Below are 72,089 nucleotides of genomic sequence, written 5' to 3'. Positions count from 1 at the left end.
AATAGTGAGTGCAGCTCAGGAGTATAATACAGGATGTAACTCAGGATCAGTAATGTAATGTATGTACACAGTGACTGCACCAGCAGAATAGTGAGTGCAGCTCTGGAGTATAATACAGGATGTAACTCAGGATTAGTAATGTAATGTATGTACACAGTGACTGCACCAGCAGAATAGTGAGTGCAGCTCTGGAATATAATACAGGATGTAACTCAGGATCAGTAATGTAATGTATGTACACAGTGACTCCACCAGCAGAATAGTGAGTGCAGCTCTGGAGTATAATACAGGCTGTAACTCAGGATTAGTAATGTAATGTATGTACACAGTGACTGCACCAGCAGAATAGTGAGTGCAGCTCTGGAGTATAATACAGGATATAACTCAGGATCAGTATAGGATCAGTAATGTAATGTATGTACACAGTGACTGCACCAGCAGAATAGTGAGTGCAGCTCTGGGGTATAATACAGGATGTAACTCAGGATCAGTAAAGTAATGTATGTACACAGTGACTGCACAAGCAGAATAGTGAGTGCAGCTCTGGAGTATAATACAGGAGGTAACTCAGGATCAGTAATGTAATGTATGTACACAGTGACTGCACCAGCAGAATAGTGAGTGCAGCTCTGGAGTATAATACAGGATATAACTCAGGATCAGTAATGTAATGTATGTACACAGTGGCTGCACCAGCAGAATAGTGAGTACAGCTCTGGGGTATAATACAGGATGTAACTGAGGATCAGTAATGTAATGTATGTACACAGTGACTGCACCAGCAGAATAGTGAGTGCAGCTCTGGAGTATAATACAGGATATAACTCAGGTTCAGTAATGTAATGTATGTACACAGTGGCTGCACCAGCAGAATAGTGAGTGCAGCTTTGGGGTATAATACAGGATGTAACTCAGGATCAGTAATGTAATGTATGTACACAGTGGCTGCACCAGCAGAATAGTGAGTGCAGCTCTGGAGTATAATACAGGATGTAACTCAGGATCAGTAATGTAATGTATGTAAACAGTGACTGCACCAGGAGAATAGTGAGTGCAGCTCTGGAGTATAATACAGGATGTAACTCAGGATCAGTACAGGATCAGTATTGTAATGTATGTACACAGTGACTGCACCAGCAGAACAGTGAGTGCAGCTCTGGGGTATAATACAGGATGTAACTCAGGATCAGTAATGTAATGTATGTACACAGTGACTGCACCAGCATAATAGTGAGTGCAGCTCAGGAGTATAATACAGGATGTAACTCAGGATCAGTAATGTAATTTATGTACACAGTGACTGCACCAGCATAATAGTGAGTGCAGCTCAGGAGTATAATACAGGATGTAACTCAGGATCAGTAATGTAATGTATGTACACAGTGACTGCACCAGCAGAATAGTGAGTGCAGCTCTGGAGTATAATACAGGATGTAACTCAGGATTAGTAATGTAATGTATGTACACAGTGACTGCACCAGCAGAATAGTGAGTGCAGCTCTGGAGTATAATACAGGATGTAACTCAGGATCAGTAATGTAATGTATGTACACAGTGACTCCACCAGCAGAATAGTGAGTGCAGCTCTGGAGTATAATACAGGCTGTAACTCAGGATTAGTAATGTAATGTATGTACACAGTGACTGCACCAGCAGAATAGTGAGTGCAGCTCTGGAGTATAATACAGGATATAACTCAGGATCAGTACAGGATCAGTAATGTAATGTATGTACACAGTGACTGCACCAGCAGAATAGTGAGTGCAGCTCTTGGTTATAATACAGGATGTAACTCAGGATCAGTAAAGTAATGTATGTACACAGTGACTGCACAAGCAGAATAGTGAGTGCAGCTCTGGAGTATAATACAGGAGGTAACTCAGGATCAGTAATGTAATGTATGTACACAGTGACTGCACCAGCAGAATAGTGAGTGCAGTGTGACACCCCAGGGGTCTGGTTGCCACAGTGATAGAGATATTACGTCTGAGAGCAGGTGGGAGGTCTCTTGGTCAGGGATCCTATGCATGCCACACCTCCTGCCCAGTCCTGGGAGGGGAAGAACTTCCCCTATATAAACCTAGGGCTGAGGCAGGGTTAGTGAGTAGAGAAGAAGTAGAGACAGAGAAGAGAAGCAGCATAGGAAGAAACAACAGGAGCTCTGTGGGAGCAGTGTTACAAGGAGTCAGGGGCTGGCAGCTGCAGAGCTCCCCCTGACTGAGAAGTTATCACCGGACCCAGAGTCCGAGGCTGTGGGGACTAACTCCTATCCAGCAGCAGAAACCGACCGGCAGGGGATTGCAGGTCCTCTGGCCCAGAAACCCGAAGGCACGGTCACACGCGTGGGACCAGCACCGCCGTCGTGGAGTGGACGCCACTAGAAGGCCCCGAGTCACCGGCCATACGGGTGAGCACCACACGGTACACTCAGGGACGTGGGCTACTTATACCCGCCTCTAGCAAGGTAGCCAGAAGAGTACAGTCAGTTTGGGAGGCCTACAACTCCGCCTGGCCAGGGGAGATCCCATCTGCTCAAGGACTGACCAGGCCCCAATCGCTAGCCAGTACTCCGGGAGGGTCTATCTTTGTCACCAGTAAAGACCCTGAACTACACTGTACCGTCTCCGAGTGGTTCCTGCTACCCCCATCATCCACGTCGGCTGCCCTGAGGCCATACCCCTCCCGTTGGGGGTTATACTATCACGCTGCACAATCCTACCACCGGCCTCAGCGGTCTGCCCTGCAGCAGCAGCTCCTTAGCTGTACTCAACGGGTGGCGTAGTCGTCCAACATCTACCACTGATACAGCGCCACTTAGTCTGACTCCCTGGGCACGGACCGGATCACCGCCACGAGACTACAACCCTCAACAGATCCGGCTCCGGGTAAGCTCCCGCGTGCGCAACGCTGCGCGACACAGGCCCAGGGGTGCGTCAACTTTTGGCGTAGTCGGCAGGATCTCGTGCCCGCAACCACCGGGTACTGCGTGCCTGAAAAAGACTGTTCAAACTTACCTGTGGTGAAGATTCCCGCCATCCGGCGCCATCTCCCGCTTCCTTCCCGCCATCGGTGGAGTTTTCCCGCCATCCGGCGCCATCTTCAGCCTTCTTCCCGCCATACGTGGACTTTTCCCGCCATTGGACGCCATCTTGAGGACGCCGCGCGGGAAGAAGAGGGGCGTGGACTCCGAAAGCGCGCGAGAACTGAAGCCCCGCCTCACGTCCGGACGTTGCATAAGGTCCTGGAAGGAGCCCAGCAGACGCCGACGTCACAGGAGCGCGACGGAAGGTCCTCAACCCTGACGATCCACTGCGGAGCCGCGGCCTATGGAAGAGGATCATCGCAAGGTAGGCCACGGTCCACTAGGGGGGAGAAGGATGTCGGATACGGAGGAGAGCTTCACCGCTTCAACCCCCGCCAGCGCCACCGCTGTTGCGATCATGCCTTTCACCATGCCCTATATCCCGGGGGCAGCCTGGCTACCCCAGTACTCAGGGGAGTCACATACCCTGCATGACTTTAGAGAAAAGCTGGATAGCCTCTTCCAGGTGTACCCCCTCACAGAGGAGCAAAAAGTGAGCATCCTGGTGGCCCAATTAACCGGGGCAGCCCAAAGGGAGGTAAAGTCCTGGCCACCTGGGGGGAGGACTGTCGCAGGGATACTAACCCGGCTGAGGGACACCTTTGATACCCGCACCTCAGCCGAGATCAAGCTTAGATTCTACGGGTGCAAACAGCGGGCACATGAGAGTATAAGGGACTATGCCCTGAACCTACAAGAGGCCCTGAGAGCCATTAAGCAGACCGACCCTGACGGCGTGGGAGACGAGGACAGGCTATTGACTGAACAATTTATAGAGGGTTTATATTGCAATGCCCACCGAACCCAGTTGCGGGCAATGGCCTTACAGGACCCTCATCTGGGATTTGCACAGTTCAAGGACAGAGCCATCCGGGTGCTCCGAGAACCGGCACCAGGTGGCGTTGTGACCCACAGACGCCCCACTACCACTTACCATCAGGAGGCGGCGCCCTTGTCGGCAGGGCCTGTGGGAGCTGATGCGCAGGCTTTGAACAATGACCCGGCTCCAGACCTGCACCATCAGGTCCAAGAGCTAGCTAAAAGCGTTGCTGCGCTAACCCGAACTGTGCAGTCTTTACAGGTTTCCACTCCAGGGAAGATCCAGCTGGCATCCGGACCGGAGGACATCCCGTGGCATCGACCAAGGAGGACCCCACCGGCCAGAGGAAGACCCAGCGACCGATACAACGAGGACGGACGACCCATCTGCCGCCGCTGCAATCAACCCGGACATATGGCAAGGTACTGTCCTTTAAACTGGCACAACCTGGGGTAGAGGGCCAACCCCCAGGAAAAAGATCACCAGGCCCATCGAACTGGCGCGACAAATATGTGGGAGGACGTCCAGTCTTACCCGTGGTACTGGATGGCATTCCTATGAGTGCCCTACTGGACACCGGGTCACAGGTCACCACCATCCCGTACGTGCTCTTCAAGCAGTACTGGAATGACTCGGATATCACCCGCTACCCTGACGACGACTTGAGTATCATCGCCAGCAATGGTCAGCCCGTGCCACAGATTGGATTTTATAAGGTGACCATTAAAATCGGTAGAGTCGAATTGGCAGCACAGGGACTGATCATTGTAGACATTGACAAACACGAGAGTCACCCAAAGATAACTCTAGGAACTAATGTAATTGAAAATTGTCTTGCAGAGGTGATTTTCCTTTTACAGCAGGTTGCCAAGAACGCCAGCTCCGGCCAGCAGCGAGTGCTCCAAAAAGAGATCCGGGCACTGATGCGACGGCAATAGCTAGAACTCTCCGGTGGTGAGATTGGTAGCGTGCGAATGTGTGACCCTTTCCCTATTGCCATGCCCCCGAAAAGTGAAATGATGATTTGGTGCCGGGCAGCTATTGGTCTGAGAGGTAGAGATTACCAGGCAATGGTAGAACCAGTTTACTCAGACAGTAGGCCCACCATTTTGACAGCACGGGGGGTGGTCAATGTACGCCATGGGAGGGTGCCCGTTCGCATAATAAATATCGGGAAGAGGGAAGTGTAACTGCCCCGGTATGCCACGCTAGCCAAATTGTATACCATCAATCAAGATTCCATACAGTCCGTAGAACCCTTGCCTCCATCTTCCCCGGAGGAAGGTAACGGCTCTAAGAAAACAATGGAGGACTGTTGTCAGCAACTACATTTGGGTACTGACTCCACTCCCTCACACCAGAAACAGGGAGTCTATCGGGTGGTTCAAGAGTACGAGAGAGTGTTTAGTAAACACCCGTTAGACTTCGGGCGAGTCAAGGGGGTAGAACACCACATCCCCACGGGAGACCATCCTCCCATAAAAGAGAGGTATCGACCCGTACCCCCTGCACACTACCAACACGCCAAGGGGATGCTTAGAGACATGAAGGAGGCTGGGGTGATCAGGGATAGCTGTAGCCCCTGGGCAGCTCCACTAGTCTTAGTCAAAAAGAAAGACAACACCATGAGGATGTGTGTAGATTACCGGAAAATCAACCGTATCACACACAAGGATGCGTACCCCTTACCAAGGATAGAGGAGTCTTTGGCTGCTTTAAGATCTGCTAACTTCTTCTCTACCTTGGATCTCACTAGTGGGTACTGGCAGGTTCCTGTAGCAGAGGCGGACCGGGAGAAGACCGCATTCACCACCCCGATGGGACTTAGCGAGTTTACCTGCATGCCGTTCGGACTCTGCAACGCACCAGGAACCTTCCAACGATTAATGGAGTGCTGTCTGGGCCACAGAAACTTCAAGACGGTCTTGTTGTACCTGGACGATGTCATCGTATATTCCAAGACGTATGAGGACCACCTGAAACACCTGGCGGAAGTGTTCGAAGCTCTGGCAAGCTACGGCCTAAAGGTGAAACCCTCCAAGTGTCACCTCCTGAAACCAAAGGTGCAGTACCTGGGACACGTGGTGAGCGCTGATGGAGTGGCTCCCGACCCTGATAAGATCACCGCAATTAAGGAATGGCCAAGTCCCTCCAGTGTAAAGGAAGTGCGGCAGTTCCTCGGGTTGGTAGGCTATTACCGCAGATTCATCCCCGGTTTCACCAAAAAGGCAGCTCCTATGCAGGACCTCCTGATAGGCCAGTCCCGGAAGGCCAAGAACCAGAAGCCACCCTTCAGATGGGAGAAGTTAGAAGAAGAGTCCTTCCGCCAGCTGAAGATGGCCCTCACGGGGGATGAAATCCTGGCGTACCCTGATTACAGCCAGCCCTTTATCCTCTACACCGACGCAAGTAACATCGGGCTAGGAGCCGTGCTGTCCCAGATCCAGCAGGGGAAAGAACGAGTAATCGCTTACGCCAGCCGAAAACTGCGACCCACCGAGAGAAACCCTGAGAATTACAGCTCATTTAAGCTAGAGTTCCTGGCAGTGGTGTGGGCAGTCACCGAACGCTTTAAGCACTACCTCGCTTCTTCCCGGTTCATCGTGTACACGGATAACAACCCGTTGACACACCTGGACACGGCAAGACTCGGTGCCCTAGAGCAGAGATGGATGGCCCGTCTGTCCAACTACGAGTTCACAATCAAATACCGGGCAGGACGCTCCAATACCAACGCGGACGCCCTGTCCAGGATGCCAAACCTACCGGACGTAGGAGAAGATCCAGAGGGACTGGAAGAAGTTGAACTCCCCGCGTTCCACCGTCATGGGACTATCCAGTATTCCCATGGGGTAAAGAGTAAGCAAGCCGCTACGTTTAACCCCTTGCCTCACTACAACTGGGAGGAAACGCAAGACAGTGACCCTGCCGTCCGACTGGTGAAGGAGATGCTGACTTGGCCAGAGGCTCGCCTTGACCCAGACGCTCCGGAGGAAGCCAAGCAACTATGGGCTGAGAAGAGTCGACTGTTCCTTTACAAGGGGAAGTTGTGCCGCAGAATGGTTAACTCCCGGACGCATGAACTAATCTGGCAAGTAGTGGTGCCACGAAGAGACGCAGCCATGGTGATGGAGGCATACCACGACGGGGCTGGACACTTCGGATGGAAGAAGCTGGAGTTCCTGCTGCGCGAGCGGTTCCACTGGGTAGGCATGAGGGGAACCATCGAGAGGTGGTGCAGAGACTGTGGCCCGTGCAACCTAAGAAGGAAGGACCGTGTCAGCCAGAAGACTCCCCTGCAGTCCATCGTCACCCGGCAGCCGTTGGAACTGGTAGCCTTGGATCATGTAAAACTGACCCCAAGCAGAAGTGGCTACGTCTACGCACTAACCATCGTGGATCACTACTCCCGGTTCTTGGTTGTCGTCCCCGTCAAGGACTTAACAGCTCGAACAGCAGCTAGAGCCTTCCAGCAGCATTTCTGCCGTCCACACGGGTACCCGGACCAAGTGTTGACAGACCAGGGACCTGCCTTTGAAGCGGAGGTCTTCCAAGAATTCTGCACTCTGTATGGCTGCCGGAAGATAAGGACAACACCCTATCATCCGCAAACTAATGGACTTTGTGAGAAAATGAACCAGGTGGTAATGGATCTTCTGAAAACGTTGCCCCTGGAAGAACGCAGTCTGTGGCCTGAGAAGCTGCCCGATCTGGTGGACCTATACAACCACATCCCGGTAGGTTCCACCAACTGTACCCCGGCTTACCTAATGAGGGCGAGACCTGGTAAGTTACCTGTTGACCTGGAAATGGGAGTCCTGACACCCGAGGACACTTCACCAGAAGCAGACTGGGACACAGAGAGGCAGCAGCAGTACCGGAGAGTACAGGAGAGTGTGGAGCGAAGTCTCTGTCAGGCTAGGGAAAGACAAGAGAAAACTTACAACCAGTATGCTCCCGCTGTTCCCCTGGTACCCAGAGAGCAGGTCTTGAAGAGAAAAAGACGGCTCCACAAGTTGGACGACCAGTGGGAGAAGGACCCGTACACCGTACTGCCCTCAAGCCACGACAACCCAAAGGTCTGTACCATCAGTAAAGACGGAGGGGAAACCACGACCATTGTATCCCGGGATCACCTGAAGAAGTGTCCCGAACAGCTACGGAACCCTGAAGAGGAACAAGAAGACCCTCGACCCGTAGAGGAAAGGGAAGACATGGTTAGTACTGTGCTCGGAGACTTCCCTCGGTCTTGGACTCAAGTCAATGGCGCAGTTGTGGTACCCGTACTCACCTTCCTCCAACCAGCATCCCAAGCACCTACGGAGCGACAGGTAGAGCTGGAAGAGCAGCCGGTCCAGGAGGCAGAAGACTCCACACAAGCAGAACAGGAGGATCAACCCTCTGCTTATAGTGAGCCTGCCGTACCCCTAGTGAGCCAAGGAGCCGGTAGACAGCTGCCCAGTGTACCCTTGACAGTTCCTACACCCTGTAGTTCAGGGCTAGACAGTCAGCTCCGTAGGTCCACTAGGGCCACTAGAGGCCAGTTACCCGCACATTGGAGGATTTGAAGTGTATAAATTGTTTTATTTGTGGTTACCTGTTTTTCTTGTTGCTTGTGTATAATTATGTGTTTCTAGTTGTTTATAGGAGTCTTTGGTGGATTTACCGGGAATCCTGTGTACATAGTTGGAGCGTAACCCAGGACGGACTAAAGACTGTTAAGGACTCGGGGCAGGACAGACCCCTACCTGGTTACGTCTCCCTGTTTTGGTGAAATGGACACCTTGTTTTTCTTCAAAAACTACACCCGGTTGCGGACACGCCGTGACCATCTTTATGTGTTTTTCTTATTGTATTATTATGGTTTATACCTTGTTATGTTTTTCCAAAAATATGTTTAGTCCCGGAGTACTAAATTTCACTAGGGGGGAATGTGACACCCCAGGGGTCTGGTTGCCACAGTGATAGAGATATTACGTCTGAGAGCAGGTGGGAGGACTCTTGGTCAGGGATCCTATGCATGCCACACCTCCTGCCCAGTCCTGGGAGGGGAAGAACTTCCCCTATATAAACCTAGGGCTGAGGCAGGGTTAGTGAGTAGAGAAGAAGTAGAGACAGAGAAGAGAAGCAGCATAGGAAGAAACAACAGGAGCTCTGTGGGAGCAGTGTTACAAGGAGTCAGGGGCTGGCAGCTGCAGAGCTCGCCCTGACTGAGAAGTTATCACCGGACCCGGAGTCCGAGGCTGTGGGGACTAACTCCTATCCAGCAGCAGAAACCGACCGGCAGGGGATTGCAGGTCCTCTGGCCCAGAAACCCGAAGGCACGGTCACACGCGTGGGACCAGCACCGCCGTCGTGGAGCGGACGCCACTAGAAGGCCCCGAGTCACCGGCCATACGGGTGAGCACCACACGGTACACTCAGGGACGTGGGCTACTTATACCCGCCTCTAGCAAGGTAGCCAGAAGAGTACAGTCAGTTTGGGAGGCCTACAACTCCGCCTGGCCAGGGGAGATCCCATCTGCTCAAGGACCGACCAGGCCCCAATCGCTAGCCAGTACTCCGGGAGGGTCTATCTTTGTCACCAGTAAAGACCCTGAACTACACTGTACCGTCTCCGAGTGGTTCCTGCTACCCCCATCATCCACGTCGGCTGCCCTGAGGCCATACCCCTCCCGTTGGGGGTTATACTATCACGCTGCACAATCCTACCACCGGCCTCAGCGGTCTGCCCTGCAGCAGCAGCTCCTTAGCTGTACTCAACGGGTGGCGTAGTCGTCCAACATCTACCACTGATACAGCGCCACTTAGTCTGACTCCCTGGGCACGGACCGGATCACCGCCACGAGACTACAACCCTCAACAGATCCGGCTCCGGGTAAGCTCCCGCGTGCGCAGCGCTGCGCGACACAGGCCCAGGGGTGCGTCAGCAGCTCTGGAGTCTAATACAGGATATAACTCAGGATCAGTAATGGAATGTATGTACACAGTGGCTGCACCAGCAGAATAGTGAGTACAGCTCTGGGGTATAATACAGGATGTAACTGAGGATCAGTAATGTAATGTATGTACAGAGTGACTGCACCAGCAGAATAGTGAGTGCAGCTCTGGAGTATAATACAGGATATAACTCAGGTTCAGTAATGTAATGTATGTACACAGTGGCTGCACCAGCAGAATAGTGAGTGCAGCTTTGGGGTATAATACAGGATGTAACTCAGGATCAGTAATGTAATGTATGTACACAGTGGCTGCACCAGCAGAATAGTGAGTGCAGCTCTGGAGTATAATACAGGATGTAACTCAGGATCAGTAATGTAATGTATGTAAACAGTGACTGCACCAGGAGAATAGTGAGTGCAGCTCTGGAGTATAATACAGGATGTAACTCAGGATCAGTACAGGATCAGTATTGTAATGTATGTACACAGTGACTGCACCAGCAGAACAGTGAGTGCAGCTCTGGGGTATAATACAGGATGTAACTCAGGATCAGTAATGTAATGTATGTACACAGTGACTGCACCAGCAGAATAGTGAGTGCAGCTCTGGAGTATAATACAGGATGTAACTCAGGATCAGTAATGTAATGTATGTACACAGTGACTGCACCAGCAGAATAGTGAGTGCAGCTCTGGAGTATAATACAGGATGTAACTCTGGATCAGTAATGTAATGTATCTACACAGTGACTGCACCAGCAGAATAGTGAATGCAGCTCTGTAGTATAATACAAGATGTAACTCAGGAACAGTAATGTAATGTATGTACACAGTGACTGCACCAGCAGAATAGTGAGTGCAGCTCTGGAGTATAATACAGGATATAACTCAGGATCAGTAATGTAATGTATGTACACAGTGGCTGCACCAGCAGAATAGTGAGTACAGCTCTGGGGTATAATACAGGATGTAACTGAGGATCAGTAATGTAATGTATGTACACAGTGACTGCACCAGCAGAATAGTGAGTGCAGCTCTGGTGTATAATACAGGATATAACTCAGTATCAGTAATGTAATGTATGTACACAGTGGCTGCACCAGCAGAATAGTGAGTGCAGCTTTGGGGTATAATACAGGATGTAACTCAGGATCAGTAATGTAATGTATGTACACAGTGGCTGCACCAGCAGAATAGTGAGTGCAGCTCTGGAGTATAATACAGGATATAACTCAGGATCAGTAATGTAATGTATGTAAACAGTGACTGCACTAGGAGAATAGTGAGTGCAGCTCTGGAGTATAATACAGGATGTAACTGAGGATCAGTACAGGATCAGTATTGTAATGTATGTACACAGTGACTGCACCAGCAGAACAGTGAGTGCAGCTCTGGGGTATAATACAGGATGTAACTCAGGATCAGTAATGTAATGTATGTACACAGTGACTGCACCAGCAGAATAGTGAGTGCAGCTCTGGAGTATAATACAGGATGTAACTCTGGATCAGTAATGTAATGTATCTACACAGTGACTGCACCAGCAGAATAGTGAGTGCAGCTCTGGAGTATAATACAAGATGTAACTCAGGAACAGTAATGTAATGTATGTACACAGTGACTGCACCAGCAGAATAGTGAGTGCAGCTCTGGAGTATAATACATGATGTAACTCAGGATCAGTACAGGATCAGTAATGTAATGAATGTACACAGTGACTCCACCAGCAGAATAGTGAGCGCAGCTCTGGAGTGTAGTACAGGATGTAACTCTGGATCAGTACAGGATCAGTAATGTAATGTATGTACACAGTGACTGCACCAGCAGAATAGTGAGTGCAGCTCTTGGGTATAATACAGGATGTAACTCAGGATCAGTAATGCAATGTATGTACACAGTGACTGCAGCAGCAGAATAGTGAGTGCAGCTCCGGAGTATAATACAGGATGTAACTCAGGATCAGTACAGGATCAGTAATGTAATTTATGTACGCAGTGACTGCACCAGCAGAATATTGAGTGCAGCTCTGGGGTATAATACAGGATGTAACTCAGGATCAGTAATGCAATGTATGTACACAGTGACTGCAGCAGCACAATAGTCAGTGCCGCTCTGGAGTATAATACAGGATATAACTCAGCATCAGTAATGTAATGTATGTACACAGTGACTCCACCAGCAGAATAGTGAGTGCAGCTCTGGGGTATAATACAGGATGTAACTCAGGATCAGTACAGGATCAGTAATGTAATGTATGGACACAGTGACTGCACCAGCAGAATAGTGAGTGCAGCTCCGGAGTATAATACAGGATGTAACTCAGGATCAGTACAGGATCAGTAATGTAATGTATGTACGCAGTGACTGCACCAGCAGAATATTGAGTGCAGCTCTGGGGTATAATACAGGATGTAACTCAGGATCAGTAATGTAATGTATGTACACAGTGACTGCACCAGCAGAATAGTGCGTGCAGCTCTGGAATATAATACAGGATGTAATTTAGGATCAGTAATGTAATGTATGTACACAGTGACTGCACCAGCAGAATAGTGAGTGCAGCTCTGGAGTATAATATAGGATGTAACTCAGGATCAGTAATGTAATGTATGTACACAGTGACTGCACCAGCAGAATAGTGAGTGCAGCTCTGGAGTATAATACAGGATGTAACTCAGGATCAGTAATGTAATGTATGTACACAGTGACTGCACCAGCAGAATAGTGAGTGCAGCTCTGGAGTATAATACAGGATGTAACTCAGGATCAGTAATGCAATGTATGTACACAGTGACTGCACCAGCAGAATAGTGAGTGCAGCTCTGGAGTATAATACAAGTTTTCCAAGTGTAAATGATTTTGTAGTAATTTTTTGTTATAGTACTTTATTCTATACCAGAAATTATTTCTAATTGTAATTTTTTTTTGGTTCCCACTTTAATGAAATAATATCTAATGTTGGTGAAATCTCAGGTCATATAATATCCATGAGACGATGTAATAATCTACTATATAATTGTCTTATCCCGTCTGTCTGTCTTTCTGTCTGTCTGTGTGTCTGTCTGTCTGTCCAGGAAATCCCGCGTTGCTCATTGGTCCGCCAGCGGCCAATCAGCGCCGCGGAATTTCTGAAAAAAGATGGCGGCCATTAGCGGCTCATCTGCGGGACGGAGATGCAGCCGGGAGATGAGCGGCGCGAGGCGCTCATCTCCCGGCCGGTAGCAGCGGAAGGACCGCCGGCGCCGCTGACCTCCATGCGGAAGAGAGGACCGGGGAGCGGCGCTGCGGGTCGGGATACTTCTGCTGCGAGCGCCCGCTATGTCCCGGGTTCTCGCAGCGAAAGTAGCCGCACAGGCAGCGCCGCTCCCCGGTCCTCACCAAGACGATCCGATGATTGGTCGCGGTCTTCGGAACCGACCAATTACTGATCTTACCGCAAAAGTTAAGCACCGCTGTGCTGATTGGTCGCTGACGCTGCCCGCGACCAATCACCGATTTGGGCGCCAAATTTAAATATCAGCCGCGACCAATCAGCACAGCGGTGTTTAAATGTGGAGCCAAGATCGGTGATTGGTCGCGGACGATATTTAAATTTGGCGCACAAAACCGGTGATTGGTCGCGGTCAGCGTCCGCGACCAATCAGCACAATAGTGTTTAACTTTAGCGCCAAGATCAGTGATTGGTCGCGGGCCAAGACAGCGACCAACCACCGATTTTGGCGGCACATTTAAATAGCGTCCGCGACCACTCATTATAGCGGTGTTTAAATGTGGAGCCAAGATCGGTGATTGGTCGCGGCCGATATTTAAATTTGGCGCCCAAATCGGTGATTGGTCTTCCGCGACCAATCAGCACAATAGTGTTTAACTTTAATGCCAAGATCAGTGATTGGTCACGCGTCAAGTCAGCGACCAATCACCGATTTGTGCGGCAGATTTAAATAGCGGCCGCGACCAATTGGATGTCAGCGCCGCTCCCCGGTCCTCCCTTCACACCCTAGCCGCATGGATGTCAGCTGCGCTGCCTGTGCGGATACTTCCGCTCCGAGAACCCGGGACATGAGCGGGCGCTCGCAGCAGAAGTATCCCGACCCGCAGCGCCGCTCCCCGGTCCTCCCTTCACACCCTAGCCGCTGATGTCCCCACAGTATCCGCATGGTGTTACGAAGGTCCGGACATTTGTGTTAAAAATCGCTGATTGGTCGCAGGCGCTGCCCGCGACCAATCACCGATTTGGGCGCCAAATTTAAATATCGAACGCGACCAATCACCGATCTTGGCTCCACATTTAAACACCGCTGTAATGATTGGTCGCGGACGCTATTTAAATGTGCCGCCAAAATCGGTGGTTGGTCGCGCCCAGCGTCGGCGACCAATCAGCACAGCGGTGTTTAAATGTGGAGCCAAGATCGGTAATTGCTTGCGGCTGCTATTTAAATTTGGCGCCCAAATCGGTGATTGGTCGCGCGCAGCGCCTGCGACCAATCAGCGATTTTTAACACAAATGTCCGGACCTTTGTAACACCATGCGGATACTGTGGGGACATCAGCGGCTAGGGTGTGAAGGGAGGACCGGGGAGCGGCGCTGCGGGTCGGGATACTTCTGCTCCGAGCGCCCGCTCATGTCCCGGGTTCTCGCAGCGGAAGTATCCGCACAGGCAGCGGCGCTCCCCGGTCCTCATTAATACGATTCGCTGATTGGTCGCGCTCTCCACACCTGACCAATCAGTGATCTTGGCGCTAAAGTTAAACACCGCTCTGCTGATTGGTCGCGGCCGCTGCCCGCGACCAATCACTGATTTGGGCGCCACATTTAAACACTGCTGTGCTAATTGGTCGCGGACGCCAGCCGCGACCAATCAGCGAGCTTGGCGCAAAATTTAAACAACGCTCTTCTGATTGGTCGCTGACTCCAGCTGCGGCCAATCAGCGATTTTGGCGCCAAACTTAAACACCGCTCTGCTGATTGATCGCGGTCGCTGGCCGAGATCAATCAGCAGTATTGGCGTCAAATTTAAACACCGCTTTGCTGATTGGTCGCGGTTGTCGGCCGTGACCAATCAGCAGTATTGGCGCCAAATTTAAACCTCACTCTGCTGATTGGTCGCAACCACCGGCCACGACCAATCTGCGTTTTTTGTGCCAAATGTAAACAACGCTCTGCTGATTGGTCGCGGCCTCCAGCCGCGAACAATCAGCGAGATTGGCGGCCAATTTAAACAACGCTCTGCTGATTGGTTGAGGCCGCTGGCCGCGACCAATCATCGATTTTTGGCGCCAAATTTAAACAACGCTCTGCTGATTGGTTGAGGCCGCCGGCCGCGACCAATCATCGATTTTTGGCGCCAAATTTAAACAACGCTCCGCTGATTGGTCGAGGTCGCCGGCCGAGATCAATCAGCAGTATTGGCGCAAAATTTAAACACCGCTCTGCTGATTGGTCGCAACCACCGGCCGTGACCAATCAGCCATATTGGTGCCAAATTTAAACACCGATTCGCTGATTGGTCGCGGTGGCCGGCCGCGACCAAGCAGCGAAATTGGCGCCAAATTTAAACACCGCTCTGCTGATTGGTCGCGGTTACCGGTCTTGAATAATCAGCATTATTAGTGACAAATTTAAATACCGCTCTGCTCATTGGTCACGTTCACTGGCCGCGACCAATCAGCATTATTGGCGCCAAATTTAAATCCCGCTCTGCTAATTAGTCGCGACCGCCGCCCGCGACCAATCACCGACATTGCCGCCAAATTTTAACACCGCTTTGCTGATTGGTCACGGTTGCCGGCCTCGACCAATCAGCGATTTTGGCGCAAAATTTAAACACAGCTCTGCTGATTGCGCCTGGTCGGCCGCATACCTATTCTAGAATATCCGATGCGTTAGAATCGGGCCACCATCTAGTAACCATATAATCTTCTAGCTTCCTGCAGCCAACACTAGAGGGTGCTCCTCGATGGTCACAAACTTTGCATAAATTAACAGAACAAGTGAATATAAGAAACTTTATAAGTTATTTTATCACAGGAATATGTTTCTTTATCCACTAATAAACCACTTCTGCTATGCCCCCTGTTTCCTGATCTTATCATTCACTCTAAAAAAAGAGAAAAATATGTGTATTGTGGAAGAAAATATGAACTGTCAGCTGAGGCATCAGATTACAGCTGCCTATTAAAGTCAATGGAGCGGAGAGAGGAAAGGTAGAGCAGAGTGCTAGAGAGGTGCAGGAACAGAAGACACTACTTCGACTACCTATGACTCTTGAACTTATCATTTAGTTTGAAAACCTGCGAAAATCTCTCCTGTTCAAAACTCACACAGCCATCTCACTGAGGCATCAGATTACAGCTTCCTTTTGATGTCTATGGAGAAGAGAGGTAGAAGCAAAAAGCTTCTGCTGTCTTGCAAATGTTTTATTTCATTCAGTGCTGGATTCACTGCTACCTTGCTCGGGTACTGCTGTATGTCATCCATGATGCTTAAATAAAAAATAAATGGTTCTTTCTATGAAAGTGTTTAATTTCATCACTGTGCTTATAAAATGCCTATGTTCTCTATGCTGCTTCTGCCTAGTAAGTGTTTTATCTCACCCCAGCTCTGGATTCATAGCTACAATTTTCAGTTCTGTTGTATAATGTCCTTCATATTGCTTTCTAGTAAGTGTTTTATCTCACCCCAGCACTGGATTCACAGCTACATGGCTCATTACTGCTGCACAATGTATTCCCTGCTTCTTCTTACTACTAAATAGTTTCTCTCACCCCAGTGCTGTATTCACAGTTGCACTGCTCAGTACTGCTGTATAATGTCCTTAATGCTGATTCTGACTAACAAGTGTTTTACCTCACCTCAGCACTGGATTCACAGCTACACTTCTCAATACTGTTGTATAATGTCCTCCATTCTGCTGCCTTCTATTAAGTGTTTTATCTCAGCCCAGCACTGGATTCACAGCTCCACTGTTTAATAATGCTATATAATGTTCTCCATGCTACTTCTGACTAGCAAGTGTTTTATCTCACTAAGAGCTGGATTCACAACTATCCTGCTCAGTACTGCTACATAATGACCTCTATGCTACTGATTTATAGTAAGTGTTATATCTCACCCTCAGCACTGGATTCACAGCTACGCTTCTCAGTACTTATATATAATGTCATCCGTGATGCTTCAAATCTTTTATCTCGCTAAGAGCTGGATTCTCAACTACATTTCTGAGTACTGCTGCATAATTACCTTCATGTTGCTGATTTATAGTACTTGTTTTTATCTCACCTCAGTGCTGGATTCACAGCTACCCCTCTCAGTTTTGTTGTATAATGTCCTTCATGCTGTTGCTGATCATTCTGACAGTTAACCGATAATTATTTATATTTGTATTTGCTGCGTAAGGGGGACATCTTTGCAGCTAGTGCCCACCCACTAGCTCAGAGACAACTGAGGCAGTTAGAAAGGGGAAACTGATGAAAAATATGGACACAAGTCATATAGCAGAGATAATATTATTCTCAGGTACACATAGGACAGTCACCTGAAATAACTGGTACCCGTTATTCTCCCTCTAGTGGTGGCAGAATGCCGGAGTTAAGGATAATTATAGCTAAGAATTCTGGGTATTGGACTTTGTTCCTGGCTTGATGTTGAGCAGTGAAGCAGTTAATGGACGTCACTCCACAACATCTGTCCTCCACCACTTTTCTCATAACCCATTTGCACGCTTTTGTATGAAAACTCGGCTCCGTGGACACATGTCTCTGCTTTTCATTTGATTCTCTCAGCGGAAATGTTTTATGATGGAATTACTGGCAGCGCGCTGGAGTGACGGCATTGTCAGGGAGCCAAATACAACAGGCAGCAAGCAGAAAGCGGGAGGAGGGATGCTCCCAAAAGACGACTACCTCCACCAGTACAGGAGAGGGGAAGATAATGACACACGGACCCCCAAGATACCTTTAAAAATCAGCCTTGGATGTCAAGTTCTGGTCTTCTCCCTCTACAGGTTGAATCTGGTATTGCAGCTCATTCATTTACAAACAACTAAGCTGCAGTACCAGACATGACCTATGAATAAGGGGGGGCGCTGTTTCTTGAAAAAAAAAAAGTAATAATATTACCAATTATAGGTACATTTGAGCTATCTTTAGAGAAATAAAATGGAGACCTTCTATATTATTGGTCTCTAACATGGGTAACCTCAACAACCGTCATGCTCTGAAGGTATGATGGGTATTGTAGTTTCACTATAGCTTCAGATATATATGATGCAAAACACTGCTCTACTCAGTTACCTAATCCTTCCCCCATGACCTAGAAAATGAATAATATTAAAAGCCAAGCAAATTTCCCCATGACAACACTTCCTGTCCTGGAAGTTTACAGGCATAATATGAACTCTGGGGTTTATAGTTACCAGAATCCAGTTTAAAATATGATACTTATACTGGAGAGTGTTCCTATGAGGACCTATGATAGCTCTGAGCCGCCAGGGCACATGACAAGAAGTGTTGTCATGGGGACACAAATTGGAAAAATTGATTTTTCTTCTTTCTTCGACTAGAGAGTCATTCACTAGAAGGTGGGTTCTTATATCTGGGAGGTTATATGTTGCCACAATACAGCATTGTGCTTGGACTTTCATATTGATTACTCAGTAGGGGGCGACAGCGAGCACACAATCAAAATCTGAAATCCCTATATGATGGAAGCGATGGTCAATATAAAATCTATGATGTGTCCTGAATATTTTTATGTTACTTTCAATAATAAATTCAGATACCCTTTAAATGCCTGGACGCTGCTTGTCACTATGTATCCTATATACCACCTGCTTTCTTTTCCCATATATACAACACTAGAAATAATCCTACCAAATATCATCCGTATCAGTCTCAGAAACGCGTTCTGTATACAAGAGGCCATTAGTTTGTCAGTCTGTCTGATGGTCTGGTGTTAAGGTTGGAGCAGATGGAGTCAGATAAGACAAGGAGCAGACATCACCATTAAAGGAGCCTAATTGTTAAGTTGCATCTATTGATAATTCCTGGCAGCGCTTGTCCACACTTGTCTTTCAGTATTAGTCTGGTGACGGTTGCACTGTAAACTGATCTGGTGCTATCCTGCCTGCTATTTCTGGCCATTATATGACTTGTAACCTGCTTTTTCCACTAGTTTTTCCTTCTTCAGGCTCTTTTGCTAATGGTCTCTGAACTACTGGGTGGAGACTAGCTGATAAAATGTCTCCCATACACAGGGCACACATACTTGATGGATTCTTACTCTTCTGTCTCTATGTCTGTTCAGAAGCAGCAGCATGGAGGACATTGTGCAGTACTAAGTGGTGTAATTGTGAATCCAGCACTGGAATGAGATAAACGCTTACTAGAAAGCAGCTGCATGAAAGACACTATGTAGCAGTACAGAGCAGCGTAGATGTGAATCCAGCATTAGGGTGAGATAAACACTTACCAGAAAGCAGCAGATCAAAGGACATTATATAGTAGTAATGAGCAGTGTAGCTGTGAATCCATCCCTTGTATGAGATAAACACTTACTAGAAAGCATCAGCATGGAAAACATTAAACAGCATTAGTGAGCAATGTAGCTTTGAATCCAGCCCTGGGGTAATATACTCACTTACCAGGAAACAGCAGCACAAAGGATATTATACATAAGTACCAAGCAGTGTAGCTGTGAAATCAGCACTGGGGTAAGATAAACATTTACCAGAAAGCAGTTCAAAGGACAGTATACAGTAGTAACAAGCAGTTTAGCTGGGAATCCAGCCCTTGGGTGACATAAACACTTACTAGAAAGCATCAACATGAAAGACATTATACAGCAGTAATGAGCAGTGTAGCTGTGAATCCAGCACTGGGGTAATATGATCACTGACAAGAAAGCTGCAGCAGAATGGATATTATACAGCAGTACCAGTTGTGAATCCAGCACTGGGATGAGATAAACACTTACTAGAAAGCAACAGTTTGAAAGATATTGTACAGCAGTAATGAGCAGTGTACCTGCAAATCCAGCACTTGAGTAATATAAACACTTACCAGAAAGCAGTAGATCGGACATTATACAATGGTACCGAGCAGTGCAGCTGTGAATACAGCACTGGGGTGAGATGAACACTTAGCACAAAGCAGAAGCATGGCAGACATTATACAACAGTACTGGGCAGTGTATATGTGATTCCTTCTCTGGGGAAAATAAAACACTAAAAAGATGCAAGTACTCGTATTTGTGGGTATCTTTCTCTTTCTTTTCGCAGCTCCTCTCTCCTCCTCCTACTCTCATTCTGTCCCTTCTTCCTCCTCTCACTTCCATAGACTTTAGTAGGATGCTGTAATCTGATCACTCAGTGAGATGACATTCCATGTTGTCTTGACCACGACACATTTTAGCAGTTTTTCATTGTGAATAACGAGTTCAAGAGACAAAAGGTGGGAACAGGAGGAATGAATCATGAATCGAGAAAGAAGCATATTTCTCTGCTGAGATATATTACAAAGTTTCTTACATTCACTTGCACATTTCATTTATGCAAAGTTTGTTGAAATGACGGTGATCAAATAGGAACACTCAGACCTGATACATTGTGGCAGGTTTACTAATTCTGGCCACTATTTAGACAGTGTAAATGTGGCACCCCAGGGGTCTGGTTTCCGCAGTAACAGCAATGTTATGTCTGAGAGCAGGTGGGAGGTCTCTTGGTCAGGGATCCTATGCATGCCACACCTCCTGCCCAGTCCTGGGAGGGGAAGAACTTCCCCCATATAAACCTAGGGCTGAGGCAGGGTTAGTGAGTAGAGAAGAAGTAGAGACAGAGAAGCAGATATAGGAAAAGAACATCAGGAGCTCTGTGGGAGCAGTGCTACAAGGAGTCAGGGGCTGGCAGCTGCAGAGCTCGCCCTGACTGAGAAGTTATCACCGGACCTGGAGTCCGAGGCTGTGGGGACTAACTCCTATCCAGCAGCAGAAACCGACCGGCAGGGGATTGCAGGTCCTCTGGCCCAGAAACCCGAAGGCACGGTCACACGCGTGGGACCAGCACCGCCGTCGTGGAGTGGAAGCTACTAGAAGGCCCCGAGTCACCGGCCATACGGGTGAGCACCACACGGTACACTCAGGGACGTGGGCTACTTATACCCGCCTCTAGCAAGGTAGCCGGAAGAGTATCATTAGTTTGGGAGGCCTACAACTCCGCCTGGCCAGGGGAGATCCCATCTGCTCAAGGACTGACCAGGCCCCAATCGCTAGCCAGTACTCCGGGAGGGTCTATCTTTGTCACCAGTAAAGACCCTGAACTACACCGTACCGTCTCCGAGTGGTTCCTGCTACCCCCATCATCCACGTCGGCTGCCCTGAGGCCATACCCCTCCCGTTGGGGGTTATACTATCACGCTGCACAATCCTACCACCGGCCTCAGCGGTCTGCCCTGCAGCAGCAGCTCCTTAGCTGTACTCAACGGGTGGCGTAGTCGTCCAACATCTACCGCTAATACAGCGCCACTTAGTCTGACTCCCTGGGCACGGACCGGATCACCGCCACGAGACTACAACCCTAAAGAGATCCAGCTCCGGGTAAGCTCCCGCGTGCGCAACGCAGTGCGACACAGGCCCAGGGGCGCGTCAACTTTTGGCGTAGTCGGCAGGATTTCGTGCCCGCAACCACTGGGTACTGCGTGCCTGAAAAAGACTGTTCAAACTTACCTGTGGTGAAGATTCCCGCCATCCGGCGCCATCTTCGGCCTTCTTCCCGCCATATGTGGAGTTTTCCCGCCATTGGACGCCATCTTGAGGACGCCGCGCGGGAAGAAGAGGGGCGTGGACTCCGAAAGCGCGCGAGAACTGAAGCCCCGCCTCACGTCCGGACGTTACGTAAGGTCCTGGAAGGAGCCCAGCAGACGCCGACGTCACAGGAGCGCGACGGAAGGTCCTCAACCCTGACGATCCACTGCGGAGCCGCGGCCTACGGAAGAGGATCATCGCAAGGTAGGCCACGGTCCACTAGGGGGGAGAAGGATGTCGGATACGGAGGAGAGCTTCACCGCTTCAACCCCCGCCAGTGCCACCGCTGTTGCGGTCATGCCTTTCACCATGCCCTATATCCCGGGGGCAGCCTGGCTACCCCAGTACTCAGGGGAGTCACATACCCTGCATGACTTTAGAGAAAAGCTGGATAGCCTCTTCCAGGTGTACCCCCTCACAGAGGAGCAAAAAGTGAGCATCCTAGTGGCCCAATTAAACGGGGCTGGACACTTCGGATGGAAGAAGCTGGAGTTCCTACTGCGTGGGCGGTTCCACTGGGTAGGCATGAGGGGAACCATCGAGAGGTGGTGCAGAGACTGTGGCCCGTGCAACCTAAGAAGGAAGGACCGTGCCAGCCAGAAGACTCCCCTGCAGTCCATCGTCACCCGGCAGCCGTTGGAACTGGTAGCCTTGGATCATGTAAAACTGACCCCTACCTGGTTACGTCTCCCTGTTTTGGTGAAATGGACACCTTGCTTTTCTTCAAAACTGCACCCGGTTGCGGACACGCCGTAACCATCTTTATGTGTTTTTCTTATTGTATTATTATTGTTTATACCTTGTTATGTTTTTCTAAAAATATGTTTAGTCCCGGAGTACTAAATTTCACTAGGGGGGAATGTGGCACCCCAGGGGTCTGGTTTCCACAGTAACAGCAATGTTATGTCTGAGAGCAGGTGGGAGGTCTCTTGGTCAGGGATCCTATGCATGCCACACCTCCTGCCCAGTCCTGGGAGGGGAAGAACTTCCCCCATATAAACCTAGGGCTGAGGCAGGGTTAGTGAGTAGAGAAGAAGTAGAGACAGAGAAGCAGATATAGGAAAAGAACATCAGGAGCTCTGTGGGAGCAGTGCTACAAGGAGTCAGGGGCTGGCAGCTGCAGAGCTCGCCCTGACTGAGAAGTTATCACCGGACCCGGAGTCCGAGGCTGTGGGGACTAACTCCTATCCAGCAGCAGAAACCGACCGGCAGGGGATTGCAGGTCCTCTGGCCCAGAAACCCGAAGGCACGGTCACACGCGTGGGACCAGCACCGCCGTCGTGGAGCGGAAGCTACTAGAAGGCCCCGAGTCACCGGCCATACGGGTGAGCACCACACGGTACACTCAGGGACGTGGGCTACTTATACCCGCCTCTAGCAAGGTAGCTGGAAGAGTATCGTTAGTTTGGGAGGCCTACAACTCCGCCTGGCCAGGGGAGATCCCATCTGCTCAAGGACTGACCAGGCCCCAATCGCTAGCCAGTACTCCGGGAGGGTCTATCTTTGTCACCAGTAAAGACCCTGAACTACACCGTACCGTCTCCGAGTGGTTCCTGCTACCCCCATCATCCACGTCGGCTGCCCTGAGGCCATACCCCTCCCGTTGGGGGTTATACTATCACGCTACACAATCCTACCACCGGCCTCAGCGGTCTGCCCTGCAGCAGCAGCTCCTTAGCTGTACTCAACGGGTGGCGTAGTCGTCCAACATCTACCGCTAATACAGCGCCACTTAGTCTGACTCCCTGGGCACGGACCGGATCACCGCCACGAGACTACAACCCTAAAGAGATCCAGCTCCGGGTAAGCTCCCGCGTGCGCAACGCAGCGCGACACAGGCCCAGGGGCGCGTCATAAACTTAGACTGGAGTGTCTAAGTCAGACAAGAGGGTAAAACTTTACACCACCTCTTAGTTGGCTTACTTTCCTTTTGTTGTGCCAAAATTTGGCGTAACGTACTTAAACGATAATATTCCTTGTCTAGGTCTGAAGCTAAATACAATGATTTGTGCCACAAATCTCGTGTGTGTCACAAATACCTCCCAGAACTTTCCTAGAAATCAAACTGAACCTTTTTGTCCAAAAACACATTTAGATTAGGGAAGAGGGGGTGAAAGACAAGTAAAATGCTTGTTGTTTTTGTGCAAAATAGCCCAAAACTTTTTGGTGCCGTACCCCAGGTTCTCACACAGTAGCATTTGTAAAGTTGGCAAGTGTGTAGTAAGCTATGCCCAATGACTCTGTCCTGCCTATAGTCTCCTTTAAGGGTATTTTTGGTAGCATAATGAAATACTTCTATTAGCTTGGAAGTGACGCTGTCCTCCTAGGGATGGCGGTATATTTATAGTCATGAACAGTTAGAAAAGAAGGGAGATCAAAGAAGTCCTCATACCATAATAATGTATAAAAGTGCAAAACCTTATTAAATAGACTAATAAAACATCATAATACAAGACAAAATCTGGGAACAAAAATGATACGAAATCCTTCTTCTTACAGGTATATATTTTTCACTGCTTGTGTGATCTGTCCTGAAAACTGCATTATATCTCCATGCAATGCTCTGCAGCCTATCAATTTCTGGTATATATTTTTTCACTCCTCTAGCTTTTTTATTCCATGATACTTAAAGGTCATCACACTTACTTTAAGAGTTTATGATCCATGCCGAGTTTACTAGTCTTTTTTTTTTTTTTTTTTCCCTGCACTTTATGGTCTCCTGTTGTCTTTTAAGCTAGTGATTGATTGTTAATGAGTTAAATCTGTGCAGATCTAAGCAGATACGTCCCTATATATTGAGACTTAGTTAAGGGGAGGCATTTATGCGGGGGCATTTATGCATATAGCATTTATGCATACTTTATCGAAGTGCCATAATTTAGCAAAGTGCCCTGGCAGTTAGAAAATGGCAGTTGGACAGGGCAGGAGACAGGTAAGACATGCAAGACAATTAAACAAACTTGCTTCCAGGTCATCTTTTTGGCAAACAGTATTCACCATTTGTATCTGTGCCATTTATACTCTGGTTGCTACAATCATCCACATTCACCGTTCACCCACAAATGCGGCACACTTCATCCATATTAATCCCTCACTCCTCTCTTCTCCTATGTACAGTTGTCATGCTCTCTTCACAATGTTATACCATGCAGATCCATTCATTCCCACCATACAACGCAGGAAACGCTCTCACAAATCACTCAATCATCTGCTCACTCTCTGTATCTTCCTTCTATTAGTCGCAGGTGATATTTCTCCCAACCCAGGACCCTCCAGTAATAATAACACTAACTCTTTCCCTGTTACATTCAGAAACCCTGCTAATCTCATTAATATTCCCTGCATATCTTCTGTCTCATTCAACTGTGCCCTTTGGAATGCACGCTCAGCTTGTAATAAACTCTCTTACATCCATGACTTTTTCCTCTCTAATTCCCTCAACCTTCTGGCTCTCACTGAAACCTGGATCCAGCAGTCGGACACCACCGCCGCTGCAGCTCTCTCCTATGGTGGCCTACATTTCTCTCATACCCCGCGACCTGACAACAGATCAGGTGGAGGTGTTGGTCTGCTTCTTCAACAAAATGTACTTTTCAGGTTATCCCCCCTGTACCCTCCCTTATCTTCCCGTCCTTTGAGGCCCACACAGTCAGACTCTACCGGCCCTTCTCCCTGCGAGTGGCGGTTGTCTATCGCCCCCCAGGTCCCCTCCGTCAATTCCTGGATCACTTTGCTGCCTGGCTTACAAATTTTCTATCCTGCGACATCCCCACGATAATCATGGGAGACTTTAACATCCCAATTGGCGATCCTCTTTCCCCATCTGCCACGCATCTTTTATCATTAACCTCCTCCTTCGGCCTTTCACAGCTTGCTAATTCTCCTACACATGAGGACGGGAACACATTGGACCTGATCTTCTCCCGGCTTTGCTCAGTACATGACTTTACTAACTCTCCCCTTCCACTCTCTGACCATAATCTTCTTTCATTCTCTGTCAAGAACTGTGACTCTACTCAAGACACTCCCACCGTCCACACTTATAGAAATTTACGCGCCATTAACACCCAGAAATTTATAAAAAGGTTGCAATCATCATTGGCCCCAATCTCCTCCCTCTCATGTCCCGAATCTGCATTGAAGCATTATAACAAAATAATGCTATGCGCCCTGGATGAAGCCGCACCTTCTACACAAAGAACAATTCGGCATAGACGGCGACAACCCTGGCACACGCCTCAAACACGTCTTCTCCAGAGGTACTCCAGGTGCGCTGAACGGCTGTGGAGAAAATCAAATCTGCCCGAAGATTTCCTCCACTATAAATTTATGCTGAAAACATATAACTCTGCCCTTCACCTCTCCAAACAAATCTACTTTAACAACCTCATCATCTCACTTTCCAATAATCCTAAACGACTCTTTGACACGTTTCATTCTCTCCTCAATCAAACAGCACAGGCCCCGACCACCGACCTCAGCGCTGACGATCTGGCTAACTATTTCAAAGAAAAAATTGACCATATCCGACAGGAAATTTTCTCCCAATCCCCAAATGTTATGCATGCTCCCCCCCGCCACATTGTATCTTGCTCATTTTCTGACTTCGAACCAGTCACGGAAGATGAAGTGATCAGGCTCCTTGCATCTTCTCGCCCTACCACCTGCACCAGCGACCCTATTCCCTCACATCTCCTTCAGTCCCTTGCTCCAGCTGTCACCTCTCACCTAACTAAAATTCTCAACCTTTCCCTCTCATCTGGTATTTTTCCCTCTTCTTTTAAACACGCCAGCATACAACCATTACTTAAAAAACCATCCCTCGACCAGAACTGCACGGCCAACTACAGACCTGTTTCCAATCTTCCCTTTATCTCTAAACTCCTGGAACGCCTGGTCCACTCCCGTCTAATCCGCTATCTCTCAGACAACTCTCTTCTTGACCCTTTACAATCTGGTTTCCGCTCTTTACATTCTACTGAAACTGCCCTCACTAAAGTCTCTAATGATCTACTAACAGCTAAATCTAATGGTCACTACTCCCTGCTGATTCTCCTGGATCTCTCTGCAGCATTCGACACTGTGGATCATCAGCTCCTCCTCACTATGCTCTGCACTATTGGCCTCAAGGACACTGTTCTCTCCTGGTTCTCCTCTTATCTCTCTGACCGCTCCTTCTCTGTGTCTTTTGCCGGCTCCTCCTCCTCCCTACTTCCTCTTACTGTCGGGGTTCCTCAAGGATCAGTCCTAGGCCCCCTTCTTTTCTCCTTATACACCGCTCCTATTGGACAAACAATCAGTAGATTCGGTTTTCAGTACCATCTCTATGCTGATGACACCCAATTATACACCTCTGCTCCGGACATCACCCCTGCATTACTACAAAAGACCAGTGATTGTCTTTCTGCTGTGTCTAACATTATGTCCTCCCTCTACCTAAAACTGAATCTGTCAAAAACTGAACTACTCGTCTCTCCTCCCTCCACTAACCTACCTGTGCCCGATATTGCCATCTCCGTTTGTGGCTCAACCATTACTCCCCAGCTACAAGCCCGCTGTCTTGGGGTCATTTTTGATTCAGATCTTTCTTTCACTCCTCACATCAAATCACTCGCTCGTTCATGTCATCTACACCTCAAAAACATCTCAAGAATCAGGACTTTTCTCACCTTTGACTCGGCAAAAACTCTTACTGTCGCTCTTATTCATTCTCGTCTTGACTATTGCAACGCTCTACTAATCGGTCTCCCTCTTACTAAACTCTCCCCTCTCCAATCCGTCCTGAACGCAGCAGCCAGGATCATATTCCTCGCCAACCGCTACTCAGATGCCTCTTCCCTGTGCCAGTCATTGCATTGGTTGCCCATCCAATATAGAGTTCGTTTTAAACTTATCACGCTTACCCACAAAGCGCTCCATGCTTCAGTACCCCCCTACATCTCCTCCCTTGTCTCAGTCTACCACCCTACACGTGCCCTCCGTTCTGCAAATGACTTGAAACTAAAATCCTCCATAATTCGAACTTCCCACTCCCGTCTCCAAGATTTCTCGCGTGCTGCGCCAATTCTCTGGAATGCACTACCCAGGACAGTTCGATTAATTCCCAATACCCACAGTTTCAAGCGAACCCTAAAAACACATTTCTTTAGACTGGCGTATCACCTAAACACACTCTGTCCATCCCAGCTTTCCCCCATATTAAAATCTTCTTCAACTTCGGGTTCAAACCAACCATGCACATAATAGCCTCGGTCAGGACTGCACACATACTGGCTGGCGACCAGTCCATGTATTATTATTTATCCTATTCAGTATATCAAGGCTGCATTATACAATATATGTACTTTTTACCTTTTGTGTCTCCCCCACTTCCTCATAGACTGTAAGCTCGCGAGCAGGGCCCTCACTCCGTTCGATATGAGATATGCTTATTCTGTATTGTCTGTATAAGTCCCCCCTAAAATTTGTAAAGTGCTGCGGAATATGTTGGCGCTATAAAAATAAACTATTATTATTATTATTATTATTATTATGCACATGAAACAGGATATGCGATCACCCAGGTAGCAAAGAATCAAGCTATCAATAAGGGATACATAAGGTCCAGTTATGAACTCCTGACGAAGGTTCACCGAAACGTGCGTTGGGGCGGACGTGTGCCACCCAGCAAGCTGCCCTCTCCTACAGTCCCCTTATTTAAGGTATATAGGATCCTGCCTATTATATTAATTCTATTTATAGGTCTCAGTGGTTATGAGCATGCATGAATCAGGATGTTATATTATGATGTATTATTAGTCTATTTAATAAAGTTTTGCACTTTTATACTGTACATTATTATGGTATGAGGACTTTTTTGATCGCCCTTCCTTTCTCGCTGTTCATGTGTATTGCTAGTGATTTGTTCGCTCCATATATAGTCCGATGTGTACCCCACTAGGGGACGGTGTAGTATAACAGTGTACCTACAATGCATGTTTCTTTGTGGAGCATCTCATTCAGTATATTTATAGTGTAGGAGTTGCTGAGAAATATTTTCTGTAGGCTTAAGAGTGCAGAGACTAGTCCTGCTGTGATTGACAGCTTATTCCTGCTCATTGATAAACGAGACGTTGACGATCCCTAAGTGACTCCTCCCCTGTGACTCTTTATGGTAAGTTATGATGAATCTTCTACCAATAATAATCTTTCATTATATTTAGCTCCTCTTGCTCTAGATCTGGCGTCCTGAATTTTTGCATGGACATTTTTACACTATTGCAAAAAAAAAAGGAAAAATTTACAAAAATTTTTCAGCGTTCTGCACTTCTTCATGGTCGCAGCTCGGCTGCAGGGCTCTCCACCACTTCTCTCCTCTTTCGTCCCATTTTCATAGCTATTTATATCGTAGCAAACAATTACTGAAGGAGCAGGCGGATGTCTCAAAGTGACCCCGTGTGAAGATACCGCCCCCGGCCAGCCTCAGCATGTAACGCTCCATCAACAACTTTTAAGGATTAAGGAACTGTGTTCCAGCTGCTCGGGAGATCAAGGCCTGAAAATCTGCTCCTGGTGCTCAGGTGAGTGTGCAATGCATGCTGGGAGTTGTACAATGCACTATGACTGGTATTTTGTTTGGGTTTGCAAAATTTTTCTAAAAACTACTGTTGTATTTTTAATGTAGTAGTCCTAATCCTGGAGGCAAACTATCCCTGTAGCATATTTTCCTTCCTTTATGGCCTCACGGTCTTCCTCTCTAGGAGCCTTGTCCAGCATTGCATAGGGCAAACCCAATCTCTTATGTCTCAAAATCTTGTATCTTTATGTGTCTCTGGTAGATCCCATGATAGCCACCCCTAGGTCTGGCCCTGCTCTATTAAGCCCGACACTTGTTTGACCTCACTGGCACCTCAAGAGTTTCCAGTGACATCCATGACAAATGTAAATAGGTCAAGGCTCAACTGAGTGGCACAATTCTTGCTGGTTGCATGTCAATTTTGAGACATTGAGCTTGGAAGTTATAAGATAAAGAGTCTCTAGTTTGGCAGATAGACTTCCATTAGAGGCACTGGGCTTGGTGGTTACGTCTCTAGATTGGTGGATACACTTCTTTCAGGGCATTAGGCTTGATGACTATACAGTAAGAGGAACCGTCTCTCTTGGAGGTTACACTTCTTTCAGAGGAATTGGGTTTTCCAGTTACACAATTGGAGGAAAAGTTTTTCTTGATAGTTACACTTCTATCAGATGCACTGGGGTTCATGGTTCCAACATAAATGGAATAGTCTCTCTTGTTAGTTAAACTTCGGATCAGATATGCTGGGCTTGGAAGTTGCACAATAAGAGGAACAGTCTCTTTTGATGGTTACACTTCTATTTGAGGCACTGGGCTTGATGGTTACCTTCCAAAAGTAAAACTCTCTAGATTGGTGGTTATAGTTATACTTATTTTAGAAGTACTAGGCTTGATAGTTACACAATAAGAGGAACAGCTTCTCTTGGAGGTTACACTTCTTTCAGAGGTACTGGGCTTGAAGGTTACAAAATTAGAGTAAAAGTCTCTCTTGATAATTACATTTCTATCAGATGCACTGGAGTTGGCTTTTACACTAAAGGAAGACGAGGCTCTTGGTGGTTACACTTCTAACAGATACACTGGACTCAGTGATTATCCAATAAGAGGAACAGTTACACTTCCATTTAGGACACTGTGCTTGGTGGTTGGACAATAAGTGGCCCAGTCTCTCTTGGTACTTACACTTCTATCAGATAAACTGGGCTTGGCAATTACACAATAAGAGGAACAGTATCTCTTGGTGGTTACACTTCTATTTGAGACACTTAGCTTGATGGTTACACAATAATTGGGCCAGTCTCTCTTTATGGTTAAACTTCAGATCAGATATGCTGGGCTTGACAGTTCCACAATAAGAGTTACAGTCTCTCTAAGGCACTAGGCTAGTGATTATACAATAAGAGGAGCAGTCACTAGCTTGCTGGTTGCAATGCACTTGGAGGCACTGGGCTTGGTGGTTATACAATAAAAAGAACAGCCTCTCTTGGAGGTTACACTTCTTTTAGATGCACTGGGCTTGGTGGTTACACAATACGTGGACTGGTCTCTCTTGGTGGTTATACTTCTATCAGATACACTAGGCTTGGCAATTACACCATAAGAGGAACAGTCTCTCTTGATGGTTATACTTCTATTTGAGGCACTGGGCTTGGTGTTTGCACAATAAGTGGATCAGTCTCTCTTGCTAGTTAAACTTCCGATCAGATATGCTGGTCTTGGCAGATACCCAATAAGAGATAAGTCTCTCTAAGGCACTAGGTTAGTAGTTCTACGATAAGAGGAACAGTCACTAACTTGCTGGTTGCATTTCACTTAGAGGCACTGGGCTTGGTGGTTGAATGGTTTATCAGGATCAGTCTTTTTAATTGCGCTAATTCCGACGCATTCAACCCTTCAGCTCTGGGTCTACAACAGTTTGAAAAGAAACTCTTTCTGTAGGTGACACACGATAACACAGCAATTCCTTCAGGAACAGTGGGTAAAGCGTGCTCACATATATGGGACATAAGCTTAGTGGACACTCACACTCTTTGACTGCAGGTCATGGTTTCTCTATTTTTCTGTCTCAGAGACACGGCTACATAAGTCAAAGCCCAGATCGCAGTCTTACTCGCAATCTCTGGCCCAAGGCACCACGTGGTGTTCCAACTTCTCCAGTCCTATCTACATCACAGACCACCGCCTCTACAATGGTCTCAGGTTCTTTCGGGATGGGCAAGTTGGCATGGTCATCTAACGGTCCTCATGTACAGTAGGCTAAAGCCGGCTGAACCTGCCAACAACGACAGGATGTGCCGACGGTCTAATGTTTATGGGGGGCCTCATAGCTCTCCCCCAACAGATGATGTCAGTGGAGAGAAGGATGTGGCCAGTGTAATTTGTGCTGATGATCTCTTTGCTTTTTCCTGGAAATAAGTCACCATCAGAAGAGTTTGGCAGCGGCTCTCCCATGGAAAACACAGGGGCATCCATCTGCCTGAATGTTCTTGGATAAGGGTGGACCGGCGAAATAGCTGTCGGCCGAACGATCGTTTGGCCCGTAGCTTTCTTTTGTGAATGGGAGGCCTAGCTCAGACACTTCACTTTAGGACCACTCCGACATCTCCAGTCAAGGACACACCACGAAAAGAGCAACTGTTCAAGAGGATGTGACCATCAAGCCTTGTACCTCATCCAGAGACTGTAACCATGTACCAATTATAGTCGGAAAAACATTTCTGCTTTCTTCCAGAAACAGCGCCACCCCCATATCGATGGCTGTGTTTGGTATTGAGGCTTGTCTGAAAAAAAATACAGTTGAGCTGCAATACCAGACACAACCTGTGAACAAGAGTGGCGCTGTTTATAGAAGGAAGCAGTGATTTTCTTCAAACCAAGTAACATCGCTATAAAACATGGAGAAATCTCACCCGATCACCCCGATTGTGTAATCCGTCCTATTTTACAGGACAGATATAGATATTACGTGAGTTGCATGCAGTGACAAGTGTATGTGGGGGTGTATGTAAGTGCGTGAGCCGTGTCCTGGCACCAGGTTCACCCTTTATTAGTGTCAGTGCTCTCTTCTTGGCCCCTGGGGGCCGGTAGGGAATGGGATGATGATCGGAGAGAGCTGCAAATTCGCCAGTGAGAGCCAAATCTAACACTTTTCACGTAACCTCTCCAGGAGGATTCTGCTTTGTGTCTGCAGGAATCTCTGGCAGCCGAATCCTGAGTTCCTGGAGAAGCCTCAGACCTGGAGCAGCAGGCAAGTGATCGAGGGAGGGGGGGACAAGGAATCGCCAAAATACCCAGCAGGCGAGCGAGGTAAGAGCAGGGACCGCAGGGTGGAGATGTCATCGTGGCCAGTTCTTGCTGTAAAACAGGCTGCACATTTTTTTTTTTCGTTTTTTTTTTCCAAACCACCACCAAGGGTGGAGTCCTAAAAATCTGACAATGTCTTTTGTTAGGAACTAAGCAAACTGCAAACACCACACGGATCAGACCATGAAAACTCCTCGGGTTTCCAAACCGTAAGTTTATTATAATTATTATCATCACTTCTGATCCCCCCACACCTCCCCAAAAAAAATCTTAGATTTCATAACTTTTGCTTTATAGGTTGTGGAATGCTTTTACTTTGTTGCCTTTGGTTGTTGTTTTTTCTTTTCCTTCTTTTTACGTTTCTTAAAGCCACAGTTCTTGGAAATGTTCCAACATTCCTTAAAAAAAAACAACTCCACAAAATTAGGATTTTAACCCTGTAATGTGATCCGCACTTTTAAGTCATGTTTTTGTATATAGGAAGCGGAAATGGAAAATGGGCTGATGATCAAGTAGGAAAATTTAAAGGGGTTAAAAAAAAAAATTTGCATTCAACTTTTATATCCCTCATGATGAAATCAATGTCACACACCAAAAATTGGCGCACGGCACTAATAATTTATACTTGGCCACATCCCTTTCGAAAGTATTTTTTTTTATAACCTGTCCAACATGTTGCGCGGTTTTCCTAAATTTGTCGTAATTTTCGAATGTCACCTAAGATAAATGTGAACCAGGGCCAACGCTCATCGTCCCCTGCCACTTCTTGGTATTTTAAGGGTTAAACCTTAGACCACCGGCGTGCTGAGGTCTGCTTTACATTAAGGTTTTCAGTACACATGAAGTCAATCTCTTTGAAGGTCGAGTACAAGAAGTTCTCTCCTGCTTCTTCTGAGAGCCGTTTTATCTTGGTGTAGAAAGAGAGCGGTGAGTGGCGGCCGCGGTTTCCACCGTTGCAGACTGTAGATTTGCAACCGTGAGGAGACGATCCCATAGACACAGCCGTTAACCCATGCACTGGTAAACTACAACCCCCAGCTAAAAAGTTTCTAAAAAGTTTCTAAAAAGTTGGGATGTTTGTTGGTTAGACTGCAAGAGTAATTTCTGTCCGGGCTAAATGCAATGTGTGCTGCCGTTTTGTTTTTTTACCAATTTTTATTAAGGCCACTCCTTCTCTACGCCCCTCATTTCCCCCCTCCGTGTCATTTTCCCATCCCCTAACTGCACACTTAGACACCAAGATGCTCCATGATGAGATGGAACCGGCACTCAAGAAACCTTCTAGTGCTAGTTTTTGGGAAAGTTTGGTGCTGATAACTCTTACGAGAGACTCCCAGACGTTCCAGGAAGTTTGGTGCAATTTTCAAATTTTTTGGGGTTTGGTTGCAAAATTAGTAGGAATACCTGACTAGTGTACTAGGAACCAGGTGCAGCGGCAATATCTGCTCTCAGTTGTGTTTGCCTGGCGTTGCCTAAACTAATGGCCATATCATTTACACATTTTTGATGACAAAAATTGCCAGGCGCCATTTTAGGCCACTGACTACAGGCCAAAATAAAATTGTCACTGTATGGATTTTATGGGCAATTTTCAGTGCAGTAGCTCATGTATATGGCAACTTCCTGTATGGCCATATACGAGGTCTGTATAATGGACTCAAAGTCTGCCATATTTTGGAGCATGCGACTATTTTTCTTTACTTGGGGAGTCTCAAAGGAGCATATAAGGATGCAGAATTCGACTATCTGACTATGGAGCCTTCACAAACCTAATTGCGTCCTACAACGGCAAATAGTTAAAGTGGAGGGTTTAGACAATTGGGCCCCAATGTGCCCTATAACTAACTTGGTCTGATAGTCGCCGCTGTTAGAGCACAAATCAGTCCAACTTAGAAGCTTCTGGGATTCAACAAGAATAAAATCATAACATGCACTATTCTCTTCCATATTTCGGATGAGACTCACCTATTCATGTCTATGGGTGCGCAGAAAAAATTGGGTCACACGTAAAGCATCCGATTTTTATGGATACGCTTGTGTGAACTTAGCCTGTGAGATTTGGCAAACTTGAAGACGTTAACCTCTTCCTTACTCTAACACCGCAAATATGTTGGATGGAGACATTATGATCGGCACTATCAACAGTATGATTGGTCATCTCCTTACGTGACCACTCTTCCCATTCACTGTCCACCACGACAGAAGCCCCAGTTCCCACCTCTGTGCCTACCGTGTCATGTACGTCTAACTTCCGTGAATAGTTGAACTATTGTTATGATGAACAAGAAATGTCAGATGCACCATCAGATCCTTCTTCTGCTCTTGGAAACATTTATTAGTTTGTCCTCCTGAGGTTTTCATGAGTCCATGGTTGCTCTTGAACTCTCATCTCATCTGGATGACTCTCGTTACATCTGTAGGTTATTGCAGCCGGGGGGATTGTTTCCAGATGTCTGCAGACAGTTACGAGAGCGGTCTAGGATTGTAAACATGTTTAGAGACATTTGTAGGCGACGACGCATCCATGCTTAAGTTGCACCACATTAAAGCGTGGTGCTACATGGAGCAGCTGCACCAAGGTCATCTGCTCTAATCCAATGCACAGTCTATACCAATGGTCTCCAAACTGTTCGTCCCCAGCTGATGTGAGCCTACATGCCCAATATCCTCTTTCTATGACCATTGAGTCAGTTTCCAACCACGTACTTGTCCCTGGACGGGTGCAGTTTATGGTAGCCAAAGGGTCATTATTGACGGAATTTCGGAAACAGAAAATGCTACATGGTAGGCAGGAAAAACATCGAGACGACCACAGCTTCAATATAGAGATTGAGTTGTAGTGGTCAGGTAGGCAGAAAAAGGAGAAAAGGCCACAATGCTCCAGATAGAGCAAAAATGTAGATGGTACTTGAGTTTCACCAGTTTACAGACCTGTATAATTCTCCAAAACCACTCAATGGAAACCTTTCATGTTGAATGTAGCGCCCCGAGGGTTCGGTCGCTACAGAGGTATTGTATCTCACCCAGAGGTGTAATATCTGACTTCCAGGTAAGGATGGAGTATGGCTCAGGACCCTAACACCCACATGCACTACACCACATTTCCGGGGGGCAGGGCGACAATGCTCCCAAGAGTCAGCACAACTGCCCCTGTCCCTGGCTGGATTGGGGGGAGGGAACACCTAGAAAGTAGATTCTGGGTGCACTGAAAAGTAGGAGTATATAAGGTGGGCACCATCTTGGAGTCGGAGAGAGAAGTGGAGAGAGCAGAGAGAGAAGGAGACTGGGAGCAGGGGCTCTGTACGGGCTCTGCTCTGCAGGCAGGCCAAGTCTCAAGGCCTGGGCCTGGAGGAGAAGAAAGGAGAGGAGAGGAACGAAGGAGGCTCCAGGAGTGGAGTGAAGGGACCCCAGGGGTGCGGACCGGCCAGTCGCCACCGTACGCCCGCCGCTACCAGAGTAGGGGGGTCAGGCCAAGAAAGGGAACCGGATCCCTCATCTAGTGGAGAAGAGCAACTACCCTCAGCTAGTAACCGGAGGCCGTGGCATTGTACGTGCACGGCCCCTCACTACACCCGTTAGAAAGGCACCATATAGGGCCCAGGGAAACGGAACATACGTTTGCCCGCCAAGGCCCGAGGCAGCTGGACAGAAGCGTGGTCAATTGTGGGGTACGTTGGGCCAGAGAAAGGACACACGAATGGGGTCCTGAAAAGCATTCCAAAGGTACCTGGGAGTTGGCCGAGCCCCTCACCTGGTGAGCACAGTACGACGTGGGCAGCCATTACCTGCAGAAGTGGCTTGGAGTGTAAATGTGTGAGTAAAGACCCTGGACTGCATCACTGTACTCTGAGTCATTACTGTTGCTCCCGCGCACCATCACCCCCACCATCTTCACTCTCTGCCCTGAGGCTATACTCCTCCCGTGGGGAGTTATACTACCCTCTGTTGCGCACACAACATCAGCCTCAGCGGTCTGCCCCGCAGCGGCGGTTCTCAGTGACCGCAATCCACGGGTGGCGTAGTCGGACATTTAAACCTTACAAAACCAAATAAACAGATCCGCCACTGGTTTGACCACCTTGAGCCACAGGACCGGGTTACCGCCATGGAGACTACAACCCCTAGCATTACACAGAGACCCGGCTCTGAGTATTCCCCCACACACGGCCCAGGGGGCGCGTCAATTTTGGCGTAGTCGGTAGGATCGAAACCAACCCGTTATCATCGGGTATTGTGTGCCTAGAGACTGTTTCACTGTGTTGAATGTGGCACCCGCCCCAGAAGAACGGGCGCCATTATGTGCGCGCCAAAAGACAACAAGAAGCCACCTCCCATCGTGGGCCAGGTCCCAGAATGGCGCCAAAGACGGAGCCCACCCCCAACGGCCATGAGTGCGGCTGTAGAGATGTCCATCAACGTGGGGGGGCTGCCCCTGAGAGTGATTGTCAGCAGATTGCCCCGGGACCACCCCCAACAGGGGCGGAAGGGAAAGAAAACGGAAGGGCAGGATGTGGTTTGGATCAGTCTTGGCAGACCACACCCGGAGATGGCGGGGAGCGCCTGCCCGAGTACCCTGACCAGTGGCCTGCTGCAGGCCGAAGCGGCTCCGTGCGGACTCGCGAAGCTGATGGCCCAGCTCCCCGGAGAGGACCCTGAATTCCTCCGGGCTGGGCTGGAGGATTTGGACCGGAGGATGGTCCAGGCGCAGCGGGATGGAAGGAGGAAATGGACCGGCAGGTCGCGACCCGGCAGCGAGTGGCGTTGCCAGCACCCGACAGCGTGCCTGCCCCTGAGAGTGATTGTCAGCAGATTGCCCCGGGACCACCCCCAACAGGGAAAGAAAATGGAAGGGCAGGGTGTGGTTTGGATCAGTCTTGGCAGACCACACCCGGAGATGGCGGGACACACGAAGGGGGTCCTGAAAAGCATTCCAAAGGTACCTGGGAGTTGGCCGACACCCTCACCTGGTGAGCACAGTACGACGTGGGCAGCCATTAACTGCAGAAGTGGCCTGGAGTGTAAAACTGTGAGTAAAGACCCTGGACTGCATCACTGGACTCTGAGTCATTACTGTTGCTCCCGCGCACCATCACCCCCACCATCTGCACTCAATGCCCTGAGGCTATACTCCTCCCATGGGGAGTTATACTACCCTCTGCTGCGCACACAACATCAGCCTCAGCGGTCTGCCCCGCAGCGGCGTAGTCGGACATTTAAACCTTACAAAACCAATTAAACAGATCCGCCACTGGTTTGACCACCCTGAGCTACGGGACCGGGTCGCCGCCACGGAGACTACAACCCCTAGCATTACACAGAGACCCGGCTCCGGGTATTCCCCCACACACGGCCCAGGGGGCGCGTCATTGAACATGGTGTCTGCAAACACCATATCTGATAAGACAGATATAACTTGTGTATTATTCATTGAAATCCCTACTCGTTCCGGGTTTAGAGGTCCAGTGGGTGGTGGGTGGTATGTGTGCATACAAACATCTAGTTTAATCAGTGAGTACCACCGCCCACTGGTTCCTAAGTCCAGAGTGAGCACGTGCTGTTCACATATAGGACTGCATGCTGAACATGACAGGTTGGATTAAGGATTGCCACTATTGCCATGTTATGAAGATGACGCGCCCCCAGAGCCGTGGGGTACTCGGCAGCCTGGCCTATGGATGCTGGTGGGGGATATCACAGTGGCTGGCCCAGTCCGTGGCCCAGGGCGGTCAACAAAAAGGGGAATTATTTATAGGGGATTTGTAAAGTTCGTGACGCCACCTGTGGAATGCGGCTAAAGGGAGCCGCCGCTGCAGAGCAGTCCTCTGAAGCTGATGTTACTGCAGCAGGAATGGTGTGGCTCTCCACAGGAAGAACTAGCTCCAGGGCAGTGTAGGGAAATGGATGGTGGTACAGGTGAGAGACGGCCAGAATGGTTCAGGGAGAAATGACAGACACTCACATGGGGGTTCGCTTCGGTACTTTTACTGTTGTTGTTGCAGGTATGGTCCAGGGTACTTGGTAGGCATGGTGCACTTCTGGACTCTCCCCAGTGAGCTGGTATAGGGCCTCCTGATCCGTTGCTTTCACTTGCTAAGCTTCTGACCTGCCTGGAGCTAGGCCTGGCTTCATTACTGTCTCTCTCTCTTGCACCTGCTGACCTGGTGGTAGGGCCTTCTCTTGGAGATCACTCTCCCTGGACACTGGGGCCTCCGTGACTCCTAGCCCTGGTACGGTAGTCAGCGTTGGTTAACCTGGGACTTGTAGTCCTCCAGGTATCCGGTGGTCCCTACTGGGTATAAAGGGACCCGGTAGGCGCGGACCTGGGGTCCGGTGTATAGTTCGGGGTGAGCCTGGTACGCTCCTTTCTCCCCTTGTTACTTCTCCTCTCCTCTCGCCTTCGGCCACACTCAGAGCCCTCACTAGGCTTCAACTCGTGCTCTAGGCCTTGGCTCGCCTAAGCACAGCAGACAGCGTGCTGCCTCTTCACTGGTCTAAGTGCCAGCACACTCTCTCTATTTTAACTCACTGAGAGACTGACTAACTGCCTGGCTCCACCCTCCATATATATATCCCTAACATGCTCCCTCTGCTGGTATGAGGTGGAAGGGTGGAGGTGTTTGTACACCGCGTGCAGAATTATTAGGCAAATGCGTATTTTTATCACTTTGATGCTTTTTATACACGTCCTACTCCAAGCTGCATAGGCTTGAGAGCCAACTACCAATTAAGTAAATATGGTGATGTGCATCTCTGTAATGAGGAGGGGTGTTGACTAATGACATCAACACCCTATATAAGGTGTGCTTAATTATTAGGCAACTTCCTTTCCTTTGGCAAAATGGGTCAGAAGAGAGATTTGACGGGCTCTGAAAAGTCCAAAATTGTGAGATGCCTTGCAGAGGGATGCAGCAGTCTTTAAATTTCCAAACTTTTGAAGCGTGATCACCGAACAATCAAGCGTTTCATGGCAAATAGCCAACAGGGTCGCAAGAAGCGTGTTGGTCAAAAAAGGCGCAAAATAACTGTCCATTAATTGAGGAAAATCAAGCGTGAAGCTGCCAAGATGCCATTCGCCACCAGTTTTGCCATATTTCAGAGCTGCAACGTTACTGGAGTATCAAAAAGCAGAAGGTGTGCGATACTCAGGGACATGGCCAAGGAAAGGAAGGCTGAAAAACGACCACCTTTGAACAAGAAACATAAGATAAAACTGCAGCAGGGATGGTGTGGCTCTCCACAGGAAGAGCTAGCTCCAGGGCAGTGTAGGGAAATGGATGGTGGTACAGGTGAGAGACGGCCAGAATGGTTCAGGGAGAAATGACAGACACTCACATGAGGGTTCGCTTCGGTACCTTTACTGGTGTTGTTGCAGGTATGGTCCAGGGTACTTGGTAGGCAGGGTGTGACGCGCCCCCTGGGCCTGTGCTGTGCTGCTGTGCAGGGGGAATACCCGGAGCCGGATCGCTGGGGGTTGTAGTCTCCGTGTGGCGGTGACCCGGTCCGTGCCCAGGGTGGTCAAACCAGTGGCAGTCTAAATGTTGTAATAAGTGTCCGACTACGCCACCCGTGGATTGCGGTCAGTGGGGACCGCCGCTGCGCTGCCGACCGCTGAGGTTGATGTTGGTTGCGCAGCTGAGTATGGGATAACTCCCCACGGGAGGAGTATTGCCTCAGGGCAGCTAATGTGGATGATGGTGGTAGTGATGGTGAGAGGGTCCCAGTGCTAATGGTGCAGGTGCGGCAAGGAATCACAGAGACTTGTAATTGCAGTTTCCAAAGCTTTACTCACGGTTGTTATTCAGGTCAATGCTGCAGGCGATGACTGCCCAAGCCGTGCTGCGTTCACCAGGCAAGGGACTCGGTCAACTCCCAGGCAATTCCAGAGTGTGGTTCAGAGCTCCCCTCTCTTCCTTTCTACTGGCCGTCCCCACCAGTGACCCACCTTTGTCCAGCTTCCTCGGGCCTTCTGTTGGCGAAACCTCTCTCCGGTTTCCCTGACCCTATGCGGTATGCCTTTCTGGTGGATGTAGTGAGGGGTCGCACCAAGATGTGGTCACAACCTCCGGTTTTGGCTGAGGATTAGTCGCCTCCACCAATTTGGGTTCCGGTACCCTATTCTGCCAACCCTTCACCCAGTATCTCCTCTGGGCATATGGGGTTCCTTCTGCCTTCGTGTCTCTGGGCCTTTCTTTGTGTTCCTTGCTTCCTTTCTCCTCTGTTCCAGTTCCTTTCTTACTTTCCTTTCTGTTCCTCCTCCTCTCTCTCTCTCTGCTGCTTCTGGCCTCCACTCCAGGCCTGCCTCTGGAGCTGGGCCCAGACTGAGCCACAGCTCCCTGTCAGCCCTCTCTGGCTGAGCTCCTCTCCTCTTCTCCTCCTGACTGAACTGGCTGAACTCGACCCTGTTCTAAGATGGTGCCCACCTTTTATACCTTCTTCTGACTAGCAACCAATGGACTCCTACCTATGCCCAGAAACCCACCCCTATCTGCTCCTACACCACTGGGTTTTCCACCCCCCTCCCCACTCCAGCCAGGAACAGAAGCTGTCGTGCCTGCACTCTGTCTAGTGGGAGCACCGTTGGTCTGTTCCTCGGAAATGGGGTGTGTGTGGTGCATGCAGCTTACTGAGCCCTGGTCCACACTCCATCCTTACCCGGGAGTGGAATATCACACCTCTGGACTGAGGTGCAATACCCCTGTAGCAGCCGAGCCCTCGGGGTGCTACAGGTGCACTTCTGGACTCTCCCCAGTGAGCGGGTATAGGGCCTCCTGATCTGTTGCTTTCACTTGCTAAGCTTCTGACCTGCCTGGAGCTAGGCCTGGCTTCATTACTGTCCCTCTCTCTTGCACCTGCTGACCTGGTGGTAGGGCCTTCTCTTGGAGATCACTCTCCCTGGACACTGGGGCCTCCGTGACTCCTAGCCCTGGTACGGTAGTCAGCGTTGGTCGACCTGGGACTTGTAATCCTCCAGGTATCCGGTGGTCCCTACTGGGTATAAAGGGACCCGGTAGGCGTGGACCTGGGGTCCGGTGTATAGTTCGGGGTGAGCCTGGTATGCTCCTTTGTCCCCTTGTTACTTCTCCTCTCCTCTCGCCTTCGGCCACACTAAGGGCCCTCACTAGGCTTCAACTCGTGCTGTAGGCCTTGGCTCGCCTAAGCACAGCAGCCAGCGTGCTGCCTCTTCACTGGTCTAAGTGCCGGCACACTCTCTCTATTTTAACTCACTGAGAGACTGACTAACTGCCTGGCTCTACCCTCCATATATATATATCCCTAACGGGCTCCCTCTGCTGGTATGAGGTGGAAGGGTGGAGGTGTTTGTACACCGCGTGCAGAATTATTAGGCAAATGCGTATTTTTATCACTTTGATGCTTTTTATACATGTCCTACCCCAAGCTGCATAGGCTTGAGAGCCAACTACCAATTAAGTAAATATGGTGATGTGCATCTCTGTAATGAGGAGGGGTGTTGACTAATGACATCAACACCCTATATAAGGTGTGCTTAATTATTAGGCAACTTCCTTTCCTTTGGCAAAATGGGTCAGAAGAGAGATTTGACGGGCTCTGAAAAGTCCAAAATTGTGAGATGTCTTGCCGAGGGATGCAGCAGTCTTTAAATTTCCAAACTTTTGAAGCGTGATCACCGAACAATCAAGCGTTTCATGGCAAATAGCCAATAGGGTCGCAAGAAGCGTGTTGGCCAAAAAAGGCGCAAAATAACTGTCCATGAATTGAGGAAAATCAAGCGTGAAGCTGCCAAGATGCCATTCGCCACCAGTTTTGCCATATTTCAGAGCTGCAACGTTACTGGAGTATCAAAAAGCAGAAGGTGTGCGATACTCAGGGACATGGCCAAGGAAAGGAAGGCTGAAAAACGACCACCTTTGAACAAGAAACATAAGATAAAACGTCAAGAATGGGTCAAGAAATATCTTAAGACTGATTTTTCAAAGGTTTTATGGACTGATGAAATGAGCGTGACTCTTGATGGGCCAGATGGATGGGCCAGAGGCTGGATCAGTAAAGGGCAGAGAGCTCCACTCCGACTCAGACGCCAGCAAGGTGGAGGTGGGGTACTGGTATGGGCTGGTATCATCAAAGATGAACTTGTGGGACCTTTTAGGGTTGAGGATGGAGTGAAGCTCAACCCCCAGACCTACTGCCAGTTTCTGGAAGACAACTTCTTCAAGCAGTGGTACAGGAAGAAGTCGATATCGTTCAAGAAAAACATGATTTTCATGCAGGACAATGCTCCATCACATGCATCCAACTACTCCACAGCGTGGCTGGCCAGTAAAGGTCTAAAAGAAGAAAAAATAATGACATGGCCCCCTTGTTCACCTGATCTGAACCCCATAGAGAACCTGTGGTCCATCATAAACTGTGAGATCTACAGGGAGGGAAAACAGTACACCTCTCGGAACAGTGTCTGGGAGGCTGTGGTGGCTGCTGCACGCAATGTTGATCGAAAACAGATCAAGCAACTGACAGAATCTATGGATGGAAGGCTGTTGAGTGTCATCATAAAGAAAGGTGGCTATATTGATCACTAATTTTTTTGTTTTTTGTTTTTGCATGTCAGAAATGTTTATTTCTAAATTTTGTGCACTGATATTGTTTTACCTGGTGAAAATAAACAAGTGAGATGGGATTATATTTGGGTTTTATTAAGTTGCCTAATAATTCTGCACAGTAATAGTTACCTGCACAAACAGATATCCTTCTAAGATAGCAAAATCTAAAAAAAAAACACTCCAACTTCCAAAAATATTAAGCTTGGATATTTATGAGTCTTTTGGGTTGATTGAGAACATAGTTGTTGATCAATAATAAAAATAAGCCTCTAAAATACAACTTGCCTAATAATTCTGCACACAGTGTATGTAATGAGGGCCTCTTGTGGAGAAGTCTATCCATGTACCCTTCTGGGTTCTGTGGCACCTGTGCGTAGCAGGGAGCCAAAGAGGGAGACTTCTGGCATCATGTACTCCATACTTTGGCTGATGATACCCCCTCCAATTCATGGGGGTCTAAAATGTCTGCAGAAAGTGACCCCATTTCTGACCTTCTGAGATATCACCTCTTGATGAGTCCTCCCAACCAGGCGACATGGCCATGATGACCTCCTTCCTTGGACCTTAGATATTTTTGGTGGCTTTCTAGGATAGTCCCATGACCTGTGGTAGACTTGGCTACAGCTCCATGCTCTTAAGGGGATCCATTGTTGTGGCTCTCATGGTGTACATTGACGCGCCCCTGGGCCTTCTGTGTCGTGCGGCATCGCGCGCACGGGGGCTTACCCGGAGCCGGATCAGATGGGGGTAGTAGTCTCGTGGCGGTGACCCGGTCCGTGCCCAGGGAGTCAAACTAAGTGGCGAGTCTGTTAGCAGTAGATGTTGGATGACTACGCCACCCGTTGAATGCAGCTTTGGAGCTGCCGCTGCAGAGCAGACCGCTGAGGCCGGTGGAAGGATGGTGCAGCGGGGATGGTATAACCCCCAACGGGAGGGGTATGGCCTCAGGGCAGCAGGTGTAGATGATGGGGGTTGTGATGGTGCGGTAAGGAGGCACAGAGACGTGGGATGCAGTTTCAGGGTTTTTACTCACTGGTGTTGCTTCGGTCACTCCGGCCTTGAGTGACCACCCGAGCCGTGCTGCGTCCACCAGGTGTGGGACTCGGCTAACCCCCAGGCAATTCCGGAACGTGGTCCTGAGCTCCCTTCTCTCTCTCTCTCTCCAGCCATCCCCACCAGGGATCCACCTTAGTCCGGTTCCCTTGGGCCTCTATATGGTAAAACCTTTTAAGGCTTTCCTGACCCTACTCGTGGTGTACCTTTCTGGTGAATGTGGTGAGGGTCGTGGCAAAACTTGACCACGACCTCCGGTTCCTGATTAAGGATGTTTTTGCCTCCGTCAGTTTGGGATCCGGTGCCCTCTTCTGCCAACCCTTCACCCTTTTTAGCTCACTCGTGGGATCTCAGGGTTCCCTCTTGGTCTTATGCCTCTGGGCCTTTCTTCCTCTTCCTCTTTGCTTCAGGCCTGGCCCTGGAGCTGGGCCCAGCCGGAGCCACAGCTCCCTGTCAGCCCTCCTGGCTGAACTCCTCTGCTCTGCTCCTCCTCAGACTGACTGACCCTGTCTCTAGATGGTGCCCACCATATATACTCCCTCTATGTGTGAGCCCAGGTGACTAGCACCCAATGGGCTCCTACCTCTATGCCCAGAGCCCCTCCCCTATCTGCCCCTACACTACTGGGATGTTCCTCCCCCCCTCCCACTCCAGCCAGGGACAGACGCTGTCGTACCTGCACATCTAACTGGTGGGAGTACCGTAGTTCTGTCCCCCGGAAATGGGATGAGTGTAGTGCATGCAGCTGTCTGAGCTCAGTCCCACACTCCATCCTTACCCGGGAGTGGAATACCACACCTCTGGGTGAGGTGCAATACCCCTGTAGCAGCCGAGTCCTCAGGGTGCTACATTCCCCCCTGGTAAATCACAGCACGTCCTCGGGCTGTAAAAGAATAAAAACATACCAAAACATACAAACTTTTTAAAACATACACTAACATATAAAACATTATAAACACATAGAATATGACAGGTAACTTATCATATATTATTTTAGCAATATAACTTTTGATATAAAACTTTTCATATAAAATGTTCTTAAGCTTCTGGCCACTGTGCAAATTGTGACCAGGTAAAGGGCCACAGTCACTAGAAGAAAACAGCAGTTTTCCTATAAAACCGGTAGGGGGCGCCTTGAGAAGCGCAACTATGTACAGGTTATGGCCGCTCTCAGTCCTCGGCCAGGTAGAGGGAAAGAACGACCGCTCTCAGTCCTCGGCCTGGTTAGGGATAGGGACACACGGGAACAATTTACTAGTCCCAACGGGGACCATATTTTAATTAGCAGCAGTTCTTGTACCCTTACGGGTAATTATTTACAGTTCCACTTTACCGTACTTCAGTAACGGCGTCCTCCTGCTCCTTCCTGAAGGTAATTTTCAGACCCGTCCGGGTCCTCTTGTTCTCCTCCATACCGCAGCTCTTCTTCCGTCAATCGGTGCACATGAAGGGCGTACGGTCCTTTGGCACACTGATGCCGGGTGAAGGTGACCTTGTCACCCAGGTAAAGGTCACGACCACAGTGTCCCTCCGGCAGATGAGACTCGACATCCCTGCGGGTGACAAAGACGTCGCCGGGGGTTCTGTGATCCCTAATAAAGCCCCAACCGTGCTCCAGTTGGAACTTAATGACAGTCCCGGTGGCGCGGGGACCGTGGGCCGCACGGCGGTCTCGCCGGGTCCGGCTTTTCTGCTCCGCGCTCTGGACCTGCAGCCGCTCCTCGCGGATCCGCCTCTCTCGCCGTTCCCTCTGAAAGACCTCCAGTTGTTGTCGGCAGCACTCCGCACGCTGGGCTGCGGCCGCCCGGGGCTCTTGGGTGAACCCCATGAGGTTTTCGCCGGTGGGGTCCCATTCGAACTGCGCCTCCTCCAACGGGAGTGGGGTGATCTTGGCGGGCGCCGGAGCCGGGATCAGGGGCTCACATACGGGTCTTTCCTTCCGGAGTCGGAGATTGAGGTACTCCGGTGGCCACTCAAAGGGCTGCCCATCCGGGCAAGTATGTTGCGTGAACAGGTCTTCACCCAAGGGTAGCACAGTGGAGTTTGAGGGCGCGGTGGTGGTAGCGGCGCCCGGATTCACCAGGCCTTGCGACCAGGCCGGTGGCACTTTAAAGGTGAAGGGCACTGTGGAGACGGCGGCGCCCGGGGGTACTCGGCCTTGCGACCAGGCCGGTGGCGTTTCCTGCTTGGCCGCGCTCAGGGTCAAGGCGTGTGACGTCACAGGGGGCGTGGCCGCGGCTCCTGCCGCTTGAGGCCTAGTTTGGAGCGGTGGCGGTGTAGCAACAGGAACGATCAGTGGGACTTCGGGCTCTGCGACGGGGAGCTGGGGCAGGCTTACGGCTTCTGGGCTCGGGGTGATGACGTCTCCTTTACCTGCTTCCATCTCTTCAGCTCCTTCCACGGCGTCGTCTCCGGCCTTCGTCCCTCCTGCACCATCCTCAGAGGCAGGCGTGCTCCTCGTTGCGGGTGGCGTCCTATGCTGGCGGGTTCCAGCCTGCAGGGCCATTTCTCTGCTCCACTCGGCCAGTACTTCTTGCTGCACTCGGGCCATCTTCCGAGCCAAGCCCTCCAGCGCGGTCTGTGCATGCTCCCGATCTTTGGGGAGCTGTGCCAGGATCTCCACCAGGCCTTCTGGGGTGGCGGCCTGCAGCAGGCTCCTGACCATCGGGTCGGTGCTGCCTGACTCTCCCTCCATCTCCGGGTGCGTTCTCTCCAGACTCCTCCAGGCTGCACCCATCCTCTCTCTTTTGTTCTTGATCCGCCCATACTGAGGGCGGTCCTGGGGCAACTTGGTGATTGTCAGTTCCAGGGGCAGACCCCCCACTCTGATGGACATCTCTATCATTGCAGTCTCTGCTGGTGGGGGCGGTCTTTGCTTTTGGCGCTCTTCTGGGACCAGGCCCACGATGGGAGGTAGTCTCTTGCCACCCTCTGGCACGCCCATAATGGCGTCCGCTCTGCCAGGGCGGGAAATCATCTCAGATGGCGGGAATCGTCTCCTAATGGCGGGAAACTCCGTGGATGGCGGGAAAAGGCTGTAGATGGCGGGCAAACGGCGGGAAACGATCCGAGATGGCGTCCGATGGCGGGGACCCTCTGGAATTGGCGGGAGACTTCTTCTTACGGTAACTGTGAACTTTTCTTCAGGCACGCAGTACCCGGTGGTTGCGGGCACGAAATCCTGCCAACTACGCCAAAGTTGACGCGCCCCTGGGCCTTCTGTGTCGTGCGGCATCGCGCGCACGGGGTCTTACCCGGAGCCGGATCAGATGGGGGTAGTAGTCTCGTGGCGGTGACCCGGTCCGTGCCCAGGGAGTCAAACTAAGTGGCGAGTCTGTTAGCAGTAGATGTTGGATGACTACGCCACCCATTGAATGCAGCTTTGGAGCTGCCGCTGCAGAGCAGACCGCTGAGGCCGGTGGAAGGATGGTGCAGCGGGGATGGTATAACCCCCAACGGGAGGGGTATGGCCTCAGGGCAGCAGGTGTAGATGATGGGGGTTGTGATGGTGCGGTAAGGAGGCACAGAGACGTGGGATGCAGTTTCAGGGTTTTTACTCACTGGTGTTGCTTCGGTCACTCCGGCCTTGAGTGACCACCCGAGCCGTGCTGCGTCCACCAGGTGTGGGACTCGGCTAACCCCCAGGCAATTCCGGAACGTGGTCCTGAGCTCCCTTCTCTCTCTCTCTCTCCGGCCATCCCCACCAGGGATCCACCTTAGTCCGGTTCCCTTGGGCCTCTATATGGTAAAACCTTTTAAGGCTTTCCTGACCCTACTCGTGGTGTACCTTCCTGGTGAATGTGGTGAGGGTCGTGGCAAAACTTGACCACGACCTCCGGTTCCTGATTAAGGATGTTTTTGCCTCCGTCAGTTTGGGATCCGGTGCCCTCTTCTGCCAACCCTTCACCCTTTTTAGCTCACTCGTGGGATCTCAGGGTTCCCTCTTGGTCTTATGCCTCTGGGCCTTTCTTCCTCATCCTCTTTGCTTCAGGCCTGGCCCTGGAGCTGGGCCCAGCCGGAGCCACAGCTCCCTGTCAGCCCTCCTGGCTGAACTCCTCTGCTCTGCTCCTCCTCAGACTGACTGACCCTGTCTCTAGATGGTGCCCACCATATATGCTCCCTCTATGTGTGAGCCCAGGTGACTAGCACCCAATGGGCTCCTACCTCTATGCCCAGAGCCCCTCCCCTATCTGCCCCTACACTACTGGGATGTTCCTCCCCCCCTCCCACTCCAGCCAGGGACAGACGCTGTCGTACCTGCACATCTAACTGGTGGGAGTACCGTAGTTCTGTCCCCCGGAAATGGGATGAGTGTAGTGCATGCAGCTGTCTGAGCTCAGTCCCACACTCCATCCTTACCCGGGAGTGGAATACCACACCTCTGGGTGAGGTGCAATACCCCTGTAGCAGCCGAGTCCTCAGGGTGCTACATACATGGACATGACTGTTAGAGAAATTAAAATGGGCCATGGAAAGAAGTTTTGTCTCCATGTTGGAGTTTGTTGTCCATTTTAGAAACCCATTTTCATACACCAGATTATTGCTTTATGACTTGATATAGGAAAGGGGTCCTATGCTTGAGATCTTAATCTCTTGGCTTGAGGGAAGAACAGTTATGAAGAGCGTCTCTCACTCTGGAGGACCAGTCCTGTCCTGAATTACACAGGCAAGCCATTGATATGAATGGATCCTGTGTAATGCTTAGTTTTACCAGAGATGGCATTGCTGGGAAACTGAACACTTACTGCTGGGTGACCTCACAGATCACAGCTGATCACTGAAGGTCCCTGCCAGGAAACACTTTTTCTGATCAGCTGATTGTCAAGAGACCTTCCCGGATTGTTGAGAACCCCCTGTAAGTATCCATATTGATGACAGGTTCCCTTTAAAAGTTGACTTGTAGATACATTTTTGAAGGATAACACTGATTGCCTTTTAATTAATTTCAATGCAGATGATAGTTATGAAATCTTGGCTCCACTTGTCAGGTCTCGGGGGCATATTTAGGGTGGATCATACAATAAATAAAGCACATTCTGATGTTGTCTTAGCTCTTGTTCATAATGAATCGTCCGTGTTGTTATTCCTCACTGCAGTGGGAAAACAGTGCAGAAGAATATGTCATGGACTGGAGGACTCAAGGATACCATGACCTCTATTTGATTGCTGAACATTAAAAATGATCAAATTTCCCGAAATTTGTTTTGGGCAAATTCACTCGAATTGGACAAAAGATTCTATTCGGTCAAATTAAATTTGTTCCAAAAAAACCCCCGACATTTTAGGGGGTTAAATAAAAATTATACAGTCTTGCCCCTCTCCGGTCCTGCTGTTGCCACAGCTCCTCACCTGTCCTAATCATGCCCGTCACTGGTCCTTCCTCTGCCACAGCTTCTCACCTCTCCTAGGCTTGCTCCTCACAGGTCATGCCTCCTCCACAGCTCCTCACCTGTCCTGGGTTTTCCCCTTACCTGTCCTACTGCAGCCACAACTCCTCACCTGTCCTAGGCTTGACCCTCACTGGTACTGCCTCCTTCACAGCTCCTCACCTGTCCTAATCATGCCCCTCACCGGTTCTGCTGCCTCCACAGATCCTCACCTGTCCTAGGTTTGCCCCTCACCGGTTCTGCTGCCTCCACAGCTCCTCACCCATCCTAGGTTTGCCCCATACTGGTGCTGCCTCCAACACAGCTCCTCACCTGTCATAGACTTGTGCCTCACTGGTTCTGCTGCATCCACAGCTCCTCACCTGTCCTAGGCTTGCCTCTCAATGGTCCTGCTGCCTCCACCACAGCTCCTCACCTGTCCAAATCTTGCCCCTCACTGATCCTGCTTCTTCCACAGCTCCTCACCTGTCCTAGGCTTACCCCTCACCTGTCATGCTGCCTCCACAGCTCCTAACTTGTCCTAGTCCAATTCGTGGCAATGGAGCTGAGCTGTAATACGTGATACAACTCATGGATTAAGGTGGCACTTTTTCTTGGGAAAAAAAATGCCTTTTTTTGGACTCCTTCAAAGGCGTTGTCCAATAAACAACGTATATACAGTGGGTACGGAAAGTATTCAGACCCCTTTAAATGTTTCACTCTTTGTTTCATTGCAGCCATTTGGTAAATTCTAAAAAGTTCATTTTTTTTCTCATTAAAGTACACCCTGCACCCCATCCTGACTGAAAAAAACAGAAATGTAGAAATTTTTGCAAATTTATTAAAAAAGAAAAACTGAAATATCACATGGTCATAAGTGTTCAGACCCTTTGCTCAGTATTGAGGAGAAGCCCCCTTTTGAGCTAGTACAGCCATGAGTCTTCTTGGGAATGATGCAACAAGTTTTTCACACCTGGATTTGGGGATCCTCTGCCATTCTTCCTTGCAGATCCTCTCCAGTTCCATCAGGTTGGATGGTGAACGTTGGTGAACACACATGTTCAGGTGTCTCCAGAGATGCTCAATTGGGATTAGGTCAGGGCTCTGGCTGGGCCAGTCAAGAATGGTCACAGAGTTGTTCTGAAGCCACTCCTTTGTTATTTTAGCTGTGTGCTTAGGGTCATTGTCTTGTTGGAAGGTGAACCTTCGGCGAGGTCTGAGGTCCAGAGAACTCTGGAGGAGGTTTTCATCCAGGATATCTCCGTACTTGGCCGCATTCATGTTTCCTTCAATTTCAACCAGTCGTCCTGTCCCTGCAGCTAAAAAACACACCCATAGCATGATGCTGCCACCACCATGTTTCACTGTTGGAATTGTATTAGGCAGGTGATGAGCAGTGCCTGGTTTTCTCCACACATACCGCTTAGAATTATCACCAAAAAGTTCTTCGTCTCATCAGACCAGAGAATCTTATTTCTCATAGTCTGGGAGTCCTTCATGTGTTTTTGAGCAAACTCTATGCGGGCTTTCAAATGTCTTGCACTGAGGAGAGGCTTCCGTCGGGCCACTCTGCCATAAAGGCCCAACTGGTTGAGGGCTGCAGTGATAGTTGACTTTGTGAAACTTTCTCCTATCTTCCTACTGCATCTCTGGAGATCAGCCACAGTGATCTTGGGGGTTCTTCTTTACCTCTCTCACCAAGACTCTTCTCCCATGATTGCTCAGTTTGGCTGGATGGCCAGGTCTAGGAAGACTTCTGGTTGTCCCAAACTTCTCCCATTTAAGGATTATGGAGGCCACTGTGCTCTTACCTTGAGTAATGCAGAAATTCTTTTGTAACCTTGGCCAGATCTGTGCCTTGCCACAATTCTGTCTCTGAGCTCCTTGGGCAGTTCCTTTGAGCTCATGATTCTCATTTGGTCTGACATGCATTGTGAGCTGTGAGGTCTTATATAGACAGGTGTGTGCCTTTCCAAGTCAAGTCCTATCAGTTTAATTAAACACAGCTGGACTCCAATGAAAGAGTAGAACCATCTCAAGGAGGATCACAAGGAAATGGACAGCATGTGACTTAACTATGAGTGTCTGAGCAAAGGGTCTGAATACTTATGACCTTGTGATATTTCAGCTTTTCTTTTTTAATAAATTTGCAAAAATTTCTACGGTTCTGTTTTTTTCACAGTCAAGATGGAGTGCAGAGTGTACTTTAATGAGAAAAAAAATGAACTTTTTAGAATTTACCAAATGGCTGCAATGAAGCAGAGAGTGAAAAATTTAAAGGGGTCTGAATACTTTCCGTACTTACTGTATCCCCTATCCACAGCATTGATGATAAATGCATGACCACTGATGGTCAAAGCTGCTGGGAACTTCTCCAATCACAACAACAAGGTACCCAAAGTCCCTTGAGTGAATGGAGCTGTATGTGTAATCACTGTTCCAGTTATTGTCTATAGTAGTGGTGGTGGAGGGAAATTCTCAAGTGTGGTAGGGGTTTGGACCCTCGGTGAACATACGTGTTTATGGAACATCCGTATTAAGCATCGACATCTTCTCCATCTTGGCACCTAGCACCAAGGGCATCAGTGTCCACCAGCCCTCACCCAAGCTAAATCCGTGGGGTATTGGGACATGCAATCAGTTTACCATTGAACTGGGTCATGACTGGAATTTGAAGGTTACGGCTTAGGCCAAATATGAAGAATCTCGCTCTACAGCAAAATAAATCTTAAGAAAAATGTGAAGCCATTGACCTCAAGTTCAGAAAGCAAGTCTTAATGAACTATCTGTAAACTAAGGCACTTCATCATCTCAGCAGCTTGTAAAAATATGTGCACCCTTCTCCCTCATTACTATTAAAAAAAACATGATTTTTAAATTCTTGTGGCATTTTATCGGTTAGAGCAGCCTTTTTTTTCTCTTAAAAGTTCCCTGATCATAAAAATATTATAAGGTGTTTTATTTCCAGGATCCCCAGTGATCAACCATAATTTGAAAGGAAAACTGTCAACAAAGGTTCAGATCCACTGCAGTGCCCCCGCAGGGAAGATGAAGCATTACATAGCATGAAAATGTCAGGTCCTCCAATGCAAAGGACATTCTTTCTAGGTGCCCTTTCCTCTGGGGTAATAAATAGGGGTCCTAAATGGTATACGCTTACTTAAAATGTATTCTCTATTCACTAAAAGCTAATTATAGGGTTATTCTGAAAATGCGGTCTTATAATAATGTACGTATATAGTAATTCATGTGTGCCAATATAACTCATTCTGAAATCTGTCCTGTTTTATTCATATCCCCAAATGATGCCCCTGGTTGCCACTGGATGCGTCTTCCTGTAGTTCCCGTGCTCATGCTCGAGCATTTGCAGTCTCTGGCATCCCGATCTTCTGCCATCTATGCCAACATGCCTGCAAGTGTGTTTTCACATCATTGTTCTGTTTGTCAGTTTCCAGCAGAGATCAGCAGTCCTGCACACTGCTCTTCCTGCACAACAGAGATTGTAACAACTAGGCACAGCAGAGCAGAGACTTAGGGCTTAGCTGCATTTGCTGTCTGCTGCTGACATATCACTGACTTGAAACTGCAAATGTTGCTTTGTTGATGCATAAAAGTCTGCCATATGAATCAACTGACTGGCATCTTTTGCTTTATGTGTCAACATTGCGACATCTTTGCCATAGGAATTCATAGGGCGACATCTTCTGCCATATTCATCAATAGAGTGGCATATTCTGCCATATGTATCAACAGAGCAGCACTTTCTAAAATTTGCATCAACAGACTGTTATCTTTTGCCATAGGCATCAATAGAACAGCATTTTCTAAAATGTGTATTAAAGAGCAGCATCGTCTGCAATATGCATCAAGAGAACAGCATTTTCTAAAATGTGCATCAACAGAGCACCATTTTCTACCATATGCATCAACAGAGCGGAATCTTCTACCATTTTTATAAAAAAGAAATAAGAGAAGACACAAGAGAAACAAGAGTCTTGTGCCTGCCCAGGCAGGCACAACACAACGGGTGAAATTGAATTCCTGAAGGGGCTCTGACCTGCATTGGGGTAAGAATGGCCACATCTTTTGGGATTGCCACTGGGTTTATGAGGTTCTAGTAACCCTAATATTGTTATATGGGCCTTGTTCTCCCCTATGCTTTATGTTGCTTGCGCACCCCTTAGCACATATTTTCTAATTACTTTTGCTACCTGATTGGTGTGCGGCATTCACCTGCTGCTCTGGATTTAGTATTGTCTACCTATTTAGCCGTGGCAACTGTTGATTGCCCTAGGCTGATTACTATTTCTATCTGTCCTGTTTTTAAATGTTCTTACTATTTGTTACTCTAGTTTTTGTATTTAATAAAGTTAATGTTTCAAACATTTACATAACATATTCGTGTTTCTCCTTTTATTTCTATAAGATTTATTGGAGTTGTTTTTGGGTCACAGTATCCATGTGTGATGCTGTAGACTCATAATTATGTTGCTGATATGTTTATGTCTACTCACTTATGTATATAAAAGGCAGCATTTCCGAAAATGTACATCAACGGAGAAGCATATTCTGCAATATGCATCAACAGAGCAGCATTTTCTAAAATGTGCATCAACAGAGCTCTATCTTGTGTCATATGCATCAACAGACTGCCATCTTTTGCCATATGCATCAACAGAGTGGCAGAGTGGCATTTGCAGTTTCACATCACTGATCCATCATCAGCCGGCATCAAATAGAGCTGATCTCTGCTTGAGTCAGCTCTGCTGTACTTTGTTATTACAAGCTCTGTTGTGCAGGCAGAGCAGAGTGCAGGACTGTTGATCTCTGCTGGGAAACTAACTAAAATATCGATGATATAATAACATATGCAGCTATGCTGTTGTAAATGGCAAAAGATTAAACTGAGAACACAGACTTCTGTACATGATCGCACAATTAACAGAAGAATAGAATGTATTCTAAACATAGTTTAACTTGATGATGAGTCAAATATCAGTGTTGGGTGCAGCTGAGCACTGTATCAGTCAGCCTTCTTCCAGTTATGATTTCATAGGGCTGGGAATATTCAGGAGCACATAGGAGAGGGTGAGGGGTCTGCAGCACTGAGGAGAAACAAGGTGCTGCTGTGAAATGTTTTAGCAGAAATAGGGCCGAACATTCAGCTATGAAGCCGGAAGCACAGGTGTTGATGAAAAAAACCCAAAAAAGAATCTTTAGGCTTGGCTTGGTCTGTATCTTAACAATAAGAATACATGTACTGTGAAAAATAATGTAATTGTGGGCATAACCCTTTAAATAGAGGAGTAGGCAGCTTCTTATAAAACATTAGTTTGGCTATGAAGATCATTTAATTTGTTAGGTCAGAATTTCTTTATATGGGTAATAAATCTTATTTACTCATACAAAGTTCCAACTCCCCAGATTTTGTTTCTGCCACTAGAGGAAGCTAACAATAGAGCTCTATAAATACTGTAATGGCTGAAATTGTTGACACCCTTTAAATTGTTCCAGAAAATGAAGTATTTCTTCCAGAAAATTATTACAATTAGACATGTCTTGTTATACAGTACAGACCAGAAGTTTGGACACACCTTCTCATTTAAAGATTTTTTTCATGACTATGAAAATTGTACATTCACACTGAAGGCATCAAAACTATGAATTAACACATGTGGAATTATATACTTAACAAAAAAGTGTGAAACAACTGAAAATATGTCTTATATTCTAGGTTCTTCAAAGTAGCCACCTTTTGCTTTGATGACTGCTTTGCACACTCTTGGCATTCTCTTGATGAGCTTCAAGAGGTAGTCACCGTAAATGGTCTTCCAACAATCTTGAAGGAGTTCCCAGAGACGCTTAGCACTTGTTGGCCCTTTTGCCTTCACTCTGCGGTCCAGCTCACCCCAAACCATCTCAATTGGGTTCAGGTCAGGTGACTGTGGAGGCCAGGTAATCTGGCATAGCACCCCATCACTCTCGTTCTTGGTCAAATAGCCCTTACACAGCCTGGAGGTGTGTTTGGGGTCATTGTCCTGTTGAAAAATAAATGATGGTCCAACTAAACGCAAACCGGATGGAATAGCATGCCGCTGCAAGATGCTGTAGTAGCCATGCTGGTTCAGTATGCCTTCAATTTTGAATAAATACCCAACAGTGTCACCAGCAAAGCACCCCCACACCATCACACCTCCTCCTCCATGCTTCACGGTGGGAACCAGGCATGTAGAGTCCATCCGTTCACCTTTTCTGCGTCGCACAAAGACGCAGTGGTTGGAACCAAAGATCTCAAATTTGGACTCATCAGACCAAAGCACAGATTTCCACTGGTCTAATGTCCATTCCTTGTGTTCTTTAGCCCAAACAAGTCTCTTCTGCTTGTTGCCTGTCCTTAGCAGTGGTTTCCTGGCAGCTATTTTACCATGAAGGCCTGCTGCACAAAGTCTCCTCTTAACAGTTGTTGAAGAGATGTATCTGCTGCTAGAACTCTGTGTGGCATTGACCTGGTCTCTAATCTGAGCTGCTGTTAACCTGCGATTTCTGAGGCTGGTGACTCGTATAAACTTATCCTCAGAAGCAAAGGTGACTCTTGGTCTTCCTTTCCTGGGGCGGTCCTTATGTGAGCCAGTTTCTTTGTAGCGCTTGATGGTTTTTGCACTTGGGGACACTTTCAAAGTTTGCCCAATTTTTCGGACTGACTGACCTTCATTTCTTAAAGTAATGATGGCCACTCGTTTTTCTTTACTTAGCTGCTTTTTTCTTGCCATAATACAAATTCTAACAGTCTATTCAGTAGGACTATCAGCTGTGTATCCACCAGACTTCTACGCAACACAACTGATGGTCCCAACCCCATTTATAAGGCAAGAAATCCCACTTATTAAACCTGACAGGGCACACCTGTGAAGTGAAAACCATTTCCGGTGACTACCTCTTGAAGCTCATCAAGAGAATGCCAAGAGTGTGCAAAGCAGTTGTGTCACCCTACCTGGATGCCACAAGTGTAATAAAGCTGTGTCTGAGAGCAAGGGGGAGGTTCTCTGGTCAGGGGAACATTAGCATGCAATGCCTCCTGTCTCAGGCCAGTAGGGGGAGCAGGCTGTCCCTATAAAAGCTGGTACTGGGGACAGGGTTAGGGAGAACTGGATTGCCTGTCTCAGCTTTGAGACGTGTCCCAGAGTGGAGCAGGGACAGAAAGTTGATTGCACCTAAGAGGAAGTGTGGCAGTAGGAGAGAGCCACAAGCCAGAGACAAGAGGCGAAGAGAGCCTGTCTTGGCAGAGAAAAGACTTAATTTTCCCAGACTTTGGTGTCTGAGGCTGGAAGGATTCCACATCCCCCAGCAGAGAACCAGTCCGCAAGGGACTGTACATTCCTTGGCCTAAGAAGCCTGGAGGCCCTGCCACAACCGAAGGGACCAGTAAAGCCGTACAAGGCTGGGAGCAGAAAGGAACCCACGTCGCAGGCCATACAGGCGAGAGCTCGGAAACGTGGGCTGTTACCCTATAACGAGGAGATAGCCAGAAGGAGCGCAGAAAGCACGGTAGGCCTACACCCTCACCCTGACCAGGGCAAATTTCCCCGTTGCTCTCAGACATCCAGGTCCCCTCCTAGCTGGGACTGTTTGTGGGTCAATTTACCTGTTCTAGTAAAGACCCTGGACTGCAACCTGTTGTCTGCGTGCTCCTTGCTCCTCCAGCACTATCAGCACTGGGACCCTCACTACCATCACTCCCACCATCCACTATACTGCCCTGGGGCCGCACTCTTCCCGTGGGGAGTCACACTACCATAGCTGCACACCTCATCAGCCCCAGCGGTCTGCATGCAGCGGCGGTTCCTAATAACCGCAAATCCACGGGTGGCGTAGTCGGACATAATTAATAACACATAACGGACTACCACTGGCCTGACCACCCTGAGCCACGGAACCGGGTTGCCACTACTACTCCCATCGGTCCCCCTATTGCCCGGATCCGAGTGCCCCACGGCCCAGGGGGCGAGTCAGCTTTGGCGTAGTCGGCAGGATTTCGTGCCCGCAACCACCGGGTACTGCGTGCCTGAAAAAGACTGTTGTAAACTTACCTGTGGAGAAGTTTCCCGCCGTCTGGAGTCGTTTCCCGCCATCCGGAGCCGATTCCCGCCATCAGACGCCATCTTGGACCGTTTCCCGCCATCTTCTGCCGTCTTCCCGCCATCCGCAGCTGCTTCCCGCCATCGGACGCCATCTTCAGGACGCCGCGCGGGAAGAAGAGGGGCGTGGACGTCAAAACCGCGCGAGATCCGAAGCTCCGCCCCACGCACCGACGCTGCGCAAGGTCCTGGAAGGGAGAGAGAGCGACGCTGACGTCATCGGAGTGCGACGCCAGGTCCTCGTCCAGAGCAGCAGCAGCGGAGCCGCGGCCTACAGAAGAGGATCGTCGGAAGGTAGGCCACACTTCACTAGGGGGGTAGAAAGATGTCGGACACAGAGGCGCCCACTACCACCAACGCAGCTGCAGCAGCGGTGATGCCCTTTTCCTTGCCCTACATCCCTGGAGCGACCTGGCTGCCAAAATACTCAGGGGAGCCCCATGCCCTAACTGACTTCAAGGAAAGACTGTATAGTTTGTTCCAAGTTTACCCCCTGACAGAGGAACAGAAGGTCAGCATATTGACAGGTCAGTTAACTGGCGCAGCCCAAAGGGAGGTAAAATCATGGCCCATTGAGGAGAAAGGGACTGTGAAGGGTATTCTGGCCCGGCTGCGGGGTACCTTTGATACACGTACCTCCGCTGAAATTAAAATGAGGTTCTATGGATGTAAGCAGCGGGCACAGGACAGCATCAGAGACTATGCCCTAAATCTGCAGGAAGCCTTGAGGGCTATTCAACAAACTGACCCTGGCAGTGTGCAGGAAACGGATAAACTGCTAACAGAACAATTCATAGAGGGTCTGCTGTCTAGCGCCCACAGGGCCCAACTGCGCCTCATGTTCTTTCAGAACCCCGACCTGACCTTTGCCCAATTTAAAGACAGGGCCATAAGGGTGCTCCGTGAATCTGCAACCAGTGGCGCTATAAACCCCCGGCGCCCTGCTATCATCTACCACCAGGAGGCGGCGCCCTCCTCTGTGGACTCCGTGGAGGCTGATGCACAGGCCCTGAACCAAGCCCCGTCGAAAGGCCTGCACCACCAAGTCCAGGAGCTGACCAGGAGCGTCGCGGCGTTGACCAGGACCGTCCAGGCGTTGCAAGTGGACCCGTCAAGACCCATCAAGCTGGCTTCAAGTCCGGAGGATGTCCCGTGGCGTCGACAGAGGAGGATCCCGTCGTTCCGAGGGAGGCCCACAGACCGCTACGTAGAGGATGGACAGCCCATTTGCCGTCGATGCAACCAGCCCGGACACATTTCCAGGTACTGTAATTTAAACGGGTCCAACCTGGGGCAGAGGGCCGACCCCCAGGCATAAGATCACCAGGCCCTTATAATTGGCGTGATAAGTACGTTGGGGGGCGCCCGGTTTTACCCGTGGTGCTGGACGGTATCCCCATGAGCGCCTTGCTGGATACTGGGTCGCAAGTAACCACAATCCCTTATGTACTTTTTAAGCAGTATTGGACTGATGCTGATATCACACGGTATCCAGACAGTAACTTGAGCATCATCGCCAGTAATGGCTTACCCGTGCCGCAGATGGGGTTCAAGGAGATGACCATTAAAATTGGTAAAGTTGAACTGCCGGCACAGGGAGTGATTATTGTGGACATTGACCGTCATGAAAGTCACCCTAAAATAACTGTGGGTACTAACATAATTGAAAATTGTCTTTCAGAAGTAATTGTAATTCTACAACAGGTGGCGGTGAATGCTAGTTCCAGCCAACAGAGAGTCCTCAACAAGGAGATAAAAGCCCTGATGAGACGGCAGCAGGTAGAACTGTCTGGTGGTGAGATCGGTAGCGTAAGACTCAGTGATCCATTCCCCATTTCCATGCCTCCCAAAAGTGAAATGATGATCTGGTGTCGGACTGCAATCGGGTTGAGAGGTAGAGACTACCAAGCCATGGTAGAACCCGTGTACTCAGACAGCAGGCCCACCATTTTGACAGCCCGGGGGGTGGTTGATGTCCGTCATGGGAGGGTGCCCGTCCGCATCCTCAACATTGGGGAGAGGGAAGTACACTTACCCAGGTACGCTACATTCGCCAAACTGTTTGTCGTCGAACACCAAGCTATCAGGGCCGTGGAACCCTTGCCTCCATCTCCACAGGCGGAGGGTAATGGCTCCCAGAAACAAAAGGAGGACTGGTGCCAGAAACTCCACGTGGGTGCTGACTCCACTCCCCTGCACCAAAAACAAGGAGTCTACCGGGTGGTACAGGAGTACGAGAGAGTCTTTAGTAAGCACCCGCTAGACTTCGGCAGAGTAAAAGGGATAGAACACCACATCCCCACAGGGAGCCACCCACCAATAAAAGAGAGGCACAGACCTGTACCCCCTGCACATTATCAGAACGCCAAGGGTATGCTAAGGGAGATGAAAGAAGCTGGGGTCATTAGAGACAGCTGTAGACCCTGGGCAGCCCCCTTGGTTCTGGTCAAAAAGAAAGACGGCACCATGAGAATGTGCGTGGACTATAGACAAATCAACCGTATCACCCACAAAGACGCATATCCGCTGCCTAGAATAGAAGAGTCTTTAGCCGCACTAAAATCTGCTAACTTCTTTTCTACTTTGGACCTTACTAGCGGGTACTGGCAGGTTCCTGTGGCAGAGGCTGACAAGGAGAAGACCGCCTTCACCACCCCGATGGGACTGAGCGAATTCAACTGTATGCCTTTCGGGCTCTGCAACGCACCAGGGACCTTCCAGCGGCTGATGGAATGCTGTCTAGGGCACCGAAACTTCGAGACGGTCCTCCTTTACCTGGACGACGTGATCGTCTATTCGAAGACCTACGAGGACCATCTCAAGCACCTGGCTGAGGTGTTCGAAGCCCTGGCAGGCTATGGCCTGAAGGTGAAACCATCGAAGTGCCACCTGCTGAAACCAAAGGTCCAGTACCTAGGGCACGTGGTAAGCGCGGAAGGAGTGGCCCCCGACCCTGACAAGGTCACGGCAATCAAGAGCTGGCCAAGCCCCTCGAACATCAAAGAGGTGAGACAGTTTCTCGGGTTGGTAGGCTACTACCGAAGGTTCATCCCCGGGTTCACTAAGATGGCAGCTCCCATGCAGGACCTTCTGATCGGACAGTCTAAGTCCAGAAGTCAAAAGCCACCCTTCAAGTGGGATAAACCGGAAGAGGAGTCCTTCCGCCAGCTAAAGTTGGCCCTCACAGGGGATGAGATCCTGGCCTACCCTGATTATGGCCAGCCTTTCATTCTCCACACAGACGCCAGTAATGTGGGACTGGGAGCCGTACTGTCCCAAAACCAACAGGGCAGAGAACGGGTGATCGCATACGCCAGCCGGAAGCTGAGGCCCACCGAGAGGAACCCGGAGAATTACAGCTCCTTCAAGCTAGAATTCTTGGCGGTGGTGTGGGCCGTGACGGAACGCTTCAAGCATTACCTGGCCTCCGCAAAGTTCACCGTGTACACGGACAACAACCCGTTGACACACCTGGACAATGCAAGACTGGGTGCCCTGGAACAGCTGTGGATGGCCCGTCTCTCCAACTATGACTTCGTGATCAAGTACCGGGCAGGCAAAACCAATGCCAACGCGGACGCCCTATCAAGAATGCCTCACTTACCTGAAGGTGACGAAGACCCAGAAGAGCTGGAAGAGGTAGAACTCCCCGCGTTTCACCGGTATGGAGCCGCTCAACACTCTCACCGCGTGAAGGAGGAGGATCTAACAACTGTGATGATGAATCCCCTAACTCACCACAGCTGGGCTGAAACCCAAGATAGTGACCCTGCAGTCCGCCTGGTGAAAGATCTGCTGACCCGGGAAGACGCCCGCCTAGATCCAGATGCCCCAGAGGAAGCCAAGCAGCTATGGAAGGAGAAGAGCAAGCTGTTCCTCTGCGAAGGCAAGTTGTGCAGAAGGATTGTTAACCACCGGACGCACGAGCTGACCTGGCAAGTCGTGGTCCCAAGGCGAGATGCAGCTATGGTCCTGGGGGCTTACCATGACAGAGCTGTGGAAAAATGGTGCAGAGACTGTGGCCCTTGTCACCTAAGGAGGAAGGACCGTACCAGCCAGAAGACACCCTTGAGGCCCATCGTCACCACGCAGCCTCTTGAGCTGGTAGCTCTGGACCACGTCAAATTGGCTCCAAGCCGGTCTGGATACATCTATGCCCTGACAATCGTGGACCACTATTCCCGTTTTCTAGTGGTGGTCCCGGTAAAGGACTTGACAGCCCAAACAGCGGCCAGAGCCTTCCAGCAATATTTCTGCCGTCCACACGGGTATCCGGAACAGGTCCTGACAGACCAGGGTTCAGCGTTCGAGGCTGAAATCTTCCAGGAGTTCTGCAACCTCTATGGCTGTAAGAAAATACGGACACCCCCAAACCAACGGGATGTGTGAGAAGATGAACAATATAGTCATTGATCTCCTGAAGACGTTGCCCCTGGAGGAACGCAGCCTGTGGCCAGAAAAATTGCCGGACCTGGTAGACATGTACAACAACATCCCAGTGAACGCTAAAAACTGCACCCCGGCTTACCTGATGCGAGCTAGACCAGGTAAGCTGCCCGTAGACCTGGAGATGGGAGTCCTAATACCTGAGGACACCTCCCCGGATGCGGACTGGGATACGGAAAGGCAACTGCAGTACAAGAAGGTACAGGAGAGTGTGGAGAGGAGCCTAGCCCAGGTGAGAGAGAGGCAAGAAAAACTCTTCAACCAACACGCCCCTGCTGGTCCCCTAGAACCTGGTGAGCAAGTCCTAAAGCGGGAGAGAAGGCTACATAAGTTGGACGACCAGTGGGAAAGGGAACCCTACACCGTACTGCAGTCTGACCACGACAACCCAAAGGTGTGCGTAATCACCAAGGACGGAGGAGAAACCACTAGTGTCGTCTCCAGAGACCACCTCAAAAGGTGCCCCGAGCAACTCCGTAGTGCAGAAGAGGATCAGAGTGACCTTGAACCCGCAGAGGACAAGGAAGAAATGATCAGCACCGTTCTCGGAGAGTTCCCTCAGTCCTGGACTCGCATAAATGATGCCATAGTGGTACCTGTCCTGCATTTCCTGCAACCGGCCCAGCAACAACCAACACCAGAGCCGGAAGGTGAAGAGGAGCAAGCAGTTCCAGAGGCAGAAGAGCCTGTTCCAGCAGCCCAGGAGAGTCAACCCTCTGCTGACAGTGAGCCTGCCATGCCTGCGGTAAGCCAAAGAACCCGCAGACAGCTGCCTGCCCTACCTGTACACCCAGCTGGTAGCTGTACCCCTAACGCTAGTGGGGAAAGCCAGGTTGGTCCACCACCAGACAGTGGGTTAAGGAGGTCAACCAGGAGCACAAAGGGACAGATACCCGCTCGCTGGAGAATATAGAGTGTACTAAATTGTAAATAACCTTGTTGCCAAATGTTGAAATGTTTGCCAAGTTACCTGCATGTTTATTAATAGTGTGTTTCAGTTTCTTGCAGCTACCGTAAGGATTCACAGGTTATGGACTTTTTATAACCGGGACCTGGTATGGACTGCATTCTGAGCCTAACCCAGGAATGAACTAAGACTGTGAAGGACTTGGGGTAGGACAGACCCCCACCTGGTTAAGGCTCCCGTTGGTCTGGTGATATGGACACCCGGTCACAGACCACACTGTGACCTAAAGAACTCAATTTGTGCGTCGTCTGTCTATTAATGTTTTATTGTTATGCATATTGTCTTTGTTTATTGTTTAGTCCCGGAGTACTAAATTTCACTAGGGGGGAATGTGTCACCCTACCTGGATGCCACAAGTGTAATAAAGCTGTGTCTGAGAGCAAGGGGGAGATTCTCTGGTCAGGGGAACATTAGCATGCAATGCCTCCTGTCTCAGGCCAGTAGGGGGAGCAGGCTGCCCCTATAAAAGCTGGTACTGGGGACAGGGTTAGGGAGAACTGGATGGCCTGTCTGAGCACTGAGACGTGTCCCAGAGTGGAGCAGGGACAGAAAGTTGATTGCACCTAAGAGGAAGTGTGGCAGGAGGAGAGCCACAAGCCAGAGACAAGAGGCGAAGAGAGCCTGTCTTGGCAGAGAAAAGACTTAATTTTCCCAGACTTTGGTGTCTGAGGCTGGAAGGATTCCACATCCCCCAGCAGAGAACCAGTCCGCAAGGGACTATACATTCCTTGGCCTAAGAAGCCTGGAGGCCCTGCCACAACCGAAGGGACCAGTAAAGCCGTACAAGGCTGGGAGCAGAAAGGAACCCACGTCGCAGGCCATACAGGCGAGAGTACACGGAGAGCTCGGAAACGTGGGCTGTTACCCTATAACGAGGAGATAGCCAGAAGGAGCGCAGAAAGCACGGTAGGCCTACACCCTCACCCTGACCAGGGCAAATTTTCCCGTTGCTCTCAGACATCCAGGTCCCCTCCTAGCTGGGACTGTTTGTGGGTCAATTTACCTGTTCTAGTAAAGACCCTGGACTGCAACCTGTTGTCTGCGTGCTCCTTGCTCCTCCAGCACTATCAGCACTGGGACCCTCACTACCATCACTCCCACCATCCACTATACTGCCCTGGGGCCGCACTCTTCCCGTGGGGAGTCACACTACCATAGCTGCACACCTCATCAGCCCCAGCGGTCTGCATGCAGCGGCGGTTCCTAATAACCGCAAATCCACGGGTGGCGTAGTCGGACATAATTAATAACACATAACGGACTACCACTGGCCTGACCACCCTGAGCCATGGAACCGGGTTGCCACTACTACTCCCATCGGTCCCCCTATTGCCCGGATCCAAGTGCCCCACGGCCCAGGGGGCGAGTCACAGTCATCAAAGCAAAAGGTGGCTACTTTGAAGAACCTAGAATATAAGACATATTTTCAGTTGTTTCACACTTTTTTGTTAAGTATATAATTCCACATGTGTTAATTCATAGTTTTGATGCCTTCAGTGTGAATGTACAATTTTCAAAGTCATGAAAATACAGAAAAATATTTAAATGAGAAGGTGTGTCCAAACTTTTGGTCTGCACTGTATATATATTTATTTCCTTTGTGTGTATTGGAACAAAAAAAAAAACAAACAAACAGAGAAAAAAAGGCAAATTGGACATAATTTCACACAAATCCCCAAAAAGGTGCCAGACGAAATTGTTGGCACCTTTCCTAAATTATGGGTGAACAAATTTGTTTCAAGCATGTGATGCTCATTCTAACTCACCTGTGGCAAGTAACAGGTGTGGGCAATATGAAAATCACACCTGAAACCAGATAAGAAGCGGAGAAATTGACTCAATCTTTGCATTGTGTGTCTGTGTGTGCCACACTAAGCACGGAGAACAGAAAGAGGAGAAGAGAACTGTCTGAGGACTTGAGAACCAAAACTGATGAAAAATATCAGCAATCTCAAGGTTACAAATCCATCTCCAGAGATCTTGATGTTCCTTTGTCCACAGAGCGCATTATAAGCAAGACGTTTACAGCCCATGGCACTGTAGCTAATCTCCCTAGATGTGGACGGCAAAGAAAAATTGATGAAAGGTTACAACACAGGATAGACCAGATGGGGATAAGCAGCCCCAATCAAGTTCCAAAAAAATTCAAGCTGTCCAACAGGCTCAGGGGGCATCAGTGTCAGCATGACCTATCCGTCGACATTTGAATTAAATGAAATGCTATGGCAGGAGACCCAGGAGGTCCCCACTGCTGACACAGAGACATAAAAAACCTAGACTGTAAATTGCCAAAATGTACGTCAGTAAGCCAAAATCCTTCTCGGAAAGAGTATTGTGGACAGATGTGAACAAGATAGTTTTTTGGGTAAAGCACATCATTGTACTATTTACCAAAAACGGAATGAGGCCTTCAAAGAAAAGAACACAGTACCTACAGTCAAATATGGTGGAGGTTCAAAGATGTTTTGGTTGTTTTGCTGCCTCTGGCACTGGGTGCCTTGACTGTTTGCAAGGTATCATGAAATCTGAAGATTACCAAAGGATTTTGGGTCGCAATGTAGTGCCCAGTGTCAGAAAGCTGGGTTTGCGTCCTAGGTCATGGGTCTTCCAGTAGGACAATGACCCCAAACATACATCAAGAAGCCCCCAGAGAAGGATGGAAACAAAGCGCTGGAGAGTTCTGAAGAGGCAGCAATGAGTCCGGATCTTAATCCCATTCATCACCTGTGGAGAGATGTTAAAATTGCTGTTGGGAGAAGGCGACTTCAAATATGAGAGACCGATAGCAGTCTGCAAAAGAAGAGTGGTCCAAAATTCCAGCTGAGAGGTGCAAGAAGCTTGATGATGGTTATAGGAAGCGATTGATTGGAGTTATTTATTTCAAAGGGTGCAGCCAAATATTAAGTTGTGGGTGCCAACAAAGAGGACAAGCCCAGTTTTCTGCAACCTCGTGTCAAGAGCTTGCAGAAAATCTCAGTTTGCTGTGCATCTCTTATTGTTTTCACCTGCTGCTCCTTTAAGAAACTTTTGCATTATTCTAGTTTTATCCTGCCTGTCTCCGGTTAAGCCACATCAAAACATCTTCTGTCTGTAGACGAGTATTATAAATTCTGCAAATGGAAGAATGTAACAGCAGGAACGAGGAACAACCTGTTCATCATCCTCTTGTTACTTCTATTCACATACAGCCGCTTATTATTTTCTAAAAAAGTTCCTTAACTTTTTTAGAAAACTCAAACTTTTTCATTGAACGGGTGGAACACACCGGCCATACCAAAAAGAAAGATGATTATCTCCCAAACTGCGATGGCGCTAATGCCTTAAAGGGACCCGAGAGGAGCGGATGAAGTGCCGACTGTTTTCAAAGACCTCAATGAAAAGCAGATGGGATCTAAGGGAAATTGTCCTCTGGCTAAATGGTTTGGACGGTGTTTGAACTCACATAGACTGCTCTTGTTAGTGAGCGCACCGCCGCTCCGGGACAAATCGTGTCTGAATGGAAAAAGTGGGATTCTAATATGAAAAGACATTTTGAAACGAGGAGAGTGGGATGTGAAATATTTATCTCCTGGACACCAGGGCATTTATTGGGTGACGTCTTGGTGTGTTTGGAGGTCACTGGAGAATAAAAATCACTATTTATGTACCGGTGCTGTTCTCAGCTACATCAACACGGATGGATCTACTGTAGACTGGATGGAACATGAAAAAAATGACTGTATACAGACAATATGGAGACAAAGGTGAAGATCTTTCCTAGTTAAAGGGTTATTCACCATTTTCATAAATGGGATATTTTCGGATAGAGCTCGTAAATATAAGCAATTTTGCAATTTACTACTTATTAAAATTTTCAACCGTTCTTGAGATATTAACACTTTTCTTTTGTTGCCTTGGAGACCGACCACCGCTGCTAGACAGCAGAACACGCGCAGTGCTTACATGCTCTTTTCTATTGAGCTTGTAAGCGCTCTTTTGAATCTGGAGCACGCTCTTACCTGCTTACCAGCTAGCCAGCTTCAGCACTTACAAGATAAACAGGTGGTCGGTCTCCTAGGGAACAAGCTGTCAACAAAAGAAAAGTGTTAATATCTCAAGAACGGCAGCAAATTTTAATAAGCAGTAAACTGCAAAAATGCTTGTTTTTACATGTACTATCCGACAATATCCATTTTGGAAGATGGAAAATAACCCTTTAATGCCTCAAATACCTTCTCTTCCTTGTACGTTTTCATGTATTGCCTATAGCAGACATTTTTTTTAATTTAAACATGCCCCTTAATATAGACCAAACTCTTTTTTCCAACTAGGTCTTTATCTACCCCCATTCCTGCTCCCTGAATGTCCATGTGGATGAAAAAACCTTGGGCAATGCTGACCTGTTGCAGTTTTTGCCATGCTCGGGATTCCAGGTGGCTCCCTCTGATGTTCCAGGAAAGTTAGCAAGGTGTATAGTGATAGTTGGCTACTGGTGGTTTGGGGCCTCGGCCCCGCACCATTTGTGGAAGGGATAGGGAAATAAGTGTTGTTTTTTCACATTTCGACTTTTTTTATTTTCTTTATTACCATAAAAGACCATTAAAATACATTTATATACATATAAAAATACATATACAAATTTTATATTTGGCCACTTTTTTTCTGATGTGGTTGGACTAGTAAAGTTATTTTGACCAGCAATTGATTTATTAAAATTCAACATTTAAATAGTTTTTTTTATTATATTTGATTCCCCCTGTAACTTGGGCCCCAATTACATGGAAAATTCAGTCCACATGTCTGTTTTTCACTTTCTTTTCATTTTTTTTATAACCACAAAGAACTACTAATATACATTTTTAATTTTGTGCCATTTTCCAAGACATTTTTATATTTGGACAAGTTGTTGTGTTTTTTTTTTATGATGAGGTTGCGCTAGTAAAGTAATTTTGGCAGGCAGTGGCTTTATTTATAACTATTTTTTCCCTTCTTTTTTTAAAATTAATTAATTAATTAATTAATTTATTTATTCTTTGATTCAGATATTTCCCACATTAAAGTCATAAAAACCTTTGGGGAGGAAATTCAGCATTTAAATACTTTTTTTAAAATTATATTTGATTTCCCCTGTAACTTGGGCCCCAAATACAAGACAAATTCAGTCTACTTGGTGTACAGCAGAACTGATCTGGTTCTGTTAAGTTCCTGTTCCCTCCTGGCACCAAGCGATCATGTAATAGCTGGATTTGGAAAAGGAAGCGTTGTCAGTGCTCTCTAAATTTTCTACACAGCATTTTTTCATCTCTGTGTATACAGCGATCAGGAAGACAGAGATGATTTATTACCATCTCTGCCTTCTCTACGGAGAGTCTGGCTGTGTCTGACAAATGGTTTCTCAATCCTGTGCAATCTCTTTCAGCTGCTTACTATGCAATGACAATTTAAAATATACGTGTAGAGTAATATACAGACGGCGAGGATGTTTTAAGTCTACGGGAGGGTTGGAAGTAGTTTAGAATTCTGTGTGGAGTGTATACACTTTGTTATACATCACGTTGGTACCTTGGAGGCGGTGCATGATGGAAGAGTCCAAGAAAACCAATGAAAGAATCTTTGTATCTTGTTCCGCCCCTGCGGTTTATGCACTTGGCAAAACATATTTACTTTGAACTCGGTAGAAATAATTACTGCTTCTAATAAGGAACCATAAATATTTATGTAACTTGTGTAAATTTTACAACAGATTAGTTGCAGATTTTTTAAGAATTTTTAAGGTTCAACTCTACAAGATGTTTATTTTGATAAAAAAAATATCAATAAGTGATTTACATTGAACTTCCCCTTCAAAGGCCAGACCTTTATTCCCCAAAATTTGAGTTAAACTTCCCGAGCATGGAGCATGATAGTGGCCCATGAAGTGCCTATTTTCCATGGTACTCAGTGTGCTACCATATGGCTCCCCTATATGGCACAGAATTAGAGAAGCTCCTACAGTAAAACACCTTAGTAATGTGGCATTTAATCATCTCATTATGCCTCTGTATTAAATTGGAGAAAATAGAGGTATGTTAAGGTCCAAAGACTTTTTTTGTGGTTGTCAGGGGTCTACTCCATGTGTTGTTTGATTACGTAAGACCTGAAACTGATATTCAGGGGAGTTCCGCTTTAAGCATTGAGTGGTCTCCAAAGCTTTAAGTGTTCTGCACAATTTTCGATTTATGCTAAAAATTTCTGGCCTGAAATCTCATAGTCAATATTTTTTTTTTCAACCTTGAATTAAACAGAATGAGCAGAAATAAGCTTGGTATTCGACATCTGGTTTGTGTGATCCTGAAATAGAAATGTGAGCTGTGCTTCTGAGATTCAGTTTTTAAAATGTGTCCTTGTAAAAGAAAAATTGTCACGTCTGTCTAAGGAATTTTTGTGATTTTTTAAAAAAATATAATTTACTTTTTCCACCACTGGGGGCAATATGTAGACAGTTATGTATGGCTTCTTACGGCCTACTGAGCCCCCTGGTGGTGGCGACAGGTAGTTGATATTTTTGTAAGTTTTCTGCAGTAGGTGTACATCCCTTCTACATTATTTCTTATAATATTTCAGCACGAGACCTGCGATGTATTTCCCGGTGGTCGTCATCTTAACATCTCTTGTGTCGGTTGACGCTGCTGCACCAAGAACTTTTCTATGGCAGGAAGTTGGAAACCCTTCATGCATTCGCTGCTGTGGAGCCTCAGATGAACCTGCGGAGCCCCCCAAGAAGAGTCGAGTTAAGGAATATGTTGTTCACCCAATGCCAAGAGTCCAACCTCGTATAGAGATGTCTATTCTTAAAGGTGAGTTATGGAGAGTTTGAGGTCAAAGTCATATGGTAATATAAGTGATATGGTAATATTACGCCCCCTATAGTGACCACATAGTAGGACGTAACAGGTTTATACAGGAACTATAATTAAAAGGGTTGTCTCAAAAACATAATTTATCTCCTATCCCCAAAGTCCCCTATATGAATGGAGCAATAGTGTGGCCACCATTCCTGTTCACCCAAGCACTTTGGGACTCCCGTTCTCATGAGCAGAAGGGGATCCTAGCTGTTAGACCTCCAAGAAGTATTACATTTATAAATCATATATGTTGTTTATTGGGCAACCTACAAAATCCAGTGACTCCCAGGTGACATCTCTAATTACAGTTGTTCACTTATTCACTTTCCTTCTCCTTCTGGTCCAGACAATTATGACGACTTCTTCCAGCCATGACTTGTGTCTGCAGAATTTGCCACACAGTCACCTCTGACTCTCTGATGTTCCGATATCCTCACCACCTTCTCCACAAGTTTTCCATCCATAATGGTGAACACAGTAAAAGTGTCCTCCTTTGTTCCCCCACACAACGGTATTCTCCTTTGTGCCCCCTATTGGAAGAAGTCCACCTATGTTCCCCTAAACAGTAGCAGCTCATTTTTGTACCTACATATAGTAGTCCCCCATTAGTACTGCCCCCTTTATACTAATCAAAAAATGCACCAATTATCATCTAATCCCGTCCTTGTGTTAATCTGTTGGCTCTTCTACTTATCTCAGCTGTTCATGACCGGGCGGAGGTGGCATGATGCAGTGACTTCATTGCACCATTTTTGTGGGGCAGATGATGCCCTCAGCACATGCAAGATCTTTTGCAAGTCACAGACCAAAAGTGGGGGTAAGTGGTGGGGTGAAGATCCAATGGCTCCATGTTCTGCCATAGTTTTTAACTTTATGTGGAACACCAGCCTAAAATTTGGGACAAGTGTCCCAGATGTTCTTTACTACATTGATTATTGTCAAAACGTTCTTCAGACTTTCCAGCCATTAATGACCTCGTCCTCAAGGGTCCATTATTGCAAATTATAAATTTTCATGTTATCGTAAACCATAACAAAATCGTTAAAAATTAATTTTAACTCATTTTCCAGGTGAGAAAGGTGAATTGGGTGGAAAAGGACCTCCGGGAGTTTCAGGAAAAGAAGGTGAACGAGGATCACAAGGATCACATGGGTTTAAGGGTCAAAAGGGCCATACGGGTCCACCTGGGTATTCCTGCAAGATCCAATATGCAGCATTTTCTGTGGCTCGTCGTAAATCCTTACATAGTACGGAATATTACCAAACTGTTGTATTCGACACAGCGTTTGTGAACCTGTATGATCACTTCAACATGTTCTCCGGAACCTTCGTCTGCTATATTCCTGGGATCTACTTCTTTAACCTCAATGTACATACATGGAACTTAAAGGAGACTTATCTACACATCATGAAGAACAATGAAGAGATCGCCATATTGTACGCACAACCTAGTGACCGCAGCATAATGCAGAGTCAAAGTCTTATGCTCCAGTTGAAGGAGAAGGATGAGGTCTATGTGCGGATGTTCAAAAGAGAGCGAGAGAACGCAATATATAACGATGAGACTGACGTCTACATTATCTTCAATGGCCATCTGGTCAAGGAAATGGATGACTGAGTATTCATAGCACCAAAACACCACTGAACCTCATGATGGTAGAGATCTAAAGACCAAAATTTGTACCCAAAGTCTAAAGCTTCAGTATTATTATCTGCGGAATAAATATTCTTATCGAGACGATTGTAAATAATAAATATTATATTATCAGGAACATTCAGATGTGGTAGAGTTATCATTTAAAAGCAACATAGAATGTATAATACAAGCAGGTATGCAAAGGATTCAGTAGTGCCTAACTTTAGGGGAAGTATTAGGGTGTATAGTATTATAGTAGTTATATTCTTGTACAGAGAGGGCAGTATTATAGCAGTTATATTATTGTACATAGGGGCAGTATTATAGTAGTTATATTCTTGTACATAGCGGGCAGTATTATAGTAGTTATATTCTTGTACATAGGGGCAGTATTATAGTAGTTATATTCTTGTACATAGCGGGCAGTATTATAGTAGTTATATTCTTGTACATAGGTGCAGTATTATAGTAGTTATATTCCTGTACAGTACAGACCAAAAGTTTGGACATACCTTCTCATTTAAAGATTTTTCTGTATTTTCATGAC

The 72,089-nt window shown here is 48.2% G+C and overlaps 1 protein-coding gene across 4 annotated transcripts; it reads left to right on the top strand.

The window, feature by feature from the left end:
• Window positions 1-32,224: 32,224 nt before the first annotated feature.
• C1QTNF8 (C1q and TNF related 8) lies at window positions 32,225-71,678 on the top strand. Of its 4 annotated transcripts, none has more exons than XM_073645976.1 (4): window positions 32,226-32,443; window positions 32,646-32,708; window positions 69,626-69,858; window positions 70,977-71,678. In XM_073645976.1, exons 2-4 carry the CDS (start codon window positions 32,683-32,685, stop codon window positions 71,522-71,524), a joined length of 807 nt encoding a protein of 268 aa, XP_073502077.1. In that variant the 5' UTR covers window positions 32,226-32,443; window positions 32,646-32,682; the 3' UTR covers window positions 71,525-71,678. The 4 variants fall into 4 exon arrangements, with proteins under 4 accessions (XP_073502078.1, XP_073502077.1, XP_073502075.1 ...); XM_073645974.1 differs by having other exon boundaries at window positions 32,227-32,502; XM_073645977.1 differs by lacking the exon at window positions 32,646-32,708 and having other exon boundaries at window positions 32,225-32,443.
• The last annotated feature ends 411 nt before the right edge of the window (window positions 71,679-72,089 follow it).

Source organism: Phyllobates terribilis, unplaced genomic scaffold, assembly GCF_046119375.1.
Source record: "Phyllobates terribilis strain yellow unplaced genomic scaffold, ASM4611937v1 Scaffold_9__5_contigs__length_417890890, whole genome shotgun sequence".
In the NCBI taxonomy this organism is placed as follows: domain Eukaryota; kingdom Metazoa; phylum Chordata; class Amphibia; order Anura; family Dendrobatidae; genus Phyllobates; species Phyllobates terribilis.
This window is presented reverse-complemented; position numbering and strand designations above follow the sequence as displayed.

What these genes read in the sequence shown, in the direction of transcription:
- C1QTNF8 (XM_073645976.1), top strand. Translation starts at nt 32,683, where the DNA reads ATGAAAACTCCTCGGGTTTCCAAACC. An exon ending in ACTCCTCGGGTTTCCAAACC is followed by an intron (nt 32,709 to 69,625) that starts GTAAGTTTATTA and finishes ATAATATTTCAG; the next exon opens with CACGAGACCTGCGATGTATT. An exon ending in AGAGATGTCTATTCTTAAAG is followed by an intron (nt 69,859 to 70,976) that starts GTGAGTTATGGA and finishes CTCATTTTCCAG; the next exon opens with GTGAGAAAGGTGAATTGGGT.